General features: G+C 35.5%; 4 protein-coding genes and 1 non-coding gene across 7 annotated transcripts in view; 4 read left to right on the top strand and 1 right to left on the bottom strand.

Annotated features, from left to right (window-relative positions):
* The first annotated feature begins 22,560 nt into the window (after positions 1-22,560).
* Positions 22,561-26,568, top strand: LOC126722157 (serine/threonine-protein kinase D6PKL2). The gene is made up of 2 exons (XM_050425310.1): positions 22,561-23,214; positions 25,712-26,568. Exons 1-2 carry the CDS (start codon positions 22,643-22,645, stop codon positions 26,511-26,513), a joined length of 1,374 nt encoding a protein of 457 aa, XP_050281267.1. The 5' UTR covers positions 22,561-22,642; the 3' UTR covers positions 26,514-26,568.
* A 3,731-nt stretch (positions 26,569-30,299) lies between these two features.
* LOC126722145 (peptidyl-prolyl cis-trans isomerase CYP71) lies at positions 30,300-42,353 on the top strand. 2 transcript variants are annotated; one of them, XM_050425300.1, is made up of 14 exons: positions 30,300-30,615; positions 30,731-30,816; positions 33,439-33,527; positions 34,467-34,706; positions 34,836-34,957; positions 35,232-35,307; positions 35,452-35,559; positions 35,645-35,821; positions 35,998-36,215; positions 36,568-36,700; positions 37,622-37,845; positions 39,900-40,053; positions 40,861-41,026; positions 42,002-42,353. In XM_050425300.1, exons 1-13 carry the CDS (start codon positions 30,464-30,466, stop codon positions 40,942-40,944), a joined length of 1,863 nt encoding a protein of 620 aa, XP_050281257.1. In that variant the 5' UTR covers positions 30,300-30,463; the 3' UTR covers positions 40,945-41,026; positions 42,002-42,353. The 2 variants fall into 2 exon arrangements, with proteins under 2 accessions (XP_050281257.1, XP_050281263.1); XM_050425306.1 differs by lacking the exons at positions 30,300-30,615; positions 30,731-30,816 and having other exon boundaries at positions 34,459-34,706.
* A 4,960-nt stretch (positions 42,354-47,313) lies between these two features.
* Positions 47,314-52,144, top strand: LOC126721235 (histidine-containing phosphotransfer protein 2-like). The gene is made up of 6 exons (XM_050424316.1): positions 47,314-47,373; positions 47,829-47,959; positions 48,085-48,153; positions 49,960-50,031; positions 50,975-51,047; positions 51,969-52,144. Exons 1-6 carry the CDS (start codon positions 47,314-47,316, stop codon positions 52,011-52,013), a joined length of 450 nt encoding a protein of 149 aa, XP_050280273.1. The 3' UTR covers positions 52,014-52,144.
* A 13,407-nt stretch (positions 52,145-65,551) lies between these two features.
* On the top strand, positions 65,552-65,623 carry TRNAC-GCA (transfer RNA cysteine (anticodon GCA)). Its single transcript has one exon. It is a non-coding gene; the product is annotated as a tRNA-Cys (tRNA).
* A 2,358-nt stretch (positions 65,624-67,981) lies between these two features.
* Positions 67,982-68,804, bottom strand: part of LOC126722132 (60S acidic ribosomal protein P2B-like) — a 1,881-nt gene continuing 1,058 nt past the window's right edge. For both annotated transcript variants that reach the window (XM_050425287.1, XM_050425291.1), the window contains exons 3-4: positions 68,368-68,600; positions 67,982-68,237 (exon numbers count right to left, since the gene is read on the bottom strand). In XM_050425287.1, coding sequence (XP_050281244.1) covers positions 68,211-68,237; positions 68,368-68,600 — 260 coding nt within the window. In that variant the 3' untranslated portion in view covers positions 67,982-68,210. The remainder of the gene's footprint in view (positions 68,238-68,367; positions 68,601-68,804) is intronic.

Genomic DNA, 68,804 nt, shown 5'->3' with positions numbered 1-68,804 from the left:
TGGCTGATTCATTTGCCGACCTCATGACTTTCACGAAGTGACAATGCTGCTGCTGTGATGTATTGTGCTAAATTGGAAGTTTCTCTTTGGAAATTTCGTGGCTGTGGGGTGTTTTAATTGGAAAAAATTTGGCATAATAATGGAATGCAAAAGTGTTTTGTTTTACCCCTCCTTCTGAATGGTTCCTATATTTAATTATTTATAAGCAAAAGCTTTAAGAGTTTTAGAAGCTTAGGGGACTTGGCTTCCAAATGAGAAACAATTATCTTTAATTCAATAAAAGTTCTAGAAAAATTATAATGAGAAAAATAAATAGAAAATAAAATTTTGGAGGTTTTGACGAGCTTTCATAATGGCCAGATCGGAACTTTGACCAATATTTTCAAAATTTTTCCTTTTTCCCCTTTTTCTCTGATTTCATTCTTGTATTTTACATTTTTAAGAGATAAATTCAAGGTTTTTATTTTATTTTATTATGATAGATCTTTTTCTTTTTTCTTTTTTTCTTTTTGATTGGGTTAACCTAACCTAGACATAATTTGCCTCTCCAAAATAACAAAATAATTATCCTAATAAGTATGTTAGAGATATATTAGATATATTAGTCCAATTTTGCACTCTATTTCTTCATTTGTAGCTCCGAAATTGGTCAATTGGCATATTCTTCATTGTGGTTTCTTCAAAGGCATTCTTCAAGACATCTCCAAGGGATCTTCTCATGCTTATCCAACATCAAGCCTTGATCAAGCTTCCGTCTTGAGTTTGAGTGAGGATGTTAGAGATATATTAGACATATTAGCACAATATAATAGACCCAATCTTAGTCCTACTTGTACTAGTAGTCTAGGGTATAGTCACCTACATATACTCATATTAGTATTTATTGTAATACTGGTTATTGTACTACACTTTTATATAATAAAAATGTAGCCCTTAAGGAATTCCTCCGTGGACGTAGGCCGACAAGATTGAATCACGTAACCCTCATGTTCTCAGTGTTTCTATTTCTATACTTCTCCTTCTGCATCCACTCTAACATATATAATATGGTACTAGCCTCATCACACGCGCTTCGCACATGCGATGAGGCTTTTTTTTTTTAATGGTCCTATTTTGTAAAAAAAAACTGTTTTTTTATTTTATTATATATATATATATATAATTTTTATTTTGAAAATCTAATTTATAAGTGAATAAATCAATTTGAAAATTAATAGGAGAGTGGTCCTATTTTTTAGGCAATATTTTAGTGGGAGTTAAAGTTGTATTTTTACCAGATTGTCCTTTAATTTTGTCTCTACTTAAATATAGGGGTGTAGGGGTATTTTTGAACTAAAAAAAAAAAGAGGAATCTAAACAGGGAAAGCTCCTTAAATAATAGTATAGATAACACATCGCATTGCTAATATTTCCAATTACCCTATACTAAGGTTATGCCATTCATGCATGTCCATGATCATTTTCCCTATACACAAATAGGAATTAAAGTTTTAGCTGACTTTTATTAATCTTTTTAAGGACCAATAAAATTCAGTTAACCTTAATCGGTTAATCCTATGCATTCATGCTCATTATGGAACTGTTTTTTAACCTTTGAAAATTATCTCTTCCTATATTTTTAATAAATAAATAAATAATTGATTTCGGCCCTGAAAAGGACCAATTTTTCCTTGAATTCTTCCTTGAATTTCATGATGATCCATTATGATATAAAATTAAACTCTAGTTGAGTTATAATATTTTGCATTTATGTAACATGATGATTTTGCATTGGGCCATATTTTGTTCAAAACTAGGATTTTTTAAGGCTGGAAAAAAGGGATGTCTACAAAAGTATCATTGAAAGTTGGCATTGAGTATGCAGAATCGGCTCAAGCCGCACTAGTAACAGTTGAAAGGAGGCCCATTCAGCAGAGAATTCTGGACTCGACTACCCCATCTTAAACTTGGTCCAAGAATTAATCAGTCAATCTCAACTTGACATGACATGGGAAAAGGCAAAAGAATGACCCCAAACTCTGGAAATTACCCACGGAAAAGAAATTTTACCTAACCATAATCAGGTTGAGTATATTTTTATTTTACTTTGCTAGTCACTTTACTTTAGTTAGGATGTTCCACCAATCCAAATGTGTGTCCAACATTTTTTAGCCTCAAGCGAGATGGTATTTAGATCATGTGAGTAACATATTCTAAATTTTATTAGATGAATCTTAACTTGTGAGGCTAAGTTATTGAGTTTTAACAGTCATTGCTATCAGTTAATCTCAGTCCCATATGATACTACCAGCTAGTTAAATGATGAAAAATCTTTTATAGCAACCAGATGTTGTTGAGTTCTTTTAAATATTAGAACAAATGTCATGTTTTGATATTTTGGTGGTGGGATAGTCGAGTCCAAAATTCATGCCAGTGGATCACTTGTTGGCCACTACCATTATGCAATGGTTCCATTTTGACAGTAAAGTAACGTAATTAGCGAGTGAAATATGATAAAAGATGACTTAGAAAAGGACTGTATCATCTAACAATGTTAAGGATGGCTGTAAGGTGATTCAGTAAGGAATTGTTCATATAGCTTTTAATAACAAGCTTGAGTTCCTCGACAGTATGTAAAAATGTCTCCGACGCATGACACCATGTGACAATCAGATCGAGGTTCAGTTAGTAGTATCCAACAACACCACCACAAGACAGCCATAAGCACAAATGTTGGTTGTGACATGCTATATGGTGATGTCTATGTAAGTCATACGGCTTCTGGTGGCTATACAATTACAAAAGTGAGATATTCAGTAGTGATGAAAGACATTAACCAGGACGAATGAAACTGTGAATGTATTCAGTAAAATTCAAATCACTAAATCTAATAAAATTGGGGTTAAAAAGTCCAACAAGGCCCAGTTGACAAGATTTGGTAAGTTTATATAAACAAGTTTAAATATTGACAAAAGTCTAATAAAGGTAGGGATGACAAAGTAAGCCCAAAGTCATTTGTCCACCCAAACCCACACACTCTAATTAAATCCAAACTCATTCAATTATTAGTTGGGTTAAATGAGCATCAACCCAATTGATGTTGAGTTAGCGGAAGCTCTAACACTGGACTGTTGAACAAAAGACTGAACAATAGAGCTTTTATTTAAAACTTGACACTTTGTATTACAACACTTTACAAGCAAAGCACTGATACTTTAACTCACTAACACTAGTGCACACAAAGCTACTCTAGCACACTTAGCTTTTACAAGACACACACCAACTCCCTAGACACCTATTTATTGACACTACACACTTGCTACCTATGGCACACACTTCACCACCTCATGCAACTTCACACATCTCTCACTTGATGCTTTATGACACTCTTCACTTCACAAGTCTCTCACTAGTCTCACACACTACACCTTCACATACCACCACATCTATGTATACTAGGTGTATGTTGGTTAGGAAACCAACTTGAAGCTTCCAGCATCTTCCTTTTTATTGGCATTAAATGAATGCCATTCTCCAACCTTCTAGACTATTCTATAAACATGTGGTTGAGTTTTACTTCTACATAGAAGTCTCTAGAGAACTAAAGAGAGACATCTCATAGAGAAACTCGGAATGCAAGAGAATGTGTGAGATGTTCTAGGAGTTTTTAGAAGTTTCTAGAGACAAGAGAGTTGGTGTTGATTTCTAACAATTGGACCTAGTAATTATTGGGTTTTAACTAAAAACCCAATGAGGCCCATTTAACCCAAAAACAATTTACCCAAATTCAACCTAGCCATTCCCATAAAAAAGAAAAAAAGAGACCTCGGACGTTTCAATGTTTTAGGGTTTTCATTTTCCTTCATTTTCTCGGCCTCCAAACACTTCTCTCTCTCGCTTGCTCTCTCTCTCTCTGATCTTTCAGTATTCTTCTCTACACAAAACCTCACAAAAAGACAAAATAAAATACAAAACACAAAAATATATACAGAAATGAAGCTCGCTCAATTCAAACATGAAAAAAAAAAGTTTCAAAAATCCCATCTTTGAAGAAATAGAGAGAACCTTTGGAGGAGGCAAGTGCGGGCTTATTGTCTCGGCGATCAGCGGAGGAGGCGACAGTCCAATCATGGGCGGCATTAGCGGAGGCAGAAGCCGACACGAGAGCCGCCACCGGTGCATTGGCTAAGATCGGAGCAACAGCTGCCGCCATAGGCTCTCTAGAAATTGAAGATGAAGAAAAAGATGAGGAGGAGGAAAGATCGTTGTTGATACAGCAAGAAGTAGAGACCGTCGTTTTTTTCACTACTGAGGCCATTGTAAAGAAAAGTTTTTTCTTTGTTTTTTCTTTTTCCGGGGAAATTTTTGAGCTTGAAATGACATTTCTTTGCATTTGTTGCACTGTTTGGTTGCCAAGAAAGTGAGAGAAAATGGAGAAGAAAAGAAAATATTTTTTTTATTTGGATTTTTAATATAATTGCTGATGTGGAATTTTTTAATCCTAAGAATGGAGACTAGAGAGAGTGGAAAAGGGAATCCAAGAAAGTGTTGGGGTTTTCACTTTAATGAAATTTTGGTAATTTTGATAATTGGGTAATTGGGTGAGTTGGAGTTTACTCATAATAATTGGGTTGGGTTAGATTTAGGTTAGAAGTAATTAGTTAAATGGGTTTTAATGAGTAAATGGGTTTTATATACCCAACCTAATTATACCCACCCCAAACCCACTCAAACCTACCCATTTGACACCCATACAGTAAAGCAAAATGATTTTTATTTTGCAAAGCATAAAATGAGTCCATCAAAGCTAATTAAACAATGATCTTATCCAGCAAAGTAATAGGAAAGATTTCATCAAGGCCAAGTAAACATGTTCAAGAATGACAAAATAAAGTATCTGTCATGGTAAAATAAAAGATGTCCCGCAAGGTCATGTAAATTAAAGGAATTTAGCAAAGAAATATTAATTAAATTCAGTAAATTTGTATAAACATGATTAATATTAAAGTAAATATAATTAGTTATATATAATAAAGTAGCAACCAAAGAGAAAAGTGAGTTATAGATTTGGGTGGTGGATGCCAATTGAAGTTACATTACTCTCTCATTTCTCTTGCTAGAAGAATGTTTTATTTTTGTGAAAATGGGAATGGTGACCATAGAGCCTAGAGGCCAATCAGTATAAGAGGATTAGCGAGTAAGGGAGAATGAGATGAGTTTTAAACTTTGGTTATTGCCCCTTTGCTAAACGTGAAGTTCTCATCTTTCTGGACGTATAAGATATTACTGTTTACCAGACTTAAGAGATTAATTGAGTGGTGAATAATGTTTGGTAATATGGGATCAGACTTAAGAGTTTTGGTAGTGATGAAATTGAAGAGGTTTCGATGAAGCTAGAGCAAGAATGTGGTGCTGAGGAGATTGAGAAAGTTTAGGTGGTGATGGTTTTTTATATTGAAAGATTAGGAACCAAATTAGATTGATTTCAAAGCATGGGAGCCTCTCCTTTTAGAAAAATGAAACATTAGCTTTGTTGAAATGTCAGCTTCCTTGTGGGCGGGGAATCATATGACCTTTTTGTCATGGATGATGAACATGCATGGGTGTGTAGGTTGGCCCTATTTTTGCCCGATGTGGAGTATTTGGTTACATGAACTTGATTTGGTTTCTCCCTTGGTATGCTTGGTAGGGGTGAAATGATAGAAGGGGAGAGAAAATGAGAGAGAAAGGCGTTTGGTTGGGGGAGGAGAAAATAGGGGTAGACCGGGGAGTTTTTTCCTCGGCCCATCATTTAAGAAGAAAAAGTTTTCTCCCCAATTTGGGAAGAAAACTAGAGAGAAAAGTGGGGACTAGGGAGGGAGTGGGTTTGATGAGAAATTACTAATCTACTCTCCCCTTATTTAATGTTGCTTTCTTTTTTTTTACTTCCTCTTTCTTTTTCTTTTTCTTTTTTGGCTGGCATTTTGTTTTCATGTTTTGCTTTTTGCCTTCTTTTTTTTGGCATTGTTTTCATGTTTTGCTTTCCTTTTTTCATATCAAATGGAAACTTATTATTATTATTATTATTAGTTTTTCTTTTGCTAGATGTTTTATTAGTTGTGTTAGTTTGTAAGTTTGTAGTAATTAAAAAAATTAATTTTTATAAACTATTAAAAAATAGTTTTTTATATACTAGGGGCATGAGAGTAAATTTTTACAAACTACATTTTTTATCCTCTCATTTTTCTACTCAACTAAACAAAAGAGTTTTTCATCTCTCAACTTTTCCACTTCCTCAACCAAACACACAGAGAGAACACTAAATATTTTCTATCTACTCCCTGCCATTTTTCTATCCTCCCACTTTTCCAATCCTATCCATTTTCTATCCGACTAGATAAGGTGACTAAGAGCTACTAGTCAAGCATTTAATGGCCAATCTAAAGCATTTCGAGAGGCTAGGTTTTTAAAGCCTAGATTAAGCGTTGGAATTAATTTACTCAAGATTTATGCTAGAGAGGGAATGACAATTGCTTGGGCTAGCTGCATAAATTGGCCAAAAATCATGTGGAGAGAGAGAGAAAAAAAAAGTAGTATCATAATTTAAAAAAGGCATGCACTTTTGGTTGGAATGTGGCCGTCATTCGCTTGAATTACATACATCGAAGCAATAGGTTGTCAAAATCGGGATCCTACGTAGGATCGTGGGAGGTAGGTAAGATCGTGGTTCGTAGGATCGAATCGTAGATCGTAAGATCCTACCTATTTTTAGATTTTAAGCAAAAATCCTATTGATAATGACTTTGTATGTTATATAATCACTTAAAATATGAATCCATCCATTAAAAAAAAAAATTGCATCATAAAATGTAATTTACACGCACTACATTGTTCTTATGTTATTCTAACGAAACAAAATATATTTAACTTTTGACATAATATATCTAAAAAGTTCAATACATGTTTAATTAGCAATTAAGTACCAAAATATTATCTACACATATGGAAAATGTTTTCCAAATTCTAAGTTCCAAATCCAAAATAAGTTAGGCTAGTTAGCATATAAAAACTAGCTAACTACAAATTTACAATATGTAATTCAAAAAGAGAATTCTCAATCTAAGGTAAACTAGCTAATTACAAATATAAAATCTAAAAGAGAATTCCCATTCTAAATGTTCTTCTAATCCAGTCACTATCATTGTCATATCTCATTTCATCATCTATATCCTTCCTAGTATCAACATCCATGGCGTAATCATCGAAATCCCTAACTCTCTCAAATCTAGGTGGGGGCCAATCACTATCATCATCATTAGAACCATCATCATTCTCATGAAATTCATCACTAACATCATGAACTAGCACACTTTTTCCTTTGGCAGCAACTCTTGAAACCTCATCATCACCTAACATTGATAACCAAAATATACAAATTTTTTTGATAAGTATACAGATATAATTAGTGATTAGTGGTCACACATTCAAACTATACATTGATAACTTGTATAAATATTAGCTATAAAGGAAGGCTTTAAAGTTATAAATTAATACCTTCATTGTCTTCATCAAAATCTGCACTATCATCTTCTGAATCTACAGAATCTGTTGCTAACCACTCATCATCAGAAGACAAATTCTCCAAACCAATTTCTTCTTTTGTACTCAACGGTTTAGTTCTTTTCTGTTTTATCTTCAAGTTGTACATAACGAAGACCAAGTCATTCATTTTTTTTTTTGTGTAAGCGATTTCTCCTTTTTGAATGTACCTATAGTTGTAATAATTTTAATTGAGAATTCTCAAACACAGGGGAGGGGGGAAGAAACAAACTTTTACTAAGAAAGAAAATGGAAAACCATCTTGTCATAATATACCAAAGTCATTTGATCTTTCAAACGCACTCCAATTTCTTTCACAACCAGATGAGCTACATGTTAAGCTCAATATTCTTATAGCAAATTTTTTTCAATTCAGGACAGTCATCTCCATATGAGTCCCACCACTCAGTTGATACATATATGAATTATAATATCTTAGTCTTAAGAATAAAATTTACAACTAATAAAGATGAATTTGAATGTAAAACAAAAAACAAAAAATAAAATTGTTACCTGGCTGTTTAGTATCTCTGGCTAGTATGGCAGCTTCAATACCAAAGAGTCCCTTTGCTTGTTTGAATTTTTCAAGTTGCATATCTATCTTTTTCCTATCACTAACTTCTGGAACCATTCATTGAAGACACATATATAGTCCTAATTTAATATTTGAACCCAGATCAAAAGAAGGATCATAATGAATAGAAGGGTTCAAATAGTATCCCGCAGCATGCAAAGGCCTATGAAGTTGCATTTCCCATCGATCATCAATAATATCCCATATCTCTTTGTAACTACAATTTAAAATAGTGGATATTATATTAAAAAAAAAGACTATATATTTAATAAGGTAATGAATTAAAAACAAATGTAAATTTAAGGAAGATATAAATAAAATGGTTACCTCTTTTGAACATTATTGAAATTTTTCTGTATTTCTTCTTTTGCCTTTTCCATTTCTTGATAAACGAATCCCATTGGAGGTGTATCAGAGTCAACCATGTGAAGTACCTTTAAAAGGGGTATTGCAGCCTTCAAGCATTTGACAACAAGTCCCCAAAAGCCATTGTTATCCATAACTATGGCATGAATTCTTTTCCCTTCTTTTGTTTTTGCAAATTTACTACACCTCCATTGTTCAGAAGAAAACATTGTCATCAATTCTCCTTTGAACTCATTAAGGCATGACAATGTCAAATATGATGTTGCAAATCTAGTGGCAGCAGGTCTAATCAATTCCCTCCCTTTAGTGAAATCCCTCAACCAATTTAAAAGCATAGCTCTAGAATATATGAACGTTGTAATCTTCTTCCCCTTTGCAATTGTGTACTTATGGTCCTTAATCTTTTTTTCAAAATCCTCAAGCATCAAATCCAAGCAATGGGCAGCACATGGAGTCCAAAACAAGCACTTTCTCTTCTGCATCAACATCTCTCCAGCTAGTTTCTAGTTAGCAGCATTGTCAGTCACCAATTGCACAACATTCTCCTCTCCAACCCTATCGACAACTTCATCTAACATTTGACAAACTTTTTCAGCTGTTTTAGATATATTAGATGTGTCTATAGAGTATAGGAAAATGGTTCCTTTGGGACTATTCACCAAAAAATTACAAATGGATCTCCTTTTCTTATCAGACCAGCCATCAGACATAATTGAACAACCTGTTTTTTTCCATTCAACCTTATATTCTTCAAGCATTTGTTGTGTAAAATCTACCTCTTTCTTCAAGCATGTCTCCCTAATCTCATGATAGGAAGGAGGCTTGAGGCCAATCCCAAATCTTGAAATCATATCAATCATTTGCAGAAACTCCGGATTTTTGACACAATTAAAAGGGATGGCACTAGTGTAGAAGAATCTAGCAATTTGTTGGATCACTAGATCACGTTCTCTTTTTTTAAACACACGATTCATTGTTACTTGCTTTTTTTTTGTAACAAACTTATCCATGGAGCCTATGTGTTTGCCCCTCCCTTTTGATGAATGTAGTTGTTGTACTTCAACTAATTCATCATCACTGCCATCATCCTCTTCTTCTATAGTATACCACCTTTTCTTTTTTATAGATGCTTCAGATTGGGCATACAAAAGAGCCGCAAATTTTTCCCTCACCTTTTCTGGCACACTAGGACAAGCTGAAACATTTTTCCTAGTCCCAGCTAAATGATGCTTCAGCCTATATATACCCCCACTATGAATTTCTTTGCAATAATTACATTGAACTTGCCTTGAACCTACTTCAACATCATGTTCCCATCCCAGGTTAGACCTATTTCCCGGTGCATTTTTTCGCTTAATTTTCTTTCTAGCCAAATTAGACATTGTATATTTGTACTAAAGCTGCAAAAAAAGACACCAAGATACAGAGCATGCTCAAAAAAATCACACAGAAAATTCATCAAACAGGTTATGTGCAATTCTAAACTACTAATTGTGTTTACTAATATTTCTCAAAGAATCAAATACTAAAGATCCTGTTTCATAATTTTTCAAATTTTACTTAATTTAGTTAACAAAATAGAAAAATAAAAACATAAACACAACACAACACAACAATCTAGAATCAAGCTATCAAAGTACAAATAAATGATAAACTACTAACTTAGAAAGTACTAACTACCAAAAAAGATTACTAGAAAGCTTAAAGGCAGCAATGGCTCACGGCAACATCATTGAGAGGGCTGAGAGGTGCTGGGTTTTTGACAGAGGATTGAGGAGGCGCGGGACTGAGGTGTTGGCGCTGAATGTTTCTAAATGTTTCTAAATACTTAAGAAAGCTTGAAAGCAGCGATGGCTCACCATTGAGAGGGCTGAGAGGTGCTGGGTTTTTGACAGGGGATTGTGGAGGAGCGGGACAGAGCTGCTGCGTGCTGGAGCTTTTAACAGAGGATTGAGGAGGCGCGGGACTGAGGTGCTGGCGCTGAATGTTTCTAAATGTTTCTAAATACTTAAGAAAGCTTGAAAGCAGCAATAGCTCACCATTGAGAGGGCTGAGAGGTGCTGGGTTTTTGACAGGGGACTGTGGAGAGGCGCAGGACAGAGCTAGTACGTGCTGACTGCTGAAGCTTAAGTGTTTCTAAAATAGGCGAAAAACACATTTTGGTCCCTACATTTTCAGCCGATTTCCGTTTTAGTCCCTAAGTTTTTTTTTTACCGCTTTTAGTCCCTATCCTGAAAAACGCTTCCGTTTTGGTCCCTGCCGTTACATCAGAAACGGATATTGCAGACGTGGCAAACGGCAAAGTTAAATAATAATAAACTAATGTCCACGTGGCCTAAATTAATAATAAAAAATATTTTTTAATGCCACATCAGCATCTAAATTAAAAAAATTAATTTATTAATTTTAACTAAATAAAAAAATTAAAAACAGAATTAAAAACTAAAAATCTTATGAATTGAGATCTAAGTGTGCCTTGAACAAGAACACAAACCCAGATCCAAGAACACAAACCCATAAATTATTTAAAAAAAAAAAAAAAAAAAAAAAAAAAAAAAATAATCAAAGCTAGAAATTTCAATCTCAAAGCCAACCCACAACCACCAAAATAAAACCCACAACAACCCAGGCCAAGAAAATCAACCCACAACCACAAACCCACTAATCATTATTTCCCCACTCTCTACATTCTCATTCATCACCGAATACACACAAAACCACTGTGAAAACTCTCTCTCTCTCTCTCTTATCTCATTCTCTTTTGTTTGGTTGTTTTGAGTTTCGGATATGGGTGTGACGCTCCTACCAGATCTCGGCACCGAGATTCTAATTCCGGCCTGCGCGGTGGCGGAGCAACAGCAGCGAAGACTGAAGGCGACAGTGACGGCGGCTTGAAGATTGGTTGTTCTGGGTTTTGCTCGCTTGGGTATTGAATTCCCAAAACCCATACGTATGGGCAGCGAAGACCAAATAAACCCAGACTTTTGTGCCTTCTCCAACCCAGAACAGTGACGACGGCTTGAATTTGTATCTTTCGTTTAGATCTGTGTTTGTCTTTTTTAGATAAGATTTTGATTTGATTTAAGTTCTAGATCTAGTTTATCTTTTGGGTTTTGCATCAGATCTGATATGGAAATGCTCTATGTTCTATTTGTGCTTACTCTTTTGCTATTTTGATAACTTGACTGAAAAGAGAACACCAGAAATGATTGTTAAAATTTGAATCTTTGCTCTATTTTTATTTGGTCTCCAAGAATGGTGTAGTCTAAAAATAAATTTGTAATGCGATACAAATGAAGAAAATGTAATACATTAGATTCCTTAATTACATTGGCTAAGAAAATGCAAGAAAAGAAAAGTAAATTTTTAATTTTTAATTTTCTGGGCAAGCGTAGTTGGGGAAGAAAAATGAAGAACACGTTCTTCATGTTCTTCCAAAAAAAAGGAAAAAAAATTAATTTAACTAATTTCTTTTCTTTTTTTAAAAAAATAATTAGGTTATAAATTTTTATATTATTTTTATCTGACGTGGCTTTTTTCAAAAATTAAATTGCTGACATGGCATTTTTAAAAATGCAAATATATTTTTTTAATATTACAAAAATAGACACGTCAGCATTTACTGTTGGATCGTTTGCCACGTAAGATATTTCTGTTAAATGAGTAACGGCAGGGACCAAAACAGAAGCGTTTTTCAGGATAGGGACTAAAACGGGAATCGGCTGAAAATGTAGGGACCAAAATGTATTTTTCGCCTCTAAAATATTTAGGTTTTTGAAAACTTAACTTAAGTAGGATAGGTTTTTTTGAGATTTTATTTTTAGATAGGGGTAAATTTGGGACTTTAATTCATTGGGCTTGTGGGTATTGGACCTTTAGGTGGACCGGGCATTATTTTATTGGACTTACCCAAATGACCCAAATGAATCCCACTTAAAAAAAAAAAAAAAAAAAAAAAGCCAAAAAAGCCTAATGGTAGGATCAGTAGGATCGGTAGGATCCCATACAATCCTACGATCCTATACGATTCTACACGATCCTACAAACAATCCTAACATTTTTGCGATCCTGCTACGATTTTAATCTTTTTGGTGAAGTGGGATCGTAAAATCGTGCGATTTTACGATCCGGATCGCGATTTTGACAATCTTGTGAAGCGTGCATGTGTTATGGTGTATGAGTACCACATTAATTATTTTCCGAACTGGAAAATCTTATTATATACACACTCTCAATTGCACACTCCATATGCACTACCTTTTGAGATCATATTTTCAAAACACAATTACTATTAAAATTATGTATTTTAGTTAAAACTGTAAAATTATATTTTAAAAACAAGGTTTGAGTAATGTGGGCCCATGGCAGTGAGTGTGTGTGAGAGGTTAGTGTATAATAAAAGAGTATGACTATGTGTGTGTTTGGATTCCACTGAAGCTGCGTTGTGTTTGTGAAGCTGCGTTTTTGTTCTTCTTTTTTTTTTTTTTTTTTCACGCATTTTGGTGTAATGCGGTTACTATTCATGCACTGTTCATTGAACAGTAACCGCAAATGTTGACTTTCCACATTGAACAGTGTATACGTGCTGTAGGGACACGATTCTCAAACGGCCCAACAATGACGTTGGGCTCGCACATGGAGGATCCCTCACAATAAGATTTATAGAGAGTGGGCTTGAAAGGCTAGCGTTTGGTCACAGGGCGTTGGTCCAAACCGGACTTTAGGGAACTCAGATAAGAAAAGGCTTCAGCCTGGATATCCAAGCCCTACCGCTTTGTAACTTGGGGGATTGGACTCCTCGAATCATGTCCGAGCAACACTAATGTCTTTCTTCGGTTATCCGGCGGTGGGTTTTTCGTTGTGGTTTACATATATTATCCGGGCATTCTCATCCCTGGAGTTTTTCCCAGGAAGTGAGATGGGGGATCCCCCTTCTAATTAGTTTATCTTCTCTTTTATACTAGCCTACGTTCGTTGTCCCTCGTCCACGTGTAGGGTCAACTTTTCCAGGACTGATATTTGTCCCGTCAATCTAATCCCAGAATTGTTGGGGATGGTTAATAAAGCCTAAAAATCAGGTTCTGTTAGGTGCAGAGTCTTATCAGTGAAGGGTATTAAGGACAACTTCCCTGAGATATTTTCTGATCTTTAGAGTTTGCCCGTATGCCACTTTCATTAATGAGACTTTGGGTCTGCCGAGGACCAAGCTGTCCTCGGCTGTATCCTCGGGCCCTTTTGAGCTTCTTATCTTTAAGCTTGGGCCATGGCCTTCTTCGGCTTGGGCCTGTGGACTCCCCATAAGCAAGCAGGCCGGGCCCATAAATTATTGGGCCCCACAATAGCCCCTCAAAACCCTGCTGTCCAACACCTTGGTTGGAAAGGTGGGTTTTGGTAATATCGAGCCTTTATTGTGGCTCATTTAATTCAGCCATTGATCGACGTTGGCGACTCTTCACCTCCCCAGGGAATGCGCCGGTCTACAAGACGTTTCCCTCAATTTACGCGCGATGCGTTTATGCCGTTTGGTAATCTGTAGCATGCCTTTAATATCTTCCTTTTACGAGACCTCCCAGATTCAACGGTTTTTGATAGCATGGGGGAATGAAACGGGTGTATTGATGTTTGCAGATCTCCTTGGAGATCTGCACACATTAAGTAATCTCCTCTTCGTCCCCTATATAAAGAGAAGAAACAAGAGTTGTTTCTCCCACAGATGAATCCCTTTAATCCCCACAAAATTTGAAACCCTTAGATTCCTTCCGGAGTTTATTCTTGCTCTCCGGTTACATCTTAGCCTGAAATACACTCACCGTAGTATTAAGCAATGAAGGAACCATTCCCTTCCCAGAAACACTATGTTCTAGCGAAACTCAAAATGGTTCGGTCAGGGCAAAGATGGCGAAGACTCAAGATTTGTCCCGCCGTCCTTTTAGCCAAAATCCGAAGCAGGGACTCGTTACGTCACACTTTCGGCGTGACTGAGCCGAGGAAGCACATCATCAGTACCACCCGCTCTTTCACGAGCATATCTAACATGGCGCTAGCGTATTAGGAGTCAGGACTGGGGCAGGGACTAAGTGCCCCTGCTTCTTCCTCTCTTCGTTCACTGGCGCCCCCCTTTGCCTCTCTCTCTTCTTCTCCTCCTTCCTACTCATGTCCTCCATCTTCTTCATTCATCTCCTCCATCTTCTGCTCATGTCCTCCATCTTCTTCTTCCTTCGCGCTCCTTGATGACAAGAGCTTGCTGAAGTGCTTCCATGTGTTCCAATTCTTCTTCCTTCTCCTTCTTCTTTTTCTAAAGAAGGTTCTTCTCCTGATATGAGCAGTACTGAGGCAGAGATTGGAGAGACTTTGAAGACGAGTTTAAAAGACACTTGACTGTTTACTGATCTGTATTGCGGGGGCTATTGTTGCTTTAGCAATTCATTTTTTGTATAGGCTTGTTTAAGCCCTTCTTTGTACGTTGTAATAATTTTTCATATTAATAAAAGTTATTGTTATTCTACTTCGCATGTTCTGTTTATATGTTTTAATAAATTTGCAAATACTGCTCGGCATAATAGTATAGCATTTGAATCAATGACAACTAAGACCAAAATACTTGCTAATAAAAAGATGTCACCATAACTTTAACAGAATTACTTGACATAGCAATGCCGACCAGGGAGGGACGACACTTACCTCAAAATTAGCCAAGATGAGGACTGAGTATTCGATACGGTGTAAGAAGTAACTATCCGAGGACATGTCATCCGCAAAACGAACAGTTTCCTTAGGCTATTGAATAGGGGGTCATTTTGCCATCTTAACATACTGGCCTTAACATTTTACAGTATTTGAGCCGAGAACTTTCCCGTCCGCGTAGTTGGTGTTCCCCATAGGCTTGAGTCCGAGGACCATGCAATGCCTTGGTTCTGCCCAAAACTTTTTCCAGTACTTGGTTTCCCCATAGGCTTGAGTCCGAGGACCATGCAATGCCTTGGTTCTGTCCAAAACTTTTTAGAGTACTTGGTTTCCCCATAGGCTTGAGTCCGAGGACCATGCAATGCCTTGGTTCTGTCCAAAACCTTTTGAGTTCAATTTCTCCCTTTCTTCAGGTATATCACGAGGCGCCGAGCAGGAGGTTGCCCTCGGCAGCAGCTATTCCTCGGCGTGGGCCATAGCCCCTGGGCCCTTATGCAGAACGGGTCTGGGCCGCGAATTCACTAGGCCCACGAATTAAGGGGTATTTATGCAGTCTTTGGCCACGCGGTACTTTCTGATGTCCCAGTGTTCGAGGTGCGTCTTTACGAGGCTCCTTTAATCTTGTGGTTGCAGTTGACGTTGGAAGTTAGGCCAGAGCCATTTTGTCGGTAGCGTTCCTTGGGACGCTGCGTGAGTTGACTGCCACCACCTTGTCTTTTCAAATAAATAGAAGGGAGAGAGAGTTGCTTTATATACACACAGCTCCTTCAGTTTCCTCCCAAATCACAACTCCTATATTCAGTGCTGTCTTCCCTTAACACAACATGTTTGAGGCGAAGGTTGGGAAGAAAGAACTCTCTCCGCCACAGAAGCGCCGTGTCCTCATGAGACTCAAAATAGTAAGGTATGGGCACAGGAAGCATAAATTCAGGGGAATACTCCATTTCGACCGAGGGGAAAGGGTGTTTCTCCCCCTTTTAGTCAAAATTCGAAGCAGGTTCTGCTCATGCCAGAATTTTGGCGTGTCAGAAGAAAGATTCTCCGCCATCAGTGCCTCTGCCTTGTGGCAGGCAAATATTTAGAGAAAGCCCCTCAACTTCCGGCTCCCTGCACCTTTCCTTCAGCGGTGTAAGGCTCAAGTTGGGTTTCTTTTGCTGCCTGAGTTATGGGCGCATAAAAGCATTGAGGAAGAACTAGGTCTTGGAGCAGTAGCCAACCTCTCCTCTGATCCACTTCCTCGGCTTTATTTTATATAGTTTTTTCTTGTATCTTCCTTTCAATTATACAGTAAGCTTTTAACATAAGCTGATTCCAGCTTTTCATTGTACGATGTACTATTTCTTTGTTTTAGTAAAAATAGAAATTTATTTACATGTTTTGAGTACTGATCTTTTGGCAACACCACTTTGTGAATGGGTGTGCTCCATGTGTGTGTTTCTTCGAGAATATTTAGAGCAAGATATCTTGAAACATAATCTAACTAACTCTAATCTACCAATACTACCAGGCATTATACCGATAATTCATAGTAAGTCAAACTTAGGAAACTAACCGGGGTAACAGTTGAATATTCTGTGACAAGCGCGTGAATACCGTCCAAGGCTGAATCTCTAAATAATCCATCCGAGCAGTCGACTGGGAAGTAGGGAGCTCCGATTGTGCTTTTGTGTACTTGGTTTCCCCATTGGCTTGAGTCCGAGGACCATGCAAGGTCTAGGTTCTGTCCAAAACTTATATTTTTCTTTTCTTTTGCGTACTTGGTTTCCCCATAGGCTTGAGTCCGAGGACCATGCAAGGCCTTGGTTCTGTCCAAAACTTATGATTTTTCTTTTGTGTACTTGGTTTCCCCATAGGCTTGAGTCCGAGGACCATGCAAGGCCTTGGTTCTGTCCAAAACTTATGATTTTTCTTTTGTGTACTTGGTTTCCCCATAGGCTTGAGTCCGAGGACCATGCAAGGCCTTGGTTCTGTCCAAAACTTATGATTTTTCTTTGGTCAGCCCCTTGACCCTGACGGGGAGAGCTGATTTGGGGTCGGAAGCCCCTAGAGGTGCCCGTGCCGTTGGCGCTACAGGATGTAAGCCCTGGTGCAAGTTTATATCAGAGCAACAACTTCAGGTCACCGGAGATGGGGAAAAATTCGCGAGTCTCCGCTTGCTAGAGGGTTGACTCATGCGCCACCTGCGCCAACGCGCAAGCCTTCCCACAGACGGCGCCAATTGTAGGGACACGATTCTCAAACGGCCCAACAATGACGTTGGGCTCGCACGTGGAGGATCCCTCACAATAAGATTTGTAGAGAGTGGGCTTGAAAGGTTAGCGTTTGGTCACAGGGCGTTGGTCCAAACCGGACTTTAGGGAACTCAGATAAGAAAAGGCTTCAGCCTGAATATCCAAGCCCTACCGATTTGTAACTTGGGGGATTGGACTCCTCGGATCATGTCCGAGGAGCACTAATGTCTTTCTCCGGTTATCCGGCGGTGGGTTTTTCGTTGTGGTTTACATATATTATCCGGGCATTCTCATTCCTGGAGTTTTTCCCAGGAAGTGAGATGGGGGATCCCCCTTCTAATTAGTTTATCTTCTCTTTTATACTAGCCTACGTTCGTTGTCCCTCGTCCACGTGTAGGGTCAACTTTTCCAGGATTGATATTTGTCCCGTCAATCTAATCCCAGAATTGTTGGGGATGGTTAATAAAGCCTAAAAATCAGGTTCTGTTAGGTGTAGAGTCTTATCAGTGAAGGGTATTAAGGACAACTTCCCTGAGATATTTTCTGATCTTTAGAGTTTGCCCGTATGCCACTTTCATTAATGAGACTTTGGGTCTGCCGAGGACCAAGCTGTCCTCGGCTGTATCCCCGGGCCCTTTTGAGCTTCTTATCTTTGAGTTTGGGCCATGGCCTTCTTCGGCTTGGGCCTGTGGACTCCCCATAAGCAAGTGGGCCGGGCCCATAAATTATTGGGCCCCACACGAGCACTGTTCACGGACCCACAAATTATACTTTCCAGCAACTTTTTCATTAAAAATGGGTCTCATGATACTATTCACACATTTAAAAATTATTTTGTTACAGTGTTTTTAATTTGCAATTTTCAGTTTTAGTAAAATAAATTTTATCCAAATAGACTCTATATTACTCTAAATTGCACGGCCGATACGCACTACCTTTTTAAATCGTATTTTTATAAATACAATTTCTATTAAAATTATGTATTTTAGTTTAAACTGTAAAATTATATTTTAAAAACATGATTTGAGTAATGTGGACCCGTGGCAGTGAGTGTGTGTGAGAGGTTAGTGTACGAAGCGTGTGACTTTTACTCCTTCCAAAACTTGTCCCCTTCTATACCCACCGGACAGTATCGGTCTTACATAAAGCTTAAATGTAGTGGGCTTGTGTCACATGAATGAAATTGCTGACTGAAAGAATCAATACATGCACATATATGGACATTTGTGAACTTGGAGGCCTGTCTAACCTAGCCTCATCCATTCAATTCGTTGGGATTAGGGCCCATTTGTTATGACCCAAAAAAGAAGTCTTTAACAGAGGTGTACTGAACATCACAAGATATGATTATAAATTTATAATGTACTAAAGATCACTAACGACGAGTATGGATTCGAGTCAATTCCCCATGCCGACAAGGAGAAAGTATATGTTAAATGTTTCAACAAGTTAGTGTTTAAACTTTTATGCTAAAGGCAATGCCAACAGAATCATTTGGGTGTGTACAAAATTACATGTCTATCTCAGTCAATATGATAAAAACATGCAGGACAATAACTACGTTACCAATGGTGTTCTGAGTCACTAAAGCATTTTTAATAGTGCTCCAAAGTTGAGACCTAGCTATAACTTTGATTTGATTCTTTAGCTACTATGATGAAATGATGCTCTTTCAGTTTCATGATTCGTTCGGTTTGGAAACATCTTCTTTAATTTTTTCTTAAAAGTGTGTTAAAATATACTTGTATTTAGAAAAATTAAGAAAAAAGATAAAGTTTTAAAAATTACACATAAAAGCAAAAAACTAGCTTATAAACTAGTCTCAAACACACAAGATATGGAGAAGGAAAAAAAAAAAAAAAGGTGCACACCACTCACTAAATTCTTATTCTTTTAATGTCATCACTCTTATTTACATATCATTTACTCAAATATTGCTTTGCATGGCCAGTTGTCAAATACTATTTCAATAGAGTTGAAACTTGAAAGTTACTTTTCTTAGGCTAATAAGCAGTCAATATATAATTCCTTTTTGTAAAAGCGCAGTTAGAAATGCATGAATTAATGCACTGTGATAGCAACACATTACACGTTTATATAGGCCCACTGCTGAAATGTGACCTATATAACGCTATTTCAGCCTGAAATCAAGTAATCCTATGTTAATCACTGTTTATTAGTGGGCATTCGTTCATGCATCGGTTGCGACATACGAAGAAAACAAATGGATATGGTGATGACACAGATGCTTGCTTATGTCCCTTGTTAACGTATTTATTAATGGTGAAGACAGTGATACAATAGCAGACAACAATGTAGCTCCATCATCCATGTATAAAGTGGACTTTAATTGATTATCAAAGTGTGAGATTAAAGCGAAACAGCTAGCTAGCTAGCTCCACCAGTTTCTTTATTTGACATGGACTTTATATAAGGATCGGTCTTATAGCTTTTATAAAAAAAAAAGGTATGGTTGCGTTAGTCCTCTTTGTACTAGTTAAAAGTTTGATGTCAACTACAATTGCGGTTTTAAATACCAGGTAAGCTAGCAAGTAATTGAAATGGCAGAGTACTGGGTGCATGTGGTGCATGGCATTTGTGGTTGCGTCTTGCGTGATTAATTTTTATGACAATGCATGGCCCGAATCTGAGAGACAACGGTGTTGTTGGAAACTACAAGCTTCCTTTTATTATAAAACATCATGCAAAAGAATGCTTCTTGTTCTTCTTTTCTTTTTCTTATTTTACTTTTTTAATTAGTTTTTTTATACAAGCGATAATGTGAAAATAGAAAGATTAAAATTAAAATAATATAGAAAGAAAAAAATGGAAGCAAAAGAAAAATAAAATGATAAATGAGTACTTTATGTCATTCGGCCTAATGGCCTACATTCACATAAAAAAGCCCTTAAAAACTATACATATATTTACTATCAAAAATTTTGTATCACAAGGAACCAAAAGCAAAGTATTTATAGAATGTTAAACCCTAAACTAATAGGATCATTAGACTTGCAATACAAGTAGAATTATGATTTCTTTGTTTGCACGCTAAATGGATTGGACTTAGGCTTGATTACGACTAGACCTTGATATCTTTAACATCTTCCTTCAAACTCATGGTGGAAGCTTGAAGATAACTTGACTTTGAGATATAAGTTCAAGAAGATGATCATAAGCAACCGGAGTAGATGTAGAATGATTCAAGCACAATATGGAATGAATCGTGCGAAACACTAGTGATGGCAGCAAACAGCAACAACTAATGAACGCCTGAAGACAACTACAATTGCTTAAGAATTGTTGCAACAGTGACCAAAAAGTGGCTGCTAGCCTGCTATCGTTGAAGGATGGCTACACTAGTGTCCTAAGGAATGTTGGCAAAAGACAATGTCGTAATGATGCACATGAATGAGTTGGTGAATTTTTCATAGATTGAATCCAAAAAAGGATAATTGATGGCCAATCTATGTGACTTATGAGCCTCATATGGAAAAACATGCCCCAAACTCATCATCTAAGCAAAAAAATGGAAAGAGATAGTGCCATGTTATAAGAAAATTAGTTGTCAAAAGTGGTTGGAAAACAGCAGCTAATGGTGTTTAATGGCCGAGTCGAGCAATCGTTTGTTTAGGGTTGCTTGAAATCCAATGGAAACCAGGAAAAGTAAAACATAACTCTAAGACGATTGTCTTGAGGAACAGTGGTTGAAGAAGACATGAACAGTATTTGAGACACTAGAAGGGCAAAGTTGTGGCTCTAATGCCATGTGAAAATTTAATAAAATAGAAAGACAAAGCAGAAGCAAGAGAGAGATAGAGAGGAATAGAGAGAATTCATGTGATTTGACTTGATAGCTTACATCTATTAAATAAAATTCTTGATGACTACATCTTTACAATTAAATAGTAAACTATGTATCACAATAAACCCATAACATGATTTTATAAGAGGTTAAACCCTAAACTATTATAATTACAAAACTTGCAATATAAGTAAAATTATGATTTATTGGCTTGCACACCAAATAGGATTGGATTTGGGTTTTACTAAAATTGAACATTGATATCTTTAACAAAAGTAGGGAAAACTAGCCTCATTTAGAGTGGTTTTCAATGGAGGTGGATAGAAATTGTCATCCCTTAGAAAGGGAGGTCATTTGCTCAAGCTTATTTACAAGTTTTTATTAGGCTGATTAGATAAATTTACTTAAAATAGCTATGTTCTATTTTTATTACTTTTCATAGGGCATAATGGCAATTATAGTATAATGAAAAGTTACTAATGAACTTCAATAATATAAATGCAACTTTTGATAAGTTTTGTTTCTCTCAACAATTTTTTTTTTTTAATACTTATTACTTAAAAAATGTACTTTCTTTCTAAATTTATACATCTTAAGAGCATTTGCATCAGTATGTGTAGAAAAATGTGTAAAATTAACACATTTAAACTCCAAAATCACTCACATCAGGCAAATTAAAGATGTATAAATAAAGTTATTACAGTAACCATATAAATATAGACAGTTTCTGCAACTTTATATATCGTTTTTCAAAAAAAACAATTCTAACCTCATCAAATTCCTCTTTTTTTTGTCTCAAACTTTATGAAGATAATAATAAACAAAGAATAAAATATAATTATTTAAATAAAATATAATGTATAATAAATAATCTGATATAGATATTTTTGAAAATTAGTTATGTAAAATAGAAAAAATATGTTATTATGCTAAAATAGATAAGAATTTTTACACAAATTGATGCGAATGCTTATTAATAAACTTAGTCATCTACCATCTTCTTCGGTTCATGATCAATTAATTCAAACTTGAGTACACATTTGATTTGTATTTAACTAACCATCTTATTGAGTTAAACTCAATCTAATCACAACCAAATTTGCTTTATTTAGAACCCTTTTAAGTCCTTAACTTATAAGACTAGGTATGCATTATCTTCCCTTAATTGTTCAAAGAGTACTAATTTTTGTGCAGTTTAGCATAAAAGGTAGTTATGATTAAGCAATGTTCACATAAAATCCGGCCCACCCGTGTACCAAAAAGCCGAACCCCACATGGCCCAAAAGGCTCCTTTTAGGCCCAACACCCCTTACCTCCAACTTCCCCTCCACCTTCATAACCCCCCCTATCTCTGTCTCTCTCTCCAACAATCGCAACTCTCTCTCTCTCTCTCTCTCTCTCTCACACTCTCGCTTTCTGTGCAAAATGGAGCCATGGCTAGACGACTTCACCGACGACCTTCAAAGCCTAAGCTTCACCTCCACAGCCACCACAAACACCACCGCCGACATCAACCGAAGCACGAGCTCCGGCTCCGAAGCCACACTCACGGCTTCCTTCGGCTCACTCGGCTCCACCTCGACCACCAAACACCACGCGCCTTCCTCCGACCCTTGCTGGTCCGCTATCAACCGGATCCGCTCCGAGCTCCAGACCCGCCAACTCTCCCTCTCAGACCTCCGCTTCGTCGCCCGACTCGGCTCCGGCGACATCGGCTCCGTCCACCTCACCGAACTGAAAACAACCGAAACGAACTGTTGCCTCTTCGCGGCGAAAGTGATGGACAAGAAGCAACTGGCGAGCCGAAGCAAAGAAGGTCGCGCGAGGACCGAGAGGGAAATTCTGCAAATGCTGGACCATCCTTTCTTGCCCACGCTCTACGCGAGCATCGACGCGCCGAAGTGGCTCTGCCTGCTGACGGAGTTCTGCCCCGGCGGCGACCTCCACGTCCACCGTCAACGCCAACCGTCTAAACGCTTCGCCGAATCCGCAGTCAGGTGCGCACGTTAGCACACACTCTCTCTCTCTCTCTCTCTCTCTCTCCCTCTCATTAATAACTAAGTAACTAAAAATTATAATAAGTACAACTTACGCGCTTAATTTATTTATTTATTTTTCATTTTTCATTTGCCCCCTCTTTTTAAATATTTCGAAAATTTGAAGGAGAGGCCGGGATTCCCTGTGTGCTATTTCACGGTCACCTGTGGGGTCCACCATCAGCTGATTCCTATCGGAGATGGACCCACTGGCAAAGCTGTGTCAGTTCTGTATTTGCTGGCTGGCTGGCTGATCGGTTTTTGTTGAGATGCAGCTAATTATTTGTTTACGCGTCAGTCACTTTGCGAAAAAATAAATTTTAATTTTTTTTATCTGTTAAATTGACCCATGATATTAACTTCCGTTTTTACCTATTATAGACAAAAACAAAAATCATGTTATCAAATTGTAATCGTGTCATTAGTCACGTGATGGTTATGTAGTTGGTCCGAGCTACAAGGAATGATTGAATTGCGGGAAGTTAAATGGAAGAAATTATTAAGTCTTCCTAGAATATAGCGATATTTTGCTATGAATTTAATTAGCGGCGGACATAGTTAGCACCTAATAATTACTCTCTCTCAAATGGACAATCTAGTCATATAGGGCTACCCATTACGATTAATGGAGTAATAATTAATTATATCACTAACTTTTAGTCGTTTCCAATTCTGTATTAATTTAATGTGGAGGTTGTCTCAACCAGTGCACTGATATTCCTTTAATTTAGACCATTAATATCGCATAGACATATGTCATTGCGTTACATGAACTTCGTGTCATTGTTGGTTGAGCAAACAAGTAACTTATATTTAATTTTGGATAGAAAGAGCAAACAAAGACATTAAAATTCACATTGGTTAATAAATATGCAACCGTTGGGCTATACTGTAGGTAGTATGAGAAAGGTTTGCACTTTAAATGAAACGCACTGATTTTGGAATTGAGCCTGACTAGGCATTTAGGGGTACGGTCGGTTTGGGATTTATTAGATTTTGTACTATAGACAGTAGGCACTAGGCACTAGGCACTAAGGGCCGTTAATTAAACAGGTGGATGGGATGGATAGGTTTGCTTGTGGTTTGAAGGAGTTTGTGGTACACTAACGCATGTATAGTGCTACTGCTATGATTGAAAGTTCTAAATAGAATTATTATTTATAAAAAAAAAAAAAAGCTATATGATTAATAATTCAAGTTGTGCTTTTCTAGAAACTGGGAGGGCATATATGTCTTTTCATGGCAATCACTTTGGAAGATTAAAAAAAAAACAAAAAGTATATATATTATTTTCGATGAGATTGATTATTGGTATGTCCATGAAATCAGTATATCATATATTCTGGTTTTGGGTTCCGTTATCTTTCGCGGGATTTCTGGGAATTTTTTTTTTTTTTTTGGGGGGTAAATTTCTGGCCCCATGTTGATATTATTTTTTTTGGCTGATTTTAAATATATTTCTTTGCCTTATTTCCCGCCACTTCTAGAAATTCTATAAGCATCTATTTTATTGCTACTTTTGTTTTGTTGTTTTGCCTTTTTTTTTTCCTATTCTTCTTGAGAGTTTTATGTGGATCATGGGCTGCTTTGCAATGGGTTTTGATGAATTATGTGATTTTCTTCAACCGTTCAGACATATTTGGAAAGCATACAACAATATGGTGACAAACGTGGGCAACGCCTTGCAAATTGCCATAAGATTTGATGAAACACATTTGGAAAGTATAAAGTATAAACAACAGTATGGTAACAACAAACAAAAGCGCACAACGCCTTGCAATGAATTTTTCTGCTGATGTGAAGTTGTGAAATCTCATCTTTTTAAAGAAATTATGGAAGTAGACACACACCAACATTCTAAAACAAAGGAGTACAACAAATCCATTTCATCAATTAAGTCATATTATTGGGGTTGAAAATTGTTCTCAATTTTTAGAATTTTAGTTTTGTACTAATATGTTAGTGTTTTACTAATTAAAATTTTTAGCTGTTTAAAGGTCAAAGAATTTTTGGGAACAGTGGAATAGAACATGGTCTCACTCGGTTTCTGAAGCCTCCATCCCCTTGTCCAGTTATGCCCTTAGATTTTAATAATAAATCAGTTGATCACAATTATATGAGTGCATAGATTTTTTTATTAATATTTTTAATGGTACCCCGTGCCCCAATAGAGGACCAATGAGTGACCTATGAGGGGAAATCACGGTTATTGGCATTGTTGCAATTTGTTTTTTCATGCGACATTAGTGCAATTTAATTGAACATGTTGGGTGGTAAATGCTTCTCTGTCCAAAAACCATGGGGACCCCGTGGAAACAATATTGTACTTGTCCTATTCTATCTTCTTCTTCTTCTTGTTCTTATATTAATCTTGTTTGACTTGTCGAAGTGATTAATCTTATAATGAGTCTGTCGGTTAATAATAATACTAATACTAAACTATAAATTGTGTCCCCAGATTCTATGCGTCAGAGGTGGTGGTAGCTCTAGAGTACCTTCACATGATGGGGATTGTATACCGAGATCTAAAGCCAGAAAATGTGTTGATTCGATCCGACGGCCACATCATGCTTACCGACTTTGATCTATCATTAAAGTGTGACAGCTCTACATCAACGGCTCAGATAATTTCTGATCAAAACCCACCAATCGTGGCCCCACAAAAGGACTACTACCCAATGGATCCACCTCCATTCACTTCGTCTTCATGCATTATTCCCAATTGTATAGTCCCCGCTGTATCGTGCTTCCACCCCAAACGCAAAAAGAAGAAGAAATTGGGCCATCGAGGTGGGCCTGAGTTTGTGGCCGAGCCCATTGATATTCGGTCCATGTCTTTCGTTGGGACCCACGAGTATTTGGCTCCGGAGATTGTGTCTGGTGAGGGGCATGGTAGTGCTGTGGATTGGTGGACACTAGGGATATTTATATTTGAACTATTTTATGGGGTCACGCCCTTTAGGGGCGTGGACAACGAGTTAACCTTAGCTAATATCGTGGCTCGTGCCCTCGAGTTCCCAAAAGAACCTGCCTTGCCCGCCACGGCTAAGGACCTCATATCACAACTATTGGTTAAAGACCCGGCAAGGCGACTAGGGTGCACAATGGGTGCCTCAGCCATCAAGCACCACCCATTTTTCCAAGGGGTCAATTGGGCATTGTTAAGATGTACACCCCCACCTTATATCCCTCCCCCATTTAGTAAAGAAGTTCTGTCACATGAAACTTGTTGTCCTGAGACTTCAGTGGAATATTATTAAGAAGAAAAAAAAGATCTAATAATACAAAGTACAGCTAATGACTTGATTGGTCGAATTTTTGATTTGATCGTAGATTAGAAAGTTTACTAGGAAGTGAGATATGGATGAATTATTGGGAGGTTAGAAGAGTTGCTATCATACAGATAGGTATTGAAAGCCTTGCGATAAGCAAGGTAGGCATGAAATTGATGGGTAGCAGATAAAATTGAACAAGAATATTTTTGGTTTCTCAATCTCACACGATAATAGCGACAACCGGTTGTCAACTTCCCATTTCCATTTTGTTTTAATATTTTGTGTCTTTGGAAAATAAAATTCCTTTGGTGGTTTATAGGGCTATAGAAATCATTGTCAACGCTAGAGTGTGGAAACTTTGGATCCCGACAACTTAAAACATAAACAATGATATTGACTTCGGGGGATGGATGATATTGAAAAAGCCGGTGGCACCGCGTAGTTGGTTGTCCACCGATCGCGGGGGCGGAGCCATGCCCAAGGGCATGCATCGTGCTGGGTTGTGTGTTTGCTTGCGAAGAACAGGTCCCCACCACGTGATCTGCTTTGTGCAAGGAAAAAAATGTGGGGCTGGGCACAGTGCTCAGGATAGCCAGTCTTTAGTTTGTTTTCTTTTTGGTGATACGCATGATACTTGTCCTCGTTCACTGTATTATCGTTTAAAAGAAAAAAAAAAAAAAAAAGTTGTGTGATAATTTGATTGCTGGGTTTGGGAAGATCATCTAAGTCATAGACTTCTCTCTTGGAAAATATTAAGAATTGTGAACTGAACTACAATGTTGACTAATATCTCTTTATTATAGCGTAGAGAAGTTGGAACTTGGAAATGCTTCATCTTTTTCTTTTCTTTTTTTGATGGGATTGAGAATGCCTTTTTTATCTGGTCTTTGTAATTAAAACTTTGGGTCCCCCTTGTGATTAAATTTATTGGCCCATCAATGGGTTTTTCTTTTTTTCTTGTTTTGGATGGAGTCAATGGGTGTATTTGGTGCATAATTGCTATCAAGTTATGCAATTTCGGACTTTTGAGTTTGATCATGTAAGATAAGCAATATAATAATTAGATGCATTCGCAAAAATTAAAGTTTTCTGGGTAGTGTGCTGTATGTGTGTTTTTTTATTTATTTAATGATACCCATATAAGTATTAAACCTTTATTGAACATGGTAAGGAATTGGCATAAAAGTTAACTGATTCGACTGTTGAGCCATTTGTTCAACTATTAATTCAGTTATTAGTTTTTTTAAGAATTAAAAAAAAAAAATCATATGAGGAAAAACACTTGATAGGAAAACAAATAAACAAGAATATGATAAACTAGTAGTCAATTTAGACATAATTAAGGAATATGCAAGTCTACGTACTAAAGTTTTAAAATTAATATATTCTAAGAAATTGTTGATGTATAGTTGATTGAACAACTAGATTTTGATTGGTGGACGCCTACAGGCTACAACAAAGGAAGAGAATGATGAGGGTCATTGAGTAGTGTGATTCTGGTTATAATAAGATGTCATTCGCAAAAATTAAAGTTTTCTGGGTAGTGTGTGTGTGTGTTTTATATATATATATATATATATATATATTTAATGATACCCATATAGTTATTAAACCTGTGTTGAACATGGTAAGGAATTGGCATAAAAGTTAACTGATTCGACTATTGAGCCATTTGTTCAACTATTAATTCAGTTGTTAGTTTTTTTAAGAATTAAAAAAAAAAAAAAAATCATATGAGGAAAAACACTTGATAGGAAAACAAATAAACAAGAAGATGATAAACTAGTAGTCAATTTAGACATAATTAAGGAATTTGCAAGTCTATGTACTAAAGTTTTAAAATTAATACATTATATGAAATTGTTGATGTATAGTTGATTGAACAACTAGATTTTGATTGGTGGACACCTACAACAAAGGAAGAGAAAGCGACGAGGGTCATTGAGTCGTGTCAGTGAGGAATTCTGGTTATAATAAGATGTCATTCGTAAAAATTAAAGTTTTCTGGGTAGTGTTGTGTGTGTGTGTGTGTTTTATTTATTTATTTATTTAATGATACCCATATAGTTATTTATCCTGTGTTGAACATGGTAAGGAATTGGCATAAAAGTTAACTAATTCGACTATTGAGCCATTAGTTCAACTATTTGATTCAGTTGTTAGTTTTTTTAAGAATAATAATAAATAAATAAAATCATACGAGGAAAAAAACTTTATAGGAAAACAAATAAACAAGAAGACGATAAACTAGTAGTCAATTTAGACATAATTAAGGAATATGCAAGTCTATGTACTAAAGTTTTAAAATTAATACATTCTATGAAATTGTTGATGTATAGTTGATTGAACAACTAGATTTTGATTGGTGGACACCTACAACAAAGGAAGAGAAAGCTATGAGGGTCATTGAGTCGTGTCAGTGAGGGATTCTGGTTATGATATTTTTGTGTGGATAGGTTTAATAAATGTCAATACAATCCTTATATATAAAGTTCATAGAAAAGTCAAACTCTGAAGTGTATGTTCATTATCAGAATTCGATTTGAAAAGCGATTATTAAAGAGTAGAGCTCTTTGGGTTAATTATATGAATTCAAGAATTGTCTTCCAAAATAAACACTTGGTCTCAATTCTTGTCCTTACTCGAACTTAGGGGTGAGTCAAGTGACAATGTTTGACACGACTATTGAACTTGAAACACTTTTGGCATGGTAGTGTTTAATATAAATTGGCTCATGTCATAACGAATTGACCCACTTTGACATGATTTTTTTTTGGGGGGGGGGGGGGGGTTAAATGGCTAATATATTAGACTAAACATAAATAGAAATAAGTCTATTACAAACATTTGTTACTTTATCTAGAACAAGCAAGTTATCCACCACATTAGGTAGGTGATCAAAAGTTACAAAAACAGAGTTTAAATTAGCGCTAAGTTTTGTCAATGCATTAGCACATTGGTTGGCTTATCTGTAGATGTGATTAATCTGAGTCCAAGGCATCCATTAGAAAGTTCTTGCAATCAATAAGTAAAGGCTCCATGTGATGGTTAGAAGCAGAATTCTTCATAAATTAAACAATAAACAAAGCATTCATTTCAACAATTAAGTATAAAATTCCTATTGCCACATACTCTTGGTGCGATGGTCACTCCACAAGTATAAGTGCTTGTGAGGTGTGGGACAGTAAAGGTTAAGATTCAAGTTTCCAGTAGGAAGCTTTACATACATATGCACTTAGATTATTCTAGAGTAAAATTTCTATATTGTATTAAAAAAAATGTATAGAATTCCTAAATTAGAAGCAAAGTTGAGCCCATCTCTCAAGGCCTAAAGTTCTGCTAAGTAGCTGTTAGTGTTGCCTTATGGGCCTACTTTCATTTTGGCTCTTCCAATTTTCATTGCTTTGACTTTGGTTTTTGAATCATTAGCGGCCTATTTGGTACATGTATTTAAACACATGTTTTCAATTTTTAAATAATATTATACATATTTTCACATATTTTTTCACTCAAATTTTCAAAAATACAAATAATATTACTAGAACAACGTTACCCAGACCCGGTTTCGTTTATCATTATGAAAAATCAGCTTTAAATTTAAGGCCTCAAAAAGTCTCGGGCTGGCCCATTCAATATATATCTAGTTTTCTACCAAAACAATACCTTTGATTACGTAGTCGTCACGTCACAAAATAAAATTGTTCACAAGGAGCTTGGGACGGCAAAACGACGACAGTTCACTTGTCGTCTGAATTCTAAACAATTTGAAGCTTCAACGACAACAGTCATAAAACGAAGAAGCTCTCATAGTTGTACTTGTAAGCCAGTTCAGCTCACTTCAGCTTGAAGCTCTGAATCACAAAATCAAAATCAAAATCCCCAAACTTTTTGAGCTCTGAATTCTCCTTCCAGAAAACGCTAGCGAATAGAGAAGAATGGAGGAACCTCAAAACGGCGCCGTAGGCTCTGCACCAGCAGAGACTGAAGAGGAGCCCATAGTCGGGCCGGGTCCTGCCCCGCGCGCCCGACCCAAGCGACCCCTCCAGTTCGAGCAGGCCTATCTCGACGCGCTTCCCTCCGCTAACATGTAAGCTTCAGTTTCTCTGCAATTTCTGTATTCTTTCAAACATGGTTTAGGGTTTAGGGTTTAGGGTTTATGCTTCAGAAACTCAATTGAATTTGGGGGTTTTTCACTTTTACAGGTATGAGAAAAGTTACATGCATCGCGACGTGGTCACACATGTGGCTGTCTCTCCAGCAGATTTCTTCATCACTGGAAGCGCTGATGGTAAAACCACACACATTGTTTTTGTGCTTTCTCTTAATTAGTAGAAATTTGTATTATGTGATATAGTGTTACTTCTTTTATGTGGTTGTTTAGTTAGCATTGGATATAAGTTTAGTGTGCGTTTGACATGGATTATTTTTGCCAATTTATTTTACTATTCAATTTATTTTTTCTACTATTCGTGGGGCTTATTGCACTTTTTAGTACTATTCATCAGATACTATTTCAGCTAACTTTTACCTTTATCTACAATATTTTCAACAAAATAAACTGATCTCAAATGGATACTTAGTGTAAATGCCCCTGGATTACTCGGCAACTGAGTTGCCTGTAGGTTCTACTAGCTAGAGGCGAGTACAAAGGGTTCCCGAGTTATATGTATGTATGTATATATATATATATATATATATATATGAATCACCTAGGTGAACCTTGGTGAACAATGAGTGGTTGAGACTTGAGAGTAATCAGTATGAAGGTGACAATGAAGTTTTTAAATGTTTTAGATTTTTGCACTTTGCATTCTCCAACTTGAAATACTTTTGTATCTTGAGACTGCCTAGTCTTTAAATGGAAAAGAAAAGGGGGGGCAGGGGGAGAAGACCTTTGAAGTTGGTTGTCTTGTCATCGTGATCGTCACTCATTGTCTCATAGTGTCACAACCTGAGAAAAGAGCTAAGACTCAGCATGCACCCACACAACACATGCACTCATAGAATCTAATCCAATCCAATCCAATCCAAATTAGGGTGTAACAATCTTCCCCACATAAATGACTGATGTATGTTCTCAGGTTTCATGTTGTGCTGCACTGTCTCCAAGCCATACAACATTACTAGGTTGCCTATGATACCATTTGTCATGAATCGAGTAAAGCAATATCCACATTTGTTTTGTAAGACTAGTTTAGTTACAATTAAGATTTCTTGTAATGGCTTATATGGTCCAAATCAACCTAGTGCATGCCTGGTGTGGGTCTCAACACATGTCAGCACAACATACACGCACCAATACAATATAACCCAGTCCAAACAATATGGGCAGTATCATGTATAGTCATAATCATCCTCATTCTCTTTACCAAGTCAATTTACTTCATGGAATTTGAAAGAAATTATGTGCTAAACTATGTTGGGTGCTGTAACAATACAAAGTCTTGGACCAAATTATTTAACCATTTAGGATATTATTCGTTTACATTAGTTTTTCTGTTTATTTGACTGACTGAACCTGCTTTATTTTTCTCATAGTAGCACTCAATTTATTTGACAATAGTTTTGTTTGGTGGGGCTATTGGTGGGGATAGCTAATAATACTAAATTCTATTCCATGAACTGACAACAGTTTCTGAACATGTTTTTGTGTGTCTTACACTTTGCTTTTATTATTATTATTATTATTTTGAAGAAAAATAGGGGGGAAAGGATTGACAGTAAGGATACACATGTTAGCAACTTTGTTCTAATTGAATGTGAGGTACAATATATGGGAAGATGCTTTTGAGTGATTCCAATGTAAGCAACACTCAAGAATGTGTGATGTGTTATTAAGTTAAAGTAGTTGAGGTTCAATTTTATTTATTTATTTATTTTTTTTAAAGTTAAAGTAGTTGAGATGGCAGCAAATGCTTGCTTGAAGTCAACCATCAAATGGAGTGGAGGATGGATTCAAAGATGGTTTTGTGCATAAATTTAAGTGAGATAGTGATGATCATAGTTGAGACTTCATGGTAAAAGATGTGGTGCCAACATATGTAGTTATAGGTTGTAATGTTTGAGACAAGTGAGAAAGTTGTCTGAGGGCGTTTGTTCATGTGAAATGAGTAGAAGGGGTGGCAGAAAAAAAAATTGGGTTCTGATTGGGACAAGTTGTTGCAGCCTTTAGTTATTTCAAGATAAGAAGCTGCATAGTCAAGAAAGGGAAAAGTGACTTTTCTTGCTGCCTTAATTGTTGGTTTACCTATTAAAAGAGAATTTCTTATGCTAGATATTTCCTTTGGCCATATGAGATGACTTGAATTGGTAAGACAATGTTTTTTTTTTTAATTGGTATGTTACACACATCCAATGGTCTGGAAGCCATGACCTTGCCCTCCACAGTTATAGGGGAAGAGGTGCTATATAAGCAGGAGTTCATTGGCTTAATACTAGACAATACTATGGTATTGTTTTAATTGTCCAAAAAATTGAAATGAAGCAATAGTGCAATACTTATTTGAACTTTTTGTAGTTTGAAGTGAATGGGCTCTTTATACTTGCAGCATATTTTGTCAGTAGTGATATCTTGGAATATGATAAAATTCAGTTAACTTATTTGAATGGAGTATCGATTACTCTATTTTTAGCCAAAAGAGAAAAGAAAAGAAAAGAGTATCAATTACTCTATCACTTTGTGGAATGAACCTGGTTGTTGTGGTGATTTCCCTAATTTTATTTTCCTTTATATCATATGCTTATTGGATCAAAGCAGTCTAGTGGAATATATGCTGTAACATTGTGACCCAATACAGCCAGATCATGTTGGGATATTGTATCTAATGGGATGGGCGTGTGATGAAATTACTCTTAACTTATCAGTCTGATTGCTTTATTCTCACCCTTTTTCCCTTCCCTCTTTGATTAGGGCATTTGAAGTTCTGGAAGAAAAAGCCTATCGGTATTGAGTTTGCAAAGCATTTTAGATCCCATCTCGGTCCAATTGAAGGAATAGCTGTGAGTTATTTCTCCTTATATGACTCCTTGTTTAAGCATGTGGAATCTTGTTTATCATTAATCCTTACTTTGATTCTCAATTCATTTCTTATAAATTATGTATATGCATAAGTTGCATGTGCTTCCTTTTATGCATATGTGTGATTTTGTTTCATGGAGTTAGTACTGCTCATAGCATCATGTCATTGGTCATTCTTTTTGGATTGCTGTTAGTTGAAAGCTATGAAATAAGAGTAACATTGTTTACTTTGGAGTCTGCAACATCATAGGCTACTTTCATATTCAAAATCTTTACTGGTGATGTGTTAAAACAACCACAATAAGTACCAGTTTTAATTTAAAAAGTGAAGTCATTTATGTTTAGGCATAGACAAGGCACATATGCCCGCACAACCTGAGTTTCAGTATCCTAAATATTGTTCATCTTGTTTAGAAATGCAGATTATGACCTGTATTAATTTTTCAATATAAAAATGCATGCAAAGTTGTATTTTGGAGAACTACAAACTGTTTCAATCTACTTCTCAAATAATCTTAAAATACAGATTAGTTCGATTTAGAGTAGTCGAATCACACTTATCAAAAAAAGAAGTGGCCCAATCGTGTTTTAGCTTCTTATGGTAAAGTGCAAATATGGCATATTAATTACTACTTCCATGTTTTACAAAATTTAACCCCCAAAAAGAAAATGTAAAAGCAACTATACCATCATGGCTGGCCCAGTGCAATATTTTGCCTTCAAAACTCTTTGTGCTAGTCCTCATGTATGTGGATCATAAGCAAAAGAGGCATTCACTTCAAAGTTTTGCTGGATAGTGCTGATGTGTGCAGTTTTTGTTAGAGTATCTATCTATTTGATATTTTTGTGTTTTGATTAGCTAGTGGTCAAATTTTTTTCATTAGTGCTGTCATCAACCGTGACATTTTTCAGCTATGCAGGTTAGCGTTGATGGGTTGCTTTGTGGTACTATTTCAAATGATCGTTCTGTGAAGATATATGATGTGGTCAACTATGATATGATGGTCATGATTGGCCTACAATTTGTTCCTGGTGCCATTGAATGGGTCTACAAACAAGGTGATGTCAAAGCGAGGGTTGCCATTAGTGATCGGAACTCCTCATTTGTGCACATATATGATGCTAGATCTGGTTCAAATGAACCGATCATCTCCAAAGAGGTGTGTTAGCAGCCTTGAAAGTAGCACACTTTTCAAAATTTTCTGATTATATGTATATATTCACTATACATGTTAAGTTTGTTTAGTTAGTCTCTTATATTTTATTTTTGGTTTCTATTTCCTCTTCAGATACATTTGTGCCCGGTAAAAGTTATGAAGTACAACCCTGTATTTGATGCTGTGATATCTGCTGATGTGAAGGGAATTATTGAGTATTGGAGCCCCGCTACACTTCAGTTCCCAGAAAATGAGTATATGCTCTATTCTACTCATAAAAAAATATTGGTGTTGTGTTTTTACTTATGTTAAAAAATTCATAAGGCTCGAATTTGTCTTTATGTTACTTGATGTACTCCTGTATGTTTCTTGAATAACTTTCTTCCTTAAATGGCTTGATTGTGTCTGGAATCGATTAATACAACCTAATATTGGAATCATCGTTTATTATTGCTTCATTTTTAGATATTCAAATCTTTCCTGTGCCTTGGATGTTCTAATTGTGCTTCTACTATATGGTTCTTGCAGGGTGAATTTTAGATTGAAAAGTGATACAAATCTCTTTGAAATTGTGAAATGCAAAACTTCTGTTTCTGCTATTGAGGTATTATGTACACATGCACTTTTAACATTTTTGGTCTACTGTTGGATTTAATGCATTTTGTGAATGCTTAATCTTCTTGATTCTTTTTTTTAATTGATTTATATATAAAAATTCACTGGTGGACTTTTTTGTATTACCCTTCAGGCGAGTCCAGATGGTAAGCAATTTGTGATTACATCACCTGATCGTAGGATAAGAGTGTTTTGGTTCAGAACAGGTAAACTAAGACGAGTTTATGATGAATCCCTTGAGGTAATGTAGTTTTTTATTGGAATTTCATTAAGGTTACATTTGTCTTGGAAACTCTTCTGATGATCATGTCTCTATTGTTGTTAAGGTGGCACAAGATCTTCAGAGAAGTGATGCTCCCTTATATCGGTTGGAAGCTATTGATTTTGGGCGAAGAATGGCTGTTGAGAAGGAAATTGAGAAAACAGAAAGCGCACCACAACCAAATGCAGTCTTTGATGAAAGCTCTAATTTTATTATATACGCAGCCCTCCTTGGGATAAAAGTAAGATATTATTGTCATGTAATTGGCAATACAACTCATATTCTAATTTATTTTTCTTACCAAGAAAAAAGCTTATTTTTTGTCCTATTGTCATTTTTTTTTTGCTGAATAATCTTATTGTCATTTTTAACACATCATTCTCTCTCTCCTCTGTCCTATTTTTGTTTTACTATTAGGTAGTAAACTTGCACACCAATAAAGTTGCCCGAATTCTTGGAAAGGTGGAGAACAATGATAGATTTTTGAGAATTGCGCTATATCAAGGTGACCGAAGCAGTAAAAAAGTTAGAAAAATTCCTGCAGCTGCAGCAAATGTAAATGAGAGCAAAGAGCCTTTGACAGATCCCACTCTTCTATGTTGTGCTTTCAAGAAGCACAGAATATATCTTTTCAGGTATGAGAGTTTGCACTTATTGACTGATAATGTTACCATTGCCTGAATTTAGTTATTTCTGGAAAGCATGCACTAGTATGTTCAACTGGTTACAGGTTTGTACTGATGACCATCAAATTACATATCATGAACTTAATTGTGGTGAAGTTTAGAATTGTCTAGAAGGGTGTAGGTGTATCATTTGTGAGATGTTTAGCGAGTACTCTCTTTAACCTTGGGAAGCGTGTTTGAGAATAACCGTTTTCCTAAATGCATTCAGAGTACTGTTTCATTTGATTGCTATTTATTAATAAATATTAAGAACTATATTTCCATTTAGTCTTAATTCTGACATTTTCTATGGTCCTGATAGTCAAAGAGAACCAGAGGAGCCTGAAGATGCAACTAAGGGAAGAGATGTGTTTAATGAGAAGCCTCCTCCTGATGAACTTTTAGCCGTGTCAGATATTGGAAAATCTGTGACAACATCTCTTCCTGACAATGTGGTGAGTTTTCTTTCCGCATTTCCTATTAAATTAGATTAAAATTGTTACTTGCAATCAAATTAAAGAAAAATTGTAGTTGAATTATTTGCATGAGCTCAATTGGAAATTCTTTTGTTTTCTTGTATCAGACCTCTTTTTTTTTGGGTTTTTATAAATAATAATAAAAAAAGGAAGAAATTCTGTTACTAGAAATTTTCCTGTCTCAAAAAAATTTTTGTGAATTTCAAAGTTGCAGAAAACTGAAAGTGGAATGAAAAATGCGCAAAAAAAGCATATTTTTATTAAGTATTTAAAAAAAAAAAAAAAAAAAAAAAAAACTATTTATGGGCCATTTGCTGGAAAAGTAAACATTTTTCCAGCCAAGATTTTTGATGTAGTTGAAAACTATGGAAAATTTCTAGATGTCTTTTTTTATTGGTTTTGATTTGTTAACTGTTAAGTGGCCTGCACATTTTACATTTCCGAAATTGTGTTACTGATTCTGAAATGACCTATATTTAGAAAAACAAATTTAAATTGCAATCCTGAAAAAAAGGCCCTTTGAGAGACAAAGCATTATTTATAGGTTTTCTCGTCAAATTGTATGTAGTTCTTCTGTTCATTCTGGATGGTGGGAGAATTGTTGGGTGTCAAGATCTCTTCACTGGATCTTATATCTTATCCATCCTAGTCTCGTATTGTTTCAATTTTTGAGTTGACATCCTGCAAACTGAAATTAGATAAATATTTTCTTTTGTGGTTCACTTTGTAGATTTGATCCTACTATCTGCTTGTAGAGAGTATAATTCATTTCAAGATGGGTGGATGTAGTATTTCTTCTTTTCATGCCATTTTGTGCATCACTTTACCTTGTCTGCATGAGCGCTCTCCTTTGTGTGATATGTTCTCTTATCTTTTCTGCTCCATTTCTTTTTGTCCCAGATTATGCATACCACAATGGGTGATATTCACATGAGATTGTACCCAGAGGAATGTCCAAAAACTGTGGAGAACTTTACAACACACTGCCGGAATGGCTACTATGATAATCTCATTTTTCACCGTGTCATCAAAGGCTTCATGGTACAGACAGGAGATCCTTTGGGAGATGGCACTGGAGGGCAATCTATTTGGGGCAGGGAGTTTGAGGATGAGTTTCACAAGAGGTTTGTCATTTTTTTTTTTTGACAAGCATTTAGCATTGGGATGCAAATGAGCTGAGCCGAAACCAAGTTTCACATTATTCAGGCTCAGCTTGGTAAGGAATTATCCAGGCTTGAGCTCAATCCGAGCCTCAAATTCCAGCTCGAGCTGGCTCACAGGTTGACTAGAGCTCACCATGTGAACAACAAACTAACACCAACCATGAAGCATCCAATCCCTTCTATAAACTTACTAAATTAAGGTGGTGGGCCTGCATAGTAGCACATGTTCCAATTACCAACTTTATTGTCCTAACCCTATTAAAGTTTTGAAATGGATGGAAAATGAGTGTTTTTCATAGAATAAGATTTTCCTCTCTTTAACATTGGCTACCAGTGTGGGTTTGACCAATTTTTTATTTTTTATTTTTTTGATAAGTAATTAAAATTTTATTCAATCATTAAAAAAGACTCACCCAAGTATAAACGATGTATACAGCTGGGGATCAAAACATTCAAGAACACAGATTACAAGCATCCACCAAATGATAAAATTAAGAGATAGTCAAATTACACTTCCTTGGGCTTTTCAAATATTGTCGTCTTTAGTCATCAATATCTTTATTAAGATTTTAATTACCAAAATAATAATAATAATAATAGTAATTACCAAACTATCTTTATTAAGATTTTAAGAAGGCTCACCATCAATTGTAGATCTATTGAGTCATGATAAGCCCATGTGTGAGCTTTTTCACAAGCCTTAACGAGTTTTGCTCAAAACTATTCAAGCTTGGCTTGTTTATTAAACGAACTTGAAATTAAAGCTTGAGTTTGTTGACTTGTTCACAAGCATAAATATACAAACACAAACAAACTTTATCAAGCTGAGCTCCAAGCTGTTCATTAATGGCATGGTTTGCTTGCAACCCTAATTTACACTAGATTATGATATGCATAGAGGAATGAGGCAGTTCATTATAAAGAGAGTCTATCCTGTGTGACAATTGAGACATTTCATTGTAAAGAGGGTCTATCTGGTGTGTTAAGTGTTAGGGTGTGAACTTTGGGCACAATTTTTTGTAATAATTTCCATTATTGTTGAAAATATCCTGCTTTCCTTTGAGCTAAACCTCTTATTTGTACTCGAGTTTCCTTTAGTCTTTGTTGATAATCCTATCTTTCATTTTTTTTTTTGATAGGTAATAAGAGTATTATTAAACAAACTGTAAAACAAAAGAAAGCAAATACAAGGTGTTCATGATAGTGAACACAAGGAAATGCAACAAACAAACAAACAGCATCAAACAACAAGAAAAAACTTAAAAGTGTAATACCAAGAGAAGAAATAAACTCCAAGATAGTGGATCAATCCGAGAAGCCCCAACACCTAGACCAATCAAATAAATTCTTCTGGCATAGAGGTTGTAATTGAACCAAGGATTTCTCAGTATCCCCAAAAGAGCGTCGATTTCTTTCCGTCCAAACAATCTACATCAAACAGCCAGGAACCATATTCCATATGTCTGAATTAAATTTTCCCTGCCAATAGCTCCAACAATACGCCAAGCTTTCCACAGAGCCTAGCATGACCCATTGTGTCCCAAAGATCTGAAACATATAAACCCACAGTGAGTGAGCTATAGGACAATGGAGGAGGAGATGATCCACAGTTTCCTCATTCTGATGGCACTGGAATAGATCTTGTATCTGTGGCCCTGACTCATGTCATGCTGAGTTTTGTTGTCATTGATGCTGTTGCGATCTTGCATGTATAAAAGAATGGCCCTGGTCTGCCTTCCTTTAAGTGTTTTTTTTTTGTTTGGTTTTTTGATGGACCGTCAATGAATTTAGATGTTTTGGAAGAAAAAGTTTGGTTTTACTAGTATGCTGGATGACTGGCAATAGGTTGGGTATGAGTGGAACCTTAAATAAATCTTTGGTTCTTTGATTAGAACTGCATTACCAAGTACTAACTGAGACTTCTTTTTGCTTCTGCAATTGATACTGTTATTTAGTTAATTCTCTGTGTATTAAGTAGAAGTTACATTGGATGAATCATTTGTGTTTTTTTGCAGTTTACGACATGACAGGCCTTTCACCGTGTCAATGGCAAATGCAGGCCCAAACACTAATGGGTCTCAATTCTTTATCACCACAGTGGCTACTCCTTGGCTGGACAACAAGCATACGGTTTTTGCTAGAGTTATAAAGGGAATGGATGTTGTACAGGTATAGTTGAGTTTGCACTTATGTGGTCACTGTTCATTACCTGGAATATTGTAGTATATCTCCCTTCAACTTGCATATGCAGTATGCATGGACACACAAACGCACCAAATAACCTGTCCAAGATGTGCAGAACATGATTTTTTGGGGGGTAAAATACAATTTTGGTCTCTAAACTTTACCAAAATTTTGGGTTTCATCCCTAAACTTTAAAAAGTTCTTTTTTCATCCTTAAACAATTGAAAAGTTCTTTTTCGTCCTCAAACTATTGAAAATAGTTCTTAATCCCTATTTTTGTCTCTATATTGTTAAAAAATCTCTTTACAAAGTTTAAGGATGAAAAAAAGAACTTTTTTAAGTTTAGGGATGAAAAACAAACTTTTAGTAAAATTTAGGGACCAAAATAGTATTTTATTTTCCTGTTTTGTTTTGCTATATTGTTCCCTCCCCCCATGTGATAAAGCTTCACAAAACATGATTGTTAATTGGAATGATTGGCACCTATTGCTACATATATTTTCCAACTTTGGGCCATTTATTCGATAACCTTCAATACCATAATAAAACTGAAGAGAGATTCTATGCTGTTGGATGTGGGAATTTCCAATAATTCTTTGGGTTTATAAGCTCATACCCATTCACACATGTGCAGCTCATACCCATTCACACATGTAAGGCACAAGGACATGTTACATGTGTACATATACAAGATCTATTGTTACATATTGTTTGTACATTTCTCTGTTTCCTTTTAAGAATCTAAAAATCAAAGATTGACCAATGTCTGAAACTCTTGAACATTGTTGACAGGCTATAGAGAAAGTGAAGACAGATAAGGGTGATAGGCCATACCAAGATGTGAAAATTCTAAATGTGACTGTTCCCAAGTCTTAAAGTATCTCGTTTCTGGTGGTTGATCTGTCGAGATCTGGTTTGTGGTCCTCATTAATGTCCTTTGGCTGCAAAAGATTGTCAGGTAAATGCCTTGTCTATCTTCTTTTGGCAGTCACCTGCAGTTCACTTGGGACTATATTTGAGGTTCTATGTTTATATATATATATATATATATATTATTATTATTATTTTTTTTTTTTTTGAGAAATAAATGTACACATAGGGGAGAGGGGATGAGGTTCTTACACAAAAGCACACCACAAAATTCACTTAAAAGTTACCAAGTCATGGTAACTTTTAAGGAAAAGTAGAGGAAGATAGGAGTTAAAAACTGTTGAAGGATTGAATGAAGAATGGAAAACTGCCCGCTGATGGCGTATAGGTCCTTGGGGGGTAAAGTTCCACTGTGTTTTGTGAGGAAACTTCACTGCTATAAAGGTTGCATGAAATCTGCTACCAATGTGACTGGCTGACTGCATAACTGCATTTTCTATTATCTTAGAAATATTTAGGGGAAAAAAAAAAGGATCCTACCACCTAGATTTTTTGTTATATTTGTAAGCAACCATTTACGCTTATTCTTCTTCTTCTTTTTTATTTTTTTGGTGGGTAATTAATAGCTTTTATTGATAAGGAGGAGCTTTGTATATTGAGTACAACCTTTTTTAGTAGCTTTTATTGACAAAGAGGAGATACCTTATGTATACAAAAAATGTATACGCAAACAACAAGAAGCAAGCCATAGTCCCAAATTTTTTTGGAGTCAACTACGGATTGTTAAAAAAATAAGTTGGGGCTAGCCATGTGTGTACATAGAGTACTCCTAAAATTACATTTCGGAAGAATTACACTAAAAAAGAGAGGGTTTGTAATTTCTATAATTGAATTCATAACACTAGTTCCAAACAAGTGTGACCACTCAAATAGTGATCTCAAAACTAAGGATTTTTGCTTAACACCTAAAACTTCCATTCCATTGAATGTGCAATTGTTCCTCTTCCTCCATATTACCTGCAATCATTATTATAGCTAACAGCAGATTATGTTCCTTTGCCAGGTATGCCGTGCTTGCATGTGAAAGGAAATCAAAGAGTAACATTACTGAATTTGTAGCCTTAGCTGAAAACGTCTTGCTGAACCTATTTTGGGATCTTGTCTATGTACGAATAGTTTCTCTTGTTAGATTTTAGTTTTAGTTTTCTTTTTGATAGGGAGGTAACCTGTAGTTGGAATGTTATCTTAATGCTTCCCGAATTTGGGAGGGAGGTTTTGCATTAGATAAACTTTTTCTTTTATTATCATTTTATATCATTTTACTTAAAAGATAATTGTATGTTGCTATTTGTATAATATTTTATTCATTAAAAAAATGGTAGAAGAAAGATACAGTGGGTCAAAATTCATGAACAGATTGTGCATCTGAATGATAGCTCATCTTTTTCTTTCTATCTATCTCTGATTTTCTAGGCTATATTTAACCTATGATGAGCTGAGAACAGCTATAGAATTGCAAGACCAAAATGAGAATTTTCCATCCTTTTTTGCTTTTGTGTATTTTTTTTGACTCCGAGTGCTGGTTTTGCCCTTAGAAAGAATGGACTTCTTTTCTTTAATCACAATTCCCATTTTGTTTTTGGATCGTTAGCATCAGCTTTCACAAGAAGTCTGATGTTTTAAAAGTCTATCAACATTATTTTTCAATGCTTTGTTTGCAACCCTTTGGTAAGTTATAAGTGGTTGACAGTAACATTGTTAACAATCCTAATCTGGACCTCCGGTAGATGAATAGGGAGTTCCACAATGTAGAGGATCACCTCTACTTTGAGGAAGTTCCAGCTTTTGGGATTCATAGTTTGTGGTGTGGAGCAAATATGCTGCACACAAGCCTTGCTTATAAAAATAATCTATTTCTCTCATATATGGAGTGTCCGTTTGGAAATAACTTATCTATAACTGAAAGTGTGCTAAAGTATGTTTGTACTTTTAAAAAAATGGTAAATTGCAAAATACACTCCTAACGTTTGGGGTTGCTTGGATTTTACACTCTAAAGTTTGAAAGATTGGATTTTACATTTTGAAGTTTACTTCCGTTAGCAAAATTAGTCCCTCTATTAGTGGTTTGCTGACGTGTCTGTTAAGTGCCACATAAGCCGATGAAGTGTACTAGTTGATCCAATTAAAATATAACATATGGATATAACAAATCTGCGTCAAATAAATAACTTTGAATAATTAGAATAAAAACATTTTTTTTTAAAATAATTAAATAAAAACTATAAATATAATAATTCACTTTCTTAGCAACTATTGTGATGGGTTTCTCAAGGGAATTTTTCACTTTCTTAATGTCTTCTTCCCTTCTGTTAAACTTAAGCCTTTGCTCGTAGAGTAAATATTAAAAAATGTTCATTTCAAATTTTGTGAACATCAATTATTTCTCACACTTCAACAATCAAACCAATAAAATATCAATAAACCACAAACCGATGTGTTCATCAGAGAGAGAGGGAGAGAGTGACGAGGAGATTAAACTAGCGACGAAGCAGATCGAGTGGTGGCCAAGCTTCACGCAGCCAAACTTTAGTAGTATGGCTCTCTCTCTCTCTCTCTCTCTCACACACACACATACACACAAGTTTCTCTCTCCTAAGCCCGATTCTCTCTCAAGCTCAGCCATGCCGGAACCTTAGGAGTACAGCCACCATACACGGTAGCACAAGACAACGGGGTCTCCACCACTGATGGCCACCTCTCTCTCTCTCTCTCTCTCTCTCTCTCTTTGTGTTTTATCCTTTGGTTGATTTGGTGATTAGTTTATGAAAGCTTGAGGATTTCATTTGGGTTTGAGAACTGAGGGCTTGTAAAAACGTGAGTTTTGATATGTGCCCTGTTGAAATTGTTTGTGTTTTTTATAAAAGGGTTTTTAATTTGATTTGTATTTTTTGTTAGGGGTTACAAAATTTGATACGACCTGCAGACATCAGACCTGCAGACCCAACATGACTAACCCATGTATAAATAGGTAATGGGTTGAGGCTGAACAAGTTCAGGTTATATTCGAGTCGACACGGCTGACCCGTTTAATAAACGGGTTGTGTTCGTGTTCAATATGTGAACTCGTCTAACCCGTTTAGCTTATAAAGGTATTATCTTTTGTTATTATTGCTTAATTTTTTGTTATAATTATATATTTATTACTATATTTATAGTTGTAATTGTAATTTAATTTTAAATATATGAGAATTGATAATAAGTTATTCAGATTAGGTATGACCTATTAATCAAATGGGTTATTAAACGGGTCATTTATATTGACCATTACATAACTTGTTAATTAAATGAGTTAAAAGTGTCGTGTTGGGTTGACTTGTTTAATGAACAGGTCGGGTTAGGATTGAGAATTCTTAATACGTCTATTAAACAGATTAGGTTCGAGTTTACCCATATAACTGAATACTTATGACTCGACACGACACGACACGAACCCGACCTATGAACACGAATTACCACCCCTAATTTTTTTTTGTGCCTGTTTTGATAGAAAATCTTGATTTCTTGGGAAAATTTTGAATGCCCAAAATATTGTATTTTAAGTATTGTGGTTGTTGCTTTTGCTCATTATTGTGTTGGGGTTTCTTGGGAAAATTTTTTGTTTGGTTACCTTGAAAATGCTAGGATTTTTTTTGTTCCTGTTTGTTTATGGCTAGATTCATTTGGATTTTTGCTTCGCTTTGTCATTTTTCAGTGTTTGTTTGGAAAGAGATTCTTGATTTTTTCTTGGGGAAATTTCGAATAACCAGAAAATTAGAAATGGTATAAAAAAATATTGTTAAAGATTTATTTTAATTTTAGTTAAAGACATTAAATAGTTAATAATACATGTCACCATTTAATTGGTCCAACTAGCAAATGTCACCATATGATGTGACTTAACGAACACATCAACAAACCACTAATGGAGGGGCTGATTTTGCTAACAGAAGTAAACTTTAAGGTGTAAAATCCCAATTTTCAAATTTCAGGGTGTAAAATCCAAGCAATCCTAAACGTTGGGGTGTATTTTGCAATCTACCCTTAAAAAAATTGAAAATTTGAGAAAATGCTGGATTAAGTAAGATTTTAAAAAGTTATACATAAAAACTTAAAGATAAGAGTTGAGTTTATAAATTGATGCCAAAAAAACACGGAATGTTTTGTCCATTTCCACGCAATTTTTATGATATCTTACTTATCCTTGGTCCGATTTCAGTTGATAATAAGTTGTCATTTGAAACTTGAAATGTATCTATATGCTCTAGCAATGGGATAAATTCACTTCAATCAAATAATCAAATTTTTGGTCAACTCTAGGGTTTAGCCTGAAATTGGTCAAGTTCGCCATTCTTAAGCATTCTTCACAAAAATGGATGTATTTTGACTTCGGTTAACCACAATTGGATTTCAAAGAAGTTTTTCTCCGTTCAATCAATACAAATTAACTTTTAGTAAATTTTGGGATATGATTAATTTAAAAATATGATTCCAATCGTCTCGAATTTTACTAAGAGATTCCGAAAAACCTAGAAGCGTCAAAATTGGGTGATGATGCTATAAATCATATTCCATTAAAGAAAAAGTTCAAAAAGTGATAGCTTGCTTTGATTAGTCAAAGACATCAATTTAGTCCCATCTTTTAATTTATGGAAGCTTAGTTATGATATTAATTATTTCCTTTTCTAACATAATTGAATATAGACAAATGTCCTTCAAACTTTGTGACTTTTATAAGAACATTTATGACCCTTAATTATAGTATTAACTATTGCATTTATTCTTTATTTAATAGGGACTATTGCATTTATTCTCACATAATGGATTATAATGGAATATAGATAAAACTTTCTTTCAAACCAGTCCATAACACAATTCCTTCAATTTATGTGTGGTAACTCAAATAATCATGATTTTTTTTTTTTTTTGGAGAAAAATAATCATGAAATTCAATTCAAGTATACATGAATATTTGCCACAATAGTCAACTAATGTGTTGGAAGATATTTATCATTAAAAAAAAATTCTTCTAAAGTTGAGAACATAATTCCTTCAATTATGTGTGGTAATTCAAATGATCATGAAATTCAAGTATACATGAATATTTGATATGATAGACAACTAATTAATGAGTTCGAAGATATTCATCACCAAAAAAAACATTTGTTCATTGAAAATTTTGTCATCATTTTTTCTTTACTCTATCAATGGAGACCATTTAGCCTCATTGTAATTTTTTTTTTTGGGAGAAAAGCCTCATTGTAATTAATCTCATATTCTTCATAAGAACTTAATTATCAACTCATATTTTTATTATACGGTTAATAAATCATAAGAACTTAATATATATATATATATATATATTCTAAGTAAATATACAAACTAAGCTTTAGCTTAGTTTATGTCAAAATAACATTCTAACCGTTCCCTATCTATATGATATACACATCCCAATGGGTTGTATATAAACATAGAAATGATTTTTTTTTAATACCTTCTAGAAGGGACATAACAATTGAGTACTATAGTATGTACATTAGTGTCCTTTTATTGGTGATATGTGTAAGAAAAAAAATGTACTTTATTTTGATGTGAAGAGGCTATGAAGAGCTAGAGATAAGATAATTTTATACTTGAGGGGTTATTTTTTTTTATATTATTAAATAATTATTTATCATGCTAAGAACTTATAACTCAATCGATATTTTCCCATATTTTAGACAATTTCAAATCCCTCACCCCTAGCTATAAATGTATTAAAAAATATGTATTTATTGCTCTAAAAAATTTATAGTTTAACTAATATTTTTTGATATTTCCAACGAAAACATTCAAGTTCAAATTCCCCGCGCATATGTATAAAAAATATTTATTTATCATAAAACTGGAAAAACTTAAAATTTCTCTGTTTTTTAAAAACTTTCACATACATTTTTCAAAAAAGAGAGTGTGAGCGCGTGTGATATTGGAGAGTGGTTATTGCAAGAGTCACGTTCTCCATGAGAGAGAGAGAGTTGTCTTTGTAACTGATAGGAATGAAGTACTTACCACGAACGGAAGAATGCAGTTCTGATTACCAAAGATGGACGAAACTGCCAGTTTTGAAATCTGGTGATGACGATGGCAATGCCACTCTTTTCGAACTGAGACCATCATTATCCTCAGTCTCACACTATACACCAAGTGCATGGAGTGTGTGACTGACAAATGGTTCAAACTGAGTGAGCCTTTGCTACTATATAAGCAACACCCTAGAAGGTGAGCAAGGCACACCTCAATACTTCTTCTTTGTATTGCTATTATCTCTCTCTCACTTTCAGAGCCAAAAAAAAAAAAAAAATGGTGGGAACTGATCTCAGGCAGCAGCTCAATAACTATATCCAGTCCATGCGTGATCAAGTGAGCTCTGATCAAACCCAGTTTTTTGTTTTAATGAGATAATAGTTATATTATTTTTGTGTGATACAGTTGAAGATTTTAGATTCTGGGGTTTGGTTTGATTCTTGTGATTTTTCCAGTGAAACACTGATTTAGCTAGCTACTGACTTTCTGTGGTTATTTTCTTGATTTGGTAGCTAGCTGAGAACCCAAAAGAAAACAAGACCAGATCATTTGAATGAACCAAACTGAATTCCTTAATCTAGAACTGGAAAGAAATAAACTTTATCGAGGATGTATACAACTAGAAGTCTGTTTTTCTCTTGCCACCAAATAGATTATTTGGAATGGGAGGGGGGTTTTAACTTATTATAAATAAGAATGTGTATGTCATAGTGGATCGTATGGAAAAATTTTGAGAAAAATAATATTTTTAATTAGAGAGAGCATGTGACCACCATGCATGTTACTTGCAGGGAATACTGGACAGCCAATTTCAAAGCGTGCAAGCTTTGAAAACTGAAGAGAATCCTCACTTTGTCTTGGAAACCATCACTGGATTCTGCAGTGATGCTGACAATGGCATTGCACAGATGACCAGATATCTGTAAGTTTTTATTTCCAAATCTTCTACTTTGCGTCTAGTTTCATGTATTTGGTTTTCTGCTCCTTCTTTCTTTCCTTCTTTGCTGCACATTCTAATTAATTTTGGTGCATTTGATCTAAAATCAGGGAAGGGCCGGTTGTAGACTTTACCAATTTGACTGGTTTATCTCACTTTCTAAGGGGAAGTAGCTCAAGGTAATCATCTTGATTATTTTCCTGAATTACTACTATATATATATATGCAAAGTATTTAGATCCTATTATTGTTTGCATGCAATTAATCCGAGAACATCATATAAAAAAAGATAGAAAAAAAATAATTGTTAAAAAAGTTTCAAATTAAGACATCTTGGCAGTCGGCATGTGATAAATGAATCATTAATCAAGAATTTTCTGATGTAAATGTAGATCTAGGGCTTGCATATATATTTACAGAACAGTATGAATCATGCATTGGTTAAGACCTTCTGTTTTAGACATATACATGTGTAATATATGCATTATTTCCTTAACATTTAAAAATGATCTTTAGTTAAGATTGTACTAATTTAGACATATTGGGAAATAACATGTAAGGTACATATCCAAAACAGTACCTTGGAGCAATCATTGTTTAAGCTTTTTTTGTTTTAGCATATTACATCTCCAAAACTTTGGGGACATTCATATGCCGAGCGTTATCGAATTTAGCATATTAGATTTCCAATTTGATGGGAACAATTATCTTTATGACTTTTCCAATTCAGCATGTGTGTTGTTTGGCATATAAATAGACACGTGCACATTTCATTAGCGCATGAGATATATATATAATTTTTTTTATATGTACATCTCCAAAAATTTGGGGGCATTTATAAGTTGAGCGTTATCCAATTTAACGTATCAAATCTCCAATTCAGTGGGAACAACTATTTTTATGGCTTTTCCAATTCAGCATATGTGATGTTTGGCATATTAGTAGACGCGCACATTTCAGCGCGTGAAATGTACATATAAATTTTTTTATATGTACATCTCCAAAACTTTGGGGGCATTCATAAGTTGAGTATTATCCAATTTAGCATATCAGATCTCTCCTTTGGCGGGAAAAACCATCTTTATGGTTTTTCCAATTCAACATATGTATTGTTTGGCGTGTAAACATACGCGTGCAAATTCTAGCACGTGAGATGCACATATAAAATTTTCAAAGAAAATATATAACTAGTCCACCTAAAAGGCATTGTTCAATTTTTTTCCTCCTTCAATTGATCTTTCTTCTCAGACTCGGCTCCAACATGTACAACTACACAAAATAAGTGAAACTAATCTTTTTTCACATCACTTCTACATCTAGGGCAGTATCCTTTTTTAAATTTTAACCAATTGTGTCTTCCCTTGTTGCCTTCACCAAGCCCTCCTCTTATAATCATGATCTCATGGTGCCTTCCCATAATTTGAGCACTCCTACAGCACACAAATTTTGTTGTAGAATATGCTTTTCTGTATAAGTAAACGATGATGTTTCTTCAAATTTTTGAAGTAAATCTAAGAATCTGTGATGTATAACAAAACCAATAAAGTGCTACTTTCAATATAATTTCTCCCCTTTCCTAAAGTAAGTTGACATATACATTAATAGAAGTTACATCTTGGTATTAAAATCATAAAATGGTATGCAAAGACAATAAGTTTGATACAAGTCTCTAATAGTGGTGGAAGTTGTGATTCACAGTGATTTTATTAGTAACATTATGAAGATCAAATATTGCTTATGAGTACACCATCCAAGCTGCTAGCTACACATAAATTTTATATCATGCAATATGAAAGTCCAAAGCCATAGACTGGATTTCTGCATGTAGAGTGATATGTGATCATCGGTACACATATGATGCAATTAATATGACTATAAATATTTTATCCCCTTTTTATCTCATTGATGCTTCTTTTCCCATGCCATTGTTATAGTTATTGAATTCTGATTGAATCTCAATCTTCTCTGTTGTATTGGCATTAAAGCATTGGTGGTGTTCGAATGGCCCTTGCTTGTCGTGATCTCCGACGTGCTAGCGAAGCCAACAACAAACAAGGGTAAGAAATCACTTTCTTTCATTGCCATGCTAATTACACTACAATATTCACATGTTCACATCATATTCAAAAATCTTGACCTCATCAAATGAATGTTTATTTTCAGGAAAATATACTAATCAACTTGCTATATCATAAACCTGGATGCATAACAAGCACTATTTTTTTACAATCTACCACCATGCATTTTCAAACCATTAGCTTTTTTTAATTTTGGCATTCTTGTGTCGACATATGTGTAATTTACTGATATAATTGATTGTAACTAGTTCTTGGACTCATAGATTTATGAAATCAAAAAACGAGTTTTCATGTTATCGTGTCCAACGCAAATAATAACTGTATCACCTTAATTATATAAAGATGTATATAATATTCAAATACAAAAGGTATAAGCACCTGGTCTAATAAATAAACTTAACGTAAAAGAAAAGGAAAGGGGATATACACTAACACATATTTCAACGAATTGTTTCTATCCAATTTCTAAGGAAAATTATTAAAATGTCTTAATAAGATCATGTGTATAGAAATTTTCAGCAATATAATTTTTCTGCATATTGTTTACCACATGTATGCTCGTGAAGGTGCTATTTACCTCATACTCTATGACGTCTAATAATAGTTTACATTCAACTTTAATTCAATGTGTTTACTAATTGTATGTCTTTATCAGAACGTCCTTAATTAGCATGTAATTGTTGGAAATAAGAACTGAAGTTTCAAGATGATGAGAGAATTTTATATTTATTACCCCCTTCAATTAACCAAATGAAAAAATTATTATGTACTTTACAAAGTGCATTTGACACAACTCTAAGCGCTCTCAACTTTTTTCCTCATGTTTCCTTTCCTTTATAAACTTGTCATTTATCTTAATTAATCTAGCTAAAATCTTTTTCCTCCTAAAATACTCCATTAAGGTAATTTTTTGTGCTTTTAGGTGCATTGAAGGCATGGCCAGGCTCAAGCATGAATACAACTCTCTGAAGGAAGGTCTCAATAACATTTCTCAGGTAATGGTTACTTTGAACTTTGATCTATTAGGTTTAGTACATGTAGTGTGACACCTTGAGTTGTTTGTTTTGGATTAGATTAAGTGTGTTTTGTGAGCATGTGTTGAGTACTACATTATGTGTGTACTAGGTTGAATTGGGCTATATAAGTGAAGAACTCTAAGTGTAAATTGATCAGTCTTTTAGGGTATAGTGTAAATGTGACTTAATGTTTTTCTCTGGTCATTACATGTGATATACACATAAAGTGGAATATCTTATCATATACAAGATATAGTACTCATGGTGCATATTAATATACATAACCAAACCCTAAAAATCTTGTAGAAAACAAGGAATAAGTCTTTGGAATATATTAGAGAAAGAGGAAAACTCAAAGAGGTAGACATTATTAAAAACCAAATAATATGTAAAAGCAGCACATATTTAATACTTGAATCTTGTTATTGATAGTCATGCACTCATTTGGCTTCAGTTAAATGTTTTTTGTTAAATTCTTTAGATCAATGCATTGAGATATATAAAATTTAATACAAAATAATCTAACCTTATATGTGTGTGTATATATATCTTAGATAATTAAAATTAGGGCTTTGCTTAATCCACTATCTTGAATATCTGATTCATTTTTCAAGAAAACCATAAAATGTTTTTTGAGTGTGATGAAACTTTAACGTAGCAAAAGAAAAGGTAATATTGAGGAAGAGGTTGCAAGCTCAAGTTTAATTACTTGAAGCACAAGTATGTAGTGTCATCAATTCTCAAAATTACTTTAGATCCCTTCATTGATCCAGTAGTCTGAGTTCTTTGAATAAATCTATTTCTATCAATTTTTATTTTGTTTGTGTATTTTTGTTATGTTGTGCTGTTACTTGTATATAGTATTGTATGCTTGCTTAACAACTTTGTTATTCATTACAGATCGAGAGGCAACTTATCGGCAATGCTCAAAGGGGACGCCAGTAGAGAGCTGGCCTGTATTTGCTCCTGGTGCATCTATTGAAGATCAAAGAGAAGGAGCATCTACTGAAGATCAAAGTCTCCGTTTCTATATGCTGTCTTTTAATTCAATAAATTGGCTCACTATAAGTGTGTCTGGTTTCGACTGTGTGAGAACAGTTTAGTGACTCGTTTTATTATCTTTGCATGTTTGAACATCAGTATTGTCCAATATCATTGGGTGTTTTATCAAATTTTAAGACTGCTTCCTTGCCATTCATATGGTGATTGGTGAATACATAGGGCTTTTAAGTTTAGATTAATGGTTATTACACACAATGTTTACATATACACAAACAGAAATCTTGTTTTAAAAACATGATTTCAATTAAAATTATGAAATTGTGTTTCATTTCACAATTATAACTGAAATTGTGTTTTCATTTCACAAGTTGTGTGTACGGCACTGTAACTAATTGTGTGCAACAATAATTAGCATTTTTTAAACTATTGGTTGGTATGTTACACATGGTTCTGGTGGGTTTGGTGAGTATTGAATTCAAGAACTCACCATTCATCTCCCTTTAACAAGGGAAGTGTAATTTAAGTTAGAATTTATTAGAGTAAGTAGCTTGCAATAATTACTACCTGATGACCATCATCAGGTTTAGTATTGCAACATCCTCTCACAGGCTTACATCTTGAAACCATACCCTTCTACTAGCCTAACCAAGGAGTCAGTCCCAATCCTGTAGAAAATTCTAATAGAAGAAACAGTTAAAATAAGTCTATATTCACAAAACTTTTGTAGTCTTAAACTCTATATCAGTAAAGACTGTAACCTCAACAAACAACTTGTTTGCCTACCACAGTGACCCCAACGAATGAACTCATTCACTACAACCTAAAACACAAGTACCCCAAATAACTCTTTGAGGATTTTACAACAATAAATTTACTAGTGGAAGTTTAAGATGTTTGTGGTTTGGATGAACAACACTTACTATTGACTCAAAAGAATATCTCGGTGATTAAGGCTCATCGAGAGTAACATTTAGGAAGAGATTTTCTGAAGTTTTGGCTATCACAAGAGTAGCATGGCAGCCTCTATCACTTTCAACGTTGTGCAACAAGGGCTCTTTTAATATGGTATAAATAAGGTTAAGCCATTAGTCCTACAAAATTAGCTTTTATTGTTTGTCATAATATTAGTCAAGTGAACTTGATATTTAACTTTCAGCCAAGTGAATGTTGAGCAAGATTCTTGCAAACTTTTTATTTCAAGTTCGCTTAAATGGGTTTTCTAAAACTTGATTTCTTCAATGCTATTTCTTGACTCGTACTCAATATAAATCCTATGTTATTTCCCCCTCACCTTATCCCACTTAAGAGGTCTTTTAGACTTTTAGATCCCCACAATCCACCCTTTTTAAGAACCACACATTCTTATATTGGACCTACCCATCACCCCAGCGAGTAGATTCGTCCCTAATACCATTCTGTCATACCTAGATCTATCATTGACATGATATTGTCCTCTTTGGTCATGCAAACCTCAAGGCTTTAAAATATGACACTAGTCCAAGGCCTAATAGAGAGCCCAACTCCCTCTACCTTGGCAATGTGAGATTCAGTCAAGATCTATCTAGTTCTCCCCGCACCCCACAACCCCCCCCCCCCCCCCCTTCCACCTCACCTCACTTAAGAGGTCTTTTAGACTTTTGGGTTTCCACATGTAAACATGAAATAAATTTATTGCATTCTAATAAAAAAAATTTAGTTAATAAGTAAGAAACTATCTTCTTCTTCGTTTTCAAAAATAAAACAATCAAGAACAAACAATTTGCATACTCTACCAAATTCTGCTTTAAAACAATCCAATCATTTTGTGATCATGTTAACTTGTTAAAACTAGTTTTTGGGTTGTAAATCTATGAATAATTTACTTGCATTTGCTGCTTGCTAAATAGAGTTAGAGCTATAATGTCAAAAGCCATGATCTTTATATTAGTTCCCCTGTAGTCTGTAGAAGAGATCATTACAATGCAAATTTCATGTTTGTTTCAACACATAAAAGGTCCAGTTCCCATTTCGACGAAGGATGAGATACTGCTAGAACTGGAAGCAACTAGTCTAAATCTGGTTGATTGGAAAATTCAAAGAGCCATGTTGCTGCCATTTTTGCCATGCAAGTTCACTCATTGACCTCCATGATATTTGTGAAACCAAGTTAAACTAGAAATCAAACTTTGATTTTTATCATTAATCGAAATCCCCGAATATTAAATTTTTTATACAGACTTGATGACTAATTATAAATGCATGATAGGAATCTAATTTTATTTGCAGATGCCTCTGTTCAAGTTAAATATTAAAGTATGAAAGAACATATTTCTGGATGCTCCGTTAGTAGCCACTAGCCGATGTCCCATGCACGGGTACAGTATAAATTTATTTTAAAATATTTTATAAAAAAACTTTAGTTTTTCAAACACTTCAAGACATACCTAAAGCTGCATTTGTTTGTTTGGACAATTGCATTTGTGCCCAACAGAATTACAATGAAATAGCAATCAATGAAATCAATAGTAAGTGGAAGAAAGCACCAAAATAATATTGAATTATCTTTGGATACTAATACTTGTTAGAGCTTGAAGACTTTGAAACTTAAGCACCTCTCATAAAGGATGAAGAGATATAAAGACTTTGATCTATATTTTAAAAACAAAGGATGAAGAGCTATACATAGCCTAATAAATTCATATGTTGACATTTCAATTTTCATATTTTCCTATTCTCAAATTTGATAAAGATTAAAATATGTCTATGGGCTCAAAATAAATAAGACAAAGATAACGTTCTTACGTTTATGTTTATATTGTTCTTTTTTTAGGCCTAATTGTGAGCACCCCAATAAGTGGCCTATGAATGCTATCACGTCTGCCAACTAAATGGCTCTCTTGTGTTTGATTTTGTGTGGTTTGGACTATTATTTCTTCAAGAAGAATGTCAAAATGATTTGGCAAGACAACGTGTACCAACACAAACTTTTGAGTCACATAATCAAAATGAAATCCATTGCAACTTTTGAGTAAGCATGGACTATCAATCTAGGTAAGGAAATACATGTTCGACTTGTGGCATTACAAAGGTAGTAGATTTGCTCGTGATGATTACCCAAAAGCCACATGCCATTTGAGCGAGCAGTAAATGAACAACCGTGTGGAACGGATTTGTTACGATGATTTGAAGTATTCTTCCTAACCAAAGATGAAGTAGGTAAAAATGCATGTTCTAACCTAGTTATGAAGCCTAACAAAGATGATAAATCCTTTTCTTCTAACTTGGTGGTGTTTCTCTTTCTTAAAAGTTCCTTAAAATAAAAACTAGAAATAATCTTACACTACTTTTTCAAAACCAATTTACAATCACACACAACAAACATGTCACTAGCAACCAGAGAAGGATCTCAATGAGAAGTTCATATCCATTGATTTGCTTGCATTGTTAATAGATATATCAGTGAGAAAGAACAACCGTGTTTTTTTTTTCTTATGATCATCAATAAGGATTTTTAGAACCATGTCATTAACATTATCATGGTTTAACGGTAAGGTTTTTTACTTTTTTAGAACCATGTTAATAACGGAATTAGGTTTAATATATAAAATAGCAAAAGGAGGAAAGAGGATAAAAGCCAAAAAAGAAAAGGACGGGAAAAAAAAGATGGTTCAAATATGAAAAACATAATAAATATAAAATAAAAATAAAAATCATGATAATTTTAATTGTTTTGAGAACTAAAAAAGGCATGGATTAGTTTACATGAATAGTATCATGTAAGGTGTACATTGTAGGCAAAGATGTGAAAGAAAGAGTACAATCATTGAGAAAATAATATCACACACGAAAAAAACATGACTTTCAAAATAGGAAAATTGCTATTACACACACTCACTTACACACCGTATACAAAGAAAAGACCTAGCTTTACACACCCAATTTTTTAATCTAAATTCTATGCAAAAGCGGTGAGTGTGTGTGTGTGTGAATTATGTGTCAGTTAGTGTGTAAAATACACAATGCTTTTCGAAATAAGTCATGATTTCTTTTGGTTTTTTATGAGTGTGTATACTATATGTATACTAGTGTGAAATAAATTAGCTAAAAAAGTGAAGTACCTTGGTCCTACTTGGCAAACAGAGAATGAAATTCCGAGATTGGTGAGGAATAGAATTACAACATGTTTTTTTTTTCTTTTCTGAAATGACCTAAGAAGGGATGAATTTATAAACTGGGGATTAGGCCGGTGGACCATGGATCATGGCCCAATCCCAAAATAAATTTTTGATTAAAAAGGGAGAGAGAGAGAGAGCATAATGGCCCATATGGAGAATCAGTGATTAGTGTTTTATCACATTTATAATTGCTTCCTTTCCTTTCGTATGGTTATTGGTGAATACATTATTCATAGGGTTTTTTTTTTTTGGTTATTGGTGAATACATTATACATATGGTTTTTTTTTTTTTTTTGGTTGGTATGTTACACATGGATCTGGTGAGTATTGAACTCAAATGATGTTATATCCACAAACTATTTTATAACTTTTTTACAAAATATTGATGTAGCAAATTCTTACTAGTCCTCATCTAGCTCACCATTAACATCATTTTTTTATTTATCAATAACCACTCATTACATCAGCAGTTTAAAGAAAAAAAAAAACTTGTGGCTTTAGCATTTTTCATTGAACTCACGAACTCACCATTTGTCCAGCTTTTACAAGGGAAGTGTCATTTGAGTTAGACTTTACTGGAGAAATTAGTTTGTAATAATTACTTGATGACCATCGTCAAGTTCAGTTAGTTGGGCGCAAGGCAAGATGGATTTATTATTTGCATATTCTTTTAGATTTTCATCCTTTCGCTTCACATTAAAATCTTAATTTGGTTTCAGGCATTCAGAATAATGTGAAAGATAAATAAGGTTATTTATGAGCCTCAAACTTTGCGCACACACACACACACACACATTGTAATTAGAAATCAATTGTACAGGTTCTGGTGGGCCTTTCTGTACTTCTGGGCTGGACTACTTCCTGCCGCATTGTGGTTCAATAATTCTAGGATAGGAGAGTCGGGACTAGCTTGATTGAAACTCACCTCAAGCCAGCTTGTGTGCAAGCTAGGGCCCCTTTGCTAAGATCTTGGTCACGTGCCCACGACAAAAGATGCTATCACAAAAATGTTATAGTAGGAGGGCATAATATAATAAGATAAGAAGAATATATTTGCTGCCAACCAAAGACAATAATTAAACCACTTTCTTAGTAAGGAAAACACAGCGATATGAGTACGGCTGAAATAGGTTAGTGACAATAATAAAAGAAAAGAAGGAATAATGTCAATGCTTGATCAATTAGTAAAAAGGAAAAGGGGGAAAGGGGGATTAGTCTGATGTGCTTGGTTCCTTAGCAGGTTTAAGTCCAAGAAGGAAACCACTCTCTAATATGGGCAATCTCCCAGGGAAATCCTGCCATGGAAATGGCCTACTTTGAAAGAACAGACTTAAATGGCTTATCCTCAAATCCTTTAATCTTGCTAGAGAATAGGCTATTGAGAGGGAGAGAAAGGAGTAGCCTATTGGTTTGTGCCCTATGACACTCTTTCTTCCTCACTTCCCTTTTTATCCACTCTGTTTTCCTCTACTCTCCATTTCCTTTCTTATTCCTATATTCCCTCTATTCTTCTTTATTTTTCTTTCTTGCTATTTTCCTTACTTGTTTTTCCTTAATCTCTGCACGCCTCTTGTTGTTCTTCTTGTTTTTTTCACTGTACACAGCTAAGGCCTTTTTATACTACCTGCCATGAAGAGTTTTATTGTTTTACCCCTTAACTACTTTTGGCCTGGTGTGGGTGTCCTTCCCAGACCACCCATTGATCTATCAGCTGCTCAGCCATCACCATTACCTTATGTTGGCCGCACCACAATACATTCCTAAACAAAAGAGTTTTGTTTTGCTTTTTTGCTTTTCGTAGCATCCTCATCCGGATAAGGGTTAGGTATTCTCTCTTACTAACTCCTATGGTATGCACCTAGTGATTCTAGTTCATCTTTCCCTCTTTTGGTTGATATGTCATCCCAGCAAGATATTTCCCCTAAAAGAGCTTGAGCGGAAATCCCAGAATAGACTTCCCCATTCTCCCTACCACCAAACCATACCCTCTCTTACCTGTGACTCATGGCCCACCACACCTGTATTGGTTGGGTACAAGTGGATGGTGCCTGAGCCTTGTGTGTGATCCACTCACATGTGAGTCCACGGTTTGTCTGTCATTCATGCGTTTGCCATTGCCTATGAGTCTGTCTGGTCTTGCTATGCGTTTCTACTGCTTATTTTTAATCTTTTGTGGCATGGGTGAGTCTGGGTCTCTATTCTTTGCATTTCATTTCCTTCATGGGCTGGGTCTTGCTTGGGCAATGGCCCTTTCTTCTTCAATTTGGCCCTTGTTTCTCTTTATTGCTAGTTTGTGGGCCGACTAGTATTCTTGCCATGCCACTCCATTGCTTCTACCATGTTACCACTTGACTTGTACTTGCTAGGCCTCCTTTGGGCCTGCCATGTACTTTTCCTTTATTCAATTCATGTTGTCCAGTATTTCTACTAGGTTAATTCTCATGCCATCTTGGGCTCCCTTGGCCCATTTCATTCTTACATTCCCATGGGCCTTTGCTACATCTTTTGGGCTTTCTCGGCCCAATTATCATATCCTTTACTTTCGGGAGTTTGTTGGCCTTTGCACCAACCTCATTTACTAATTCCTTTCTTTGGGCTCCTCTGACCCATTTTGCTTGCTTTCCATTTCTTATAATTCTCTTGGGCTTACTACTTCTTTCTCTAGGCTCCCTTGGGCCGTTTTGCTTTTTTTGGGGCCTTTTTTATTATTTTATAGGCCTGTGAACCATTATTCCTGCCACTCGGACTTAATGGTTTTTTTTTTCTCACTTTGCTAATTCTTCTTTCTTCACTCTTTGTTATATTGTTGGGCTTTTTCTTGCCATTGGCCCTTTTCTTCTTTCTTTGCTAAAATGGGCCTCAACATAGGCTAAGAAAAAATTTGGAATATACTCACAAATTAAGCACATAATCTTTTTCTTTTTCTTTTTTGAGAAAGAACTGCAACTTTCATTAAGCAAACTAAATATAAAAAGAGTCAAAATACAAAGCTTCCACTGTAGGGGGAGGGGAATCTTCAATCCAAATAACCTCATCTACTACATTCCTAGCATAGCCAACGAATGTGCTACAGAGTTAGTGCTACGTCTAATACAATTGACTAACCTCCATTGCAAACCCTGCACAAGCATTTGGATACCAAAAGCACCTTCGGAGTTCTCTGCTAAATTCATCTCCCTAGACATTCTTCTAGCAAGATGATAACCTAATTTTGCTGAATATAATCCATTTTTTTGTATGGAGCCAAAAAATAGAGTCTACAATATGGCAATGGCTCAATGGAACCGGGAGAATTTTCTTTGCATCTTCTTTACTAAATATTTGATTAATGAGGTTTGTATCCCTCCAACACAAGTCTGGATCTATAACTCTGAAACTCTGCAGTCTACATCAATTTGGGCTATTGGGTGCAAGATTTTCTTGCTATAATGGTGTGGGAGCTAGTTATCATAAAGAACTCTAATTGAAGATCCATCTCCAACCCACCAACAAGTTCCTCTATTTAATAATGGTATAACTACAGCAATGCTTTTGCAAACGTACAAGCTATTGGGACGGTCTGTTGCCTCTAAGAAATGGCAATGTGGGAAATACCAAGCTTTAAAGATATAGCAACGAGTCTTGATCTTGAATCATCCTCCAGCCCTGTTTAGCGAGCATCGCTAAATTGAAATCCTTTAAATCCCAAAACCCCATGCCACCCTCAGATTTGAGAAGTTTAAGTTTATCTCAACTAATTCAATAGATTTTGATTCTCAAAAAAAAAATAATAATAAAATAAAATAAAATAAATAGATTTTCCTTCCATCACCCGTCTAACCCCACCAGAACCTTGCACGCATTGAGTTTAATTCATCACATAGCCTTGTAGGTAATTAAAAAACTCCCATAGTGTAAGTCAAAATGGATTGAGCCACAACTTTAATTAGAATTTCCTTCCCTGCTCTAAATAATAGCTTACCCTTCCAACCTTGTAATTTTTTCCACACTCTATCCTTCAAGACTAAAAAAGTTTGATATTTAGCTCTACCAATGAGAGTTGGCAACCCCAAATAGGACTCAAACCGTTGCACCTCCCTCACTCCAAATAAATTCTTCACTGTTAAGTGTTGTTGCTGGTTGGTATTGCTATTGAAAAAAAATTGATGACTTCTCCATATTAATGCATTGGCCTGAAGCTTCAACATACAATTGGAGGATCTCATTAATTTCAGTCACTTCATTTTGATTGGCATGACAAAAAAGTAAAGAATCATCAGCAAAGAAAAGATGAGAAATTGTTGGTGCTCTTTTATATATTGATACCCCATGAATTCGGCCCTCGAGTTCTGCCTTCTGTAATAGAGATGTAAAGCCCTCTGCATAAAGAAGGAAAAGGTAAGGAGAAAGGTCTCCTTGTCGAAGACCCCTTGATGGAATAATATGACCATATGGTTTACCATTAATAAGAACAGCATATGATGGTGTAGTAACACATCCCATTATTAAATCAACCCAAAAAATTGGGAAGCCCAATTTTAGAAGTATACCTTTGAGAAAAGACCACTCCGCACGGTCATAGGCTTTACTAACATCAAGTTTTAAAGCTAATTGGCCCTTCCTACCACTTCGTCTATTCTTCATGGAATGCATGGCTTCATATCGAGATTAAGTTGGGTTGGACCTATTTCAATCTATTAGCAATAACCTTTGCAATAATCTTGTAAATGACATTACATAAACTGATGGGTCTAAAATCTGACATTTTTTTCTGGGCTTTTTACTTTGGGAATAAGAATAATGTGGGTAAAATTAATCTCATTCAACATTTGGCCAAAATTCAAATAATTAAGCACAGCCTACACTACACTTCCCCCTACAATATGTTAATATTTTTGAAAGAAAAGAGCATTCATACCATCAGGTCTAGGAGATTTTGCGGGTTCCATCTAAAAAGAGTAGATCTGATCTCCTTTGCATCAAACTCCTTCATAAGACATTATAGCCTCTCTAATGTCATTTTTGCTGGAACAGCATCTAGGCATTCCTCCAATCTGTTAAGAGCACCGGAGCTGAATAGTGTCTCAAAATAGTTCACTGCTACACCAGCAACTTCCTCATTCCCTTCATGCCAATGTCCTTGAGAATCTTTAATTCCTTGAATGAAATTTCTTCTTCTACGCTAGGAAGCTTTTTGGTGAAAAAATTAGTGTTTTTATCACCATATTTCAGCCATCCACTCTCGATCTTTGAGCCCAATAAATTTCTTCCTTCTGTAGCAATTCGTCTAGGTGCTTGCTTAAGTCTAAAAATTATTGTCTTGACTGTTCTGTGGGGATTGATTTGTTCAACTCCAAAAGTTTCTTCTGAACATTCTTAATTTCTCTATGGTCCAAATGGATTGTTAATGAACCCCAAGCCAATAATTCAACTCCACATTGCTTAATTTTTTGACTCACTGTAGCAAGAGCCGAATTCACATTAACTACCTAATTCCAAGCTTCACTGATTAGTGATCACCTGTTCACAATCCTCTTGCAAGGTCCATGATTCTTTAAACTTGAAACCACGATGTCCTCTAACCTGTTGCCTCTTATTTCCCATCGTATGTAGCATAATTGGGAGATGATCTGAAGCATGTAGGGGTAAATGGTTCACACTACAAAAGGGGAATTTGGATCGCCATGATACATTAGCAACTGCACTATCTAGTCAAAATTTAGTATGGACTTCATTCAATCTCCCATTGTTCCATGTAAACGGATATCCTTGATAAGTGATAACCCAAGTCTACCAATCTTTATCCAGTGCTTCTCAGAATGCATCCATTTGTTTCATAGGGGTTGGTCTTCTACCCAATTTTTCATTCGAGCTAAGAATCTCATTAAAGTCGCCAATGCAAAGCCAAGGATCCGTATGGAGGGAACCAAATGATTGAGTAAGCCCATGACTTTGCACATTGAGAAGTTTCAGGCCACCCATAGAAGCACGTTAACACCCATTTAAATCCATCTATGTCTACTACATTTGCATTGATATGATTATCAAAAAAATTGGTAATAGTTAAATCTACCTCCTCTTTCCAAAGAATGGCTAAACCACCATCTAACCCTGGTTTCTTTATTGCTATAAAGTTTTGGAAACCTAATGACATGCTAATACCCCCTACACCATCTACACTCATACATGTCTCCATCAAGAAACATACAAGGGGATCTTGCATTCTTACAAGCTTTCGAAGACTTCGAACTGTCCAAGGGTTCCCAAGCCCTTATCAATTCCAAGATAGGATCCTCATATGCAGGGACAAACCCAGGTAGGGGCCTAAGGAGGCCCGGGCCTTACCTGGGCCCAAAAAAAAAATTAGTATGTAAAATTTTCAAAAGAAAAAAAAAAAAGGGCTTAGCCCCCCTTGGTTTTTAGCTCGGGCCCCCCCCTTGGTTTTTGGTTGGGCCCCCCTCACCTCAATGGCTCAACCATCCCTATGATCCAGCCGGCCAGCCCAAGAGGCAACTCAGGCAAGAGCCCATGAAACGTTAAAAAAAATAATGTAAAAAAGAAAAAAATAAAACCCAGAGTTAAAGACTCCAAACCAAAACCAAACGGAAAAGCCTAAAATGAAGAAAAAAAGAAAAGAAAAGAAAGGGAGAGGCGAGACCGTGACGCCGCCGCCCACACCTTGACGCCGCTGCCCACGCCCACACGAGAGAGACCCACGTCGCCATCAACTGTCGCATACCCAAACCCAGCTTCGTTGCTCGATCTTGCGAGACCCACACCGCCGCCATCGCTTGCTCGATCTGCCCAACCCAGCTTCGTTTCTCCACTGCTCCAGGCTTTACAGTTCACAGGTATTTAACCCCTTTAACCTAATATAATGTTTGTGAATCTCAGAATCTAAAAATCTATACTTGTGGACTTGTGGTGTTTGTGTTTTTACTAATGAGTGATGAACTGATGTTTGTGATTCTGTGATTGTGAATTGAATCTATGCCTAACGGCCCCGATTGCTTGTGGGTTTTTTTTTTTTTTTTTGGCTTTTTGGCTTTGTGACTGTGTTTGTGACTCTCTCTCTCTTATTATATAGATAAGAGAGATAGAGAGATTAGAGTTTGTAAGATTAGAGAATATATTATTAGTGTAGTGTTTGTCTATTTGTTCTTTGTTGACTGGTAGACTGGTAGTTGGGCAACAATAAGGACAAGTGACAGAAAATTAAAGGTAAAGTTTTAAAAAAAAATTTAGTAGTGCATAATAAATTTATAGTGTCCCTAGTGGGATTGGGTCAGTGTCTGAAATATGAAGATAAGACAAAGATAGAGAGATAAATAAAGGCAAAGACCAAAGACGAAAGAAAAAAACAAATCATATAATATAGAAAATTGTTACACAAATTTAAGAAAATAACAGTGATTCACTTGTGCCTATTGTTAACTCATAATGCTAAATTAGATAAATTTATAAATTGATAAGAAGTGAGAAATACTAAATTTATAATTAAATGCATCGTGCCTATTACCTTGATTCTAGTATTTGTCTTTAGTTAGTAACAACATTTAGCGTAGATGTTATACATTGAAAATGATATAACTTTGATATTTAGTTTGGATTTAATCATAGATAATTTTAAAGATTTGAAAGAGCGTCGAGTTCCTTTTTCATAGATGATTGTATTAAGAAACAATAGTTTTTCGTGTCTTTTGTTTTTGTTGGTAGATGATTATATCTTAATATATTAAGAAACAATGATTTTTGCGTGTTTGCCTTGGTTGATAATTTATTAATACTATATGGACGCGTATTTGAAATTTTTTTTCGCTTATCTCTAGCCCCCCAACTTGAAATCCTGGGTTCGTCCCTGCTCATATGGAGGAAGCTCCTTTACTAGAGCCCTCCAGAAGCTACAGAAACAACCCACTAACAGAACAACAACCAACCAAAACTTTACTCCAAATTCCACAAACAAAACCCAACCACCAGCCAACTCCAATTACCATACACTTAAGAATAACCACGAACAGTATGCCCAAGAGATCTAAAAACATAAAACAAGCTCCATAATACCACATCAAATGCAATCCCACACGAACATAAAACAAACCACCAGCCAATACTCAAAAAAGGAAAGCAAAAAAACTAATCCGATGAAAACTAAATTCTGAAATTATGGAAGGTAGAGTAAAGCCAGGGATCGAACTTAGGATCTCCTGCTCTGATACCATGTTAAATTACCAGTTGTCCCAAAAGTTTAAACTGTTAGGAAATGGTGAATTTAATCACTTAACCATAAGTCTAATAAACACTGAAGGATACTTGGAAGGAAACTGACCCACTGACAGGCAGCACAAACCCACAAAAGGGCAAGGCAAGACCCACCAAAAGGGGGAAGACAAAACCCATGAACGGGCAGAGAAGAGCCCACCTCAAAGCTGGAGCTAGCAGAGGAGGCTAGGAAAGCTCAAGCGCACGATTCTTTTTTTAAAGAGGGCATTAAAGGCTGATATGATTATAGAAGGATTAGTTATTTGGATGATGATAGTAATCATAGAGATGGATTTAGTTGGATGATTAAGCGCCTTTTGAAACTCTGTTACCTGTATGGAAACCAAAATGTAGATTAATGCTACATAAGTGCACATTGGATATGCATGGTTGTTTGTGAAGTTGTTAAACTAATATTAAATCGCTTACAGTCTGCTGCAATTTTGATTCCATCATTCCAACCCTACATGACAAGGTTACCACCAAATTGGAAAGCCTGGAAATTGTCCTCTTGACGACTTGAAATTCCATGTCGATGCCCCCAAAGAGATAACACAACACAATCACGACCAAATTTAAAGTAACCAACTTCAAATGTGAATGTTTCAAATTTTAAAACATGAGCACGAACAAAAAAAAAAAAAAAAAGCGCTCGTTGGGACATTTTCACAAACACTTCATACGCACTCATTGATGTACCTGAAATTATAACTCACATCCCTCCAAGCTCCTAGACATCAAGGAATATTGTTAGTCATATCAATCAAGTACACAATAAGAACAACAAATCATACTACAATTTAATTGCACAATTTTACGTGATTAGTGTAGAAATTGAAAATTTTCGACGCCGCGCAATCCAGGTCCATAACACCCACCACCTCTAAATCGGAATTGTAGCCAAAAATCTCTGAGATTTTATGCTCTATTCAGATTTAGAGGTGGTGGGTGCTGTGATGTGGGGTTGAGAGAGAGGGGTTTGAAAGACAAGAAAGCTCGCAAGAATATTTAGAGGTGTGTCGCGCTATTGAAACGAGCGTTGTTTTGATAAGACAAATAATAATAATTTGGCTATAGAAGCAACAAGGGTCCATAGCTCAGTGGTAGAGCATTTGACTGCAGATCAAGAGGTCACCGGTTCGAACCCGGTTGGGCCCTTTCTCTTTTTCACATATTTTTATAATTTTCTTTTTAGAGCTGGCAGCACACATTGAACAATTCATTTTTATTTAGCCCAGAAGGGCCAGAACTCCACGTGCATATCCAAGCCAGGCTCAAGTTCAAGGCAAAGCTCCATCAGATAATGAAATAGTTGAGCCTTTTTTTTATTGCAATAAGTGAAAATGAGAGATTTAAGTTACGATTTTGTTTATAAAAGAGACCAAGCAATACCACTAAACTACAAAACTCTTGCCTTAGTTGAAAAGTTAAGGTCTATAATATTAGTGTAAGATTATTGAAAAAGATCGTAGGACCAAAATGATCGTCCGATACTTCAACATAATTTTCCATTCTAGTTAGTTTTCGAACTTGAATAATCAGTTGTAGTTTTAGATGTTCAAAGTTCAACTATTTTAGTTTTTGATTTGATCTAATATTGTTGTTTTTTACGACAAAATTAATTTATCCGAATCAACAAATAACATTTAACTTTGAATATATGCAAACTAATGTGTATAGTTCAATGACGAATCCTCTTCTTAAAATCCCCTCCAAATTCAAATACAAAGATGGTCTTGTTCTTTGTTGTATAATAATATCTCTCTTTGAATTCTCATCATTTCTTGTATTTTTTAGAATGAGAGTATACACATATATTGTTGGAAGTGTGGGTAAAGGGGAGGGAAAGGAGAGGCTGAAGCTTTAAGGACAAGGTCCCTTAATATGGTCTGCTGGAGTGCCACCCTAATAGCATGGTGGTTGCCATGCCCATCACTCATGGAAAAGGAATAGGGGCATGGCAAAAGAATAGGAGCATAACATTTTTCTTTCTTTTTTAACTCAAAACAACGTAGTTTTAACCCTTGTATGTACACACTCCCTAATCCGAATTATTTCATTTCTCAACCCTTCTTCTTCATCCCTCTGTCTCTATCTCTATCAACCCATGTGCCAATGCTAGTATTTTTGCTTCTTTCATGGACAATATGGTGAACAAGGCCTTCCTTTGGAAATAATGATATCACCAGTTGAAGCTACTATAAAAACCTTTTATCTAAAATTCGTTAGTCATTATCAAGTCTTGTCAACAAAAAATTTAAATCTAAAAATAAGACCCCAAACAAATTTTCTAATTATTACTTCTAGATCTTTATATATACACACACACAATGAGAATTTGATATCCACCTTCATCACACTTTGCAATTGCATCCGTATTGAGTTTGTTTTGTTTTTGTTTATGGATTTCAATTTTCTTTTGGTTTTCTTTCTGTCCTTAATAGCACACGTTAGAAGAAACCAATTTCACCGTTTCTGTCTTGGTCGGTACAGTGCCCCTTTATGGGAATGCTGGCAATTTTCGATTGCCCAAATGGCAAAACCAAAACATTCAAAATTCTTCTCCACAGGACCCAACTGAACCAATCTCTGCCTCGATTAAGGGACCAAGGACAGCCTTGTTTTTTATTTGATTAATTTCAACTTTTTAAAACTTACTTTTTTACAAGATACTATTTTTCTTTTTAGACAATGTGGCTTCAAGAAAAAATAATTAATTAAACTCTTCGACGCATACCTTAAGATTGGAATGATCTATTTGTACCGTTTGCTAACGTCTAAAAATTTAGTAGCACTATTGCCTCAATGCTTGCACAAATCCACTAACCAATTAGGCAATTCAACGATGGTAAGCATGGTGATGGCCACCAGCAGAGTCAGGACGTGCCTGAAGAGCTTTTAATTGAAATTCGAACGATATCCGGCCTTTGAAAAGTAACTTCGATGTCTAATATTATCCAAAGATGACAACTTGGATCACAAGACCATTTCAATTTCTTACAGCCAAGCCCGACCCGTGCACAGAAATTCAAGCGACTTTCACCTAAGCAACAGTAACTTGTAGCACATTTCATTAGCATCTCTTGGAGTTTCTAACATTTCATGTTCTAATCCCCCCACCTCCAATTATTGATGTACCAAAAAATAGTAAGATAAAACTAACACGAACAAACAAATGCAACACTAATCTTATTTGAAAGGCATTCCAACCCCGTACATGTTTAGCATAAGAGGCTAATCTTTATTTAAGAGGCATTTCAACTCTGTTCTTGTCAGGCATAAGAGACTAACAACAATCGTCTTTTGCATCCCGAACAAAAAGGCATACCTAACACGCCCAACAACTAATAATCAACCCGCAATAATGTGCAGCATAATTGTGCAACATAATCTCTGCTTAAAGAAGCATTCAGACAAAATGAAACCATTCACAGTTAATCAAATATCCTACACTTGCAGTTGCCACAAACTATAAGAACCTCAACAGCATTGAATTTAAGAGAACCATAACTCAAATGATGAAATCCAAAAATTTAGCAATTATAACTAAAATGTTTGACAGAAATCCAAAATTTAACAATTATAAAAGAAATGTCTCATATAACTTTGTTATCCAAGCCAAAAAAAATACCATAGCTCATCAACATCTAAAACCATACCCAACTACAGACAAAAACTAGTAACATTCTATCAAAAGCGCTAGATTAAAAGAGCCTTCATACACACAACCAGCCAGTCCAATCTCTTAGTCAAAGAGGCTGAAACCCATATCCTGCAGTAAAACAAACAAATTTTTAAGTTAGCAAAATAAACAAACCTCTTTACCAGTTTTTTTAAAATAAGACAAGACAGAAACAATTAAGGTTTTGCTCATTGTGATGAAGAATGTGATAAAATATTACGTCATCAGACTCCTCTTTCTCTTCCACTTTCTCCTCTTTCTTTGACTCGGCAGCAGCAGCTTCAGGGGCAGCTCCACCAGCACCGCCACCAGGTGCAGCAACAGCAATAGCGCCACCACCAGAAGGCACTGATGACAACTTCTCCCTACCAGCTGCAATCAGCTCTGTGATATCTTTTCCCTTGACTTCAGACAAGAGCAACTCAATTCTATCATCATCAGCTTCAGCCCCAACTGCAAGCCAAACAAAATTCATTTCCTTTAGCAAAACTTCAAAACCTTATCATCCAAATTGCAATACAACAAATAATCAGCTGCAAATCACTAAAACTACACAACAATAGTGTCCCAAATTTAATTCTCTGTTCTATGAAGCTTTTATGCGTACCCTTGTTGTACTGGTATGTACTTCAATCTTTCAATATACATCATAGAACA

The sequence above is a fragment of the Quercus robur genome, chromosome 1 (genome assembly GCF_932294415.1).
Source record: "Quercus robur chromosome 1, dhQueRobu3.1, whole genome shotgun sequence".
NCBI classification, from domain to species: Eukaryota; Viridiplantae; Streptophyta; class Magnoliopsida; order Fagales; family Fagaceae; genus Quercus; species Quercus robur.
This window is presented reverse-complemented; position numbering and strand designations above follow the sequence as displayed.

What these genes read in the sequence shown, in the direction of transcription:
- LOC126722157 (XM_050425310.1), top strand. Translation starts at nt 22,643, where the DNA reads ATGGAGCCATGGCTAGACGACTTCACCGACGACCTTCAAAGCCTAAGC. An exon ending in TTCGCCGAATCCGCAGTCAG is followed by an intron (nt 23,215 to 25,711) that starts GTGCGCACGTTA and finishes TTGTGTCCCCAG; the next exon opens with ATTCTATGCGTCAGAGGTGG.
- LOC126722145 (XM_050425300.1), top strand. Translation starts at nt 30,464, where the DNA reads ATGGAGGAACCTCAAAACGGCGCCGTAGGCTCTGCACCAGCAGAGACT. An exon ending in CTTCAGTTCCCAGAAAATGA is followed by an intron (nt 34,958 to 35,231) that starts GTATATGCTCTA and finishes TGGTTCTTGCAG; the next exon opens with GGTGAATTTTAGATTGAAAA. An exon ending in CATCTCTTCCTGACAATGTG is followed by an intron (nt 36,701 to 37,621) that starts GTGAGTTTTCTT and finishes TTTTTGTCCCAG; the next exon opens with ATTATGCATACCACAATGGG.
- LOC126721235 (XM_050424316.1), top strand. Translation starts at nt 47,314, where the DNA reads ATGGTGGGAACTGATCTCAGGCAGCAGCTCAATAACTATATCCAGTCC. An exon ending in GCACAGATGACCAGATATCT is followed by an intron (nt 47,960 to 48,084) that starts GTAAGTTTTTAT and finishes ATCTAAAATCAG; the next exon opens with GGAAGGGCCGGTTGTAGACT. An exon ending in CTAAGGGGAAGTAGCTCAAG is followed by an intron (nt 48,154 to 49,959) that starts GTAATCATCTTG and finishes TTGGCATTAAAG; the next exon opens with CATTGGTGGTGTTCGAATGG.